Here is a 70,872-nt window from a genome sequence, read left to right as displayed (position 1 = left end):
AGGTGCTTCTCCAAGAGGGGTACTATTTCTTGTAGGAAAAAAAAAATATCAGGCCAGTAGTATTTGAAACTTAGTAATAATGACTTCCCGGACCCTCCTTCTCATTCTTACAAAAGACCAGTCAAGTCTGGCTGTGTTGGCCCCATTCATTCATTTCTTCATTCAGCAAAGGTTGATTGAGCAGCTCTGTGCTTTAAGACAGAGGGGGTACAGAAGAACCAGCTCTGATTGTAGACATACTCCAGCCTGGACGGGGAGTGGACAGACAACTCTCAAGGGAGTTAGGAATCCCCAAGAGTTTAAAACCTGTTAGAAACTGAAGCTGTTCTCATACTCATACATAATTTATAAGAGCTCCTGATTTTTTTAGTGCTTACTATGTCTTTAAGCAAAGCCACTTAATGTTTGTTATTTCCTGGAGTCTTCCCCAAAGCCCTAATGAGAGAGGGTCTAGAATTCCCCACCTCTATGGCTTATGCTGCTCAAAGAGAGGTCACATTACTTGCCCAAATTTTACAGCTGTAAAATAACAGAGACAGGATTTGCACCCAGGGCTTGTAGGAATCCAGAGCTCACGGGCTTTACCACTCACTGTGCCTCCCTGTGGGGGGCTCTCCCCTAGGACATGGTCATGGAAGTTTTCTATGTCCGCGCTGTCCACATGTAGCTGTTGAGCACTTGAAATGTGGGTAGTGAGATCAAGGAAATGAATGTTAAATTTTATTTAATTTTAATTAAAATTTAAATAGGTGTATGTTAGTGTCTAGGTTATTGGACAGTGGAACCTTACAGTGTTTTCCAGAATTTGTCTTAACTTACCTACCGGACTACATATATCTCAGAGTCTGATTTGGCACTGTGTCTCTATAATCAACCTTGTGGAAATATTTATGGAATGAGTGAAGAGACCCTGAGAAAATGAAGTATTGGAATGATGAGCGGGGGAAGGGGACAGGGATTGTCTGCAAAGGTTTCCTTGAAGGGCCATCTGGTAGTACAATGTGAATGTTTGGAGTGTTAGTCCTTAAACCACTTACTCTGAGTGCCTGCCAAGAGCATAGCACTGTAGGGACCTGGGGATACCAGTTAGATGTAAGACTGTCCCACCTGCCCAGATCTGACAAATACACTTCTCAAGGACAGATAATTGGTGATGGGGCAGGAAGCCTTAGAAATGGGTAACCACTTCCTGATATATATCCTGCTGATAGAAACAAAAACAGAGATGCAATCCATTGTAGCCCTGTTTGCAAGAGAAAAAGACTGAAAACGATCCAAAAGTTGGGGAACTGATTACATAATTCTTGGACCATTTGTCCATTGAAATGTTATCAAAGCATCAAGAAGAATAAGGTAGTTCTGTATATACTGATGCAGGATGATTTCATGATATCCTTAAGTTAACACAAAACAGAGGTACCTGGGTGGCTCAGTCAGTTAAGCGTCTGCCTTCAGTTCCGGTCATGGTCTCGGGGTCCTGGGACTGAGCCCCGCATCCAGCTCCCTGTTCAGCCGGGAGTCTGCTTCTCCCTCTGTGCGTCCCTCTGCTTATGCTCTCTCTCTCTCCCAAATAAATAAATAAAATCTAAAAAAACAAAACAAAACAAAACCACAACACAGAACAAGGTGTGGAATACTTATACTAAATTGTGCCGATCACTTACATCAACCAAAGGGGACAAATTTGTATCTTCATTTATTCCTCTGTACGTACAGGGTTTTCTTTGGAAAGAAATAGAATCAAAATATGGGGAAAAGAACCAGGAAAAGAAGCAAATGTATTCTTTGGTATGGTGTGACATTTTTTAACACAAGTATGCATTAGAGTTGCCTGACGTGGGACATTATAGACAATTTCATTTTCTAAGGTGTAGTACCTTTTGAATTTTGTACTGTGTACCTGTATCACCCTAGCCAAACAGGAATTTCATTTTATTCATCCTTTTTAAGGCTATAAAGTTCAAAATCAGTCAAATCTAAACCAAGGAAGTAGTGTTTTGGTATATATACATAAGAAGTAAGGCATAAATAAAAGCAAAAGAGTGATTAACACAACGGGTGCCGGTGCCAACAGAAGTGACTCCATGCTGAGTCAGAGAATGTGAACAGAGAAAGGTGCTGGTGATTTTTTGTCTCTTAATCTGGATGGTGGGCACCTGAATGTAATTCTTTAAAATGTACTTTAAAATTTTACAAATTCTATTGTACTTATGAAATATTCCACAACTTAAAAATTGTTTTAAAATTGCTTCAGGTCTCAGGACTCCGTCGGTAGAGCTCGCGACTCTTGATCTCCAGGTTATTAGTTCGAGCCTCACACTGGGTGTAGAGATGATTTAAAAATAAAATCTTAGGGGCGCCTGGGTGGCACAGCGGTTAAGCGTCTTCCTTCGGCTCAGGGCGTGATCCCGGCGTTATGGGATCGAGCCCCACATCAGGCTCCTCTGCTGTGAGCCTGCTTCTTCCTCTCCCACTCCCCTTGTATTCCCCCTCTCGCTGGCTGTCTCTATCTCTGTCAAATAAATAAATAAAATCTTTTAAAAAAATAAATAAAATAAAATCTTTAAAAAAAAATTGGTTTAAGTCTTTCTTCCCCATTCCTGTCCACCTGCCCAGTTTCTCTCCTTCACACTCCCATCCCCAGAAAACTTGTTAGCATGTCTCTTGGGTATCCTCTCAGACATAGTTTATGCATTTACACACGTCTATATATTTTCTGTTATGATTATGTCACACAAATATACTCACCGTCCTTTCCTTTCCTTTTTCACTTAATATGATCTTGGAGATTTTTCCATATACAATCTATAGAACTGCTTTATTCTAAAATATTAGGTAAGGATGAGATAAATCTGAAAGTCATGATTCAGAAAGAAGTTCGAGATTGGTTAAGAAACAAGTCAGAATAATGTATATGTTGTGATCCCATTTAAGTTAAGGAGGAGGAGGAGGAGGAGAAAGAAGAGCTTCAGTGGACCAGCAAACCATTACGTTTGATCACTTCTGAGGAGGGAGAAAATTTTGAGGAGGTTATATAGAGACCGTCTCAGGTATTATTTGCCCTTTTAAATTTATCAAATATTTCAAGCATAAAGAAAGGCATCGAAAGTAAATATACCAAATATACCAAGGACTTGTAAATTGACCTCCTAGCTTTGCCAAATCCTAGATTTTTTGTCATATTTTGTATTACGTTTGCAATTTAAAAAATACTTTGAGGAACAACAGACCATGCTTTTTTCTGTTAAAGTGACTGGAGTTCCCAAAGACCTTTCTTTTTTTCTTCTTTCTTTTTTTTTTTTAATTTTAATTTTTTACTGGTCCTGTGTAGATGGAAGTATCAGAATTTGAAAGTGCAGCTTACATACAGCCTGAGTGTCTGGCTTCAGGCACTTGGGGAAGACTTTGGGTCTAAAGTTCTGCATCTTCCCGGGGATCCGAAGGAAACTTGGAAATAACAGGTGAGTTAATTAAGGGGTTAACTCCAGGAGGAGAGTCATAAAAGTTCAAAGATACTTTCAAAACTTGCATCTTTCGATTGAGGGACAAGTGTGTGAGCCAATGGAAATCAAAACCCAGGCATTACTTCATCATGCTAAATTGTCATTGGCTGCCGGTCCTTGAGGGCCGGACAGCAGGGCTGGCAGTTAACCCTTTCAGGAACGATTTTGCCCTTAACAATTTTATTTTGAAAGATGAAGTAGGAACAGATGAAAAGCCTAAAAGGTCCTCAGACCTTCAAGCGTCACCTTTGGATCTCACCCCAGCAGGTAGAGTTTCGCCGCACAAAGGAACACCCCAGAGACAAATTTCCTGGAGAAAAAGTTTTGAACTTTTAAAATGGGGAATCAGCCGACGTTGCTTAGGGAGAGGGGAGAAGTTTGACTCACTTTTTGTGCTGTCAGAACAGAGACCAGTGTTGGAGACGATTCCATTAATCTTGCAAAGCAATCAGTCACTGAGAGGATTGAATTGCATTTCCTGCCCCAAAGATGTAGAGACCGATGACCTTTGCAGCAGCCCTCAGACCCCCAGTTCACAGCTGGAGAGAGGATGTGTCAGCATTTACTTTCGAGTCTCACCCTGCCCTTTGTTCAAAATTCAAACCTTTTGTGTTGAGGCTGCTGCGGGCCTTTTTGTCGTTGTTGATGCTGCCGATTTTTTTTTTTTAAACCTCCCACGTCTTGCAACTTCTGAGAATCAAACTCTCTATGTAGCAGAAGATAATATCTGGAAGTACCCCCCCCCCGAGGGAACCAGAATAGACACGAGGGAGTTTTAAGAGAGGCCACTGGGCCTTTTGGCTTTCATTACTGCCCCTGCCTGGGCTCCCTGCGTGCTACAGGCAGAACTGGACGGAGCCAGACGCTCTGCCAGAGGTAACAATGATGCCTCGTGTGGACATGGCTCTGTTACCAAAAAGCTTTCACACGCAGTACCACAGGTAAAAAGGAACTGCTAGAACACAGGCATCTACATAAAGGAACATTGTAAATTCCCAGATCTGGTGAGCTCTCCGACCTTGGACAAGGTGCCCACACTGAGCCTCAGTTAATCCCATCTGTAAAATGGGGGCCATCATGTCAAACATCTAAGAGATCTGTGAGGATGGAATGAACCAGTGTTCTATAACAGGGTGGCTGGTAAATGCTGTGTTTTCCATAAAATGAAGTCGACATCCTGGACTTCATAACCTTAACTAGTTCCGGATCTGGGAAATGTTTTCCTCCAAGGGGAAGGCTGCCTAACGTGGGTGGAATATCCCTGCTCTTCTCTCCAACATCAGTTCTCTCCCCAACAAGCCTTCAAAGTCTGACCGCGCTCAACTATTTTGAGTTCTTTGAATAAACCTGCTTTCTCTCCTCCAGACTTTTGCATATGCTGATCCTTCCACCCAGAGCAGTGTCTCCTCCCAGCCCTCCTTCTCCATAGCTCTCACCCTCTTGGAATCAGCTTTGATGTCTTCTTTTTCCTACCCCCCTCATAATGCCTATCATATTATCTTATTGCTGCCTGTGCTCTCAGCGCACCGGGAGCCCTGGGAGCGTAGGGACCCTGTGTGCCTCATGGATGTATTTCCTACCTAGCACAGTGCCAGCACCCAGTTTAAAAGTACATGTCTAATGGTACCTGGTGGGCTCAGTCAGCAGACCATGTGACTCTTGATCTCAGGGTGGTGAGTTCAAGACCTACATTGGGTATGGAGACCACTTAAAAAAAAAAAATTACCTGTCTAATGAAAGTCCCACATCCCTACTGTGCCTCCCTTGGTCCCCAAATTCCTCACCATTCCAGAGATCTAGGAGTAACAGTACTGAGATTTTCTCTTTTCCTAGCTAGCCATTATAACATCCTTTGCAGATGGAATCAGTGGCTTTTTAACCCTGGTTGAAATGACCTTCATTAATTCACCAGTTACGTATTGAGTGCCCCCTAGATTCATACACAGCACAGCCTTTGTAGGAAAGTCTTCTCTTCACCCCATAGCATCTATTCATGGCCATGACTAGACCTTTCTCCCTGGTGAGGCTAGGATATTCTGAAGCGGGATGGACGGTTGGCTTTTACCACCGCCCAAGGAGAGAAATCTGAGACCACCCCTTACAAATTGAGAGCAGGCGAGTTTGCCCAGTTTACCCTAGTGCAAAACTCTTTCTCATTCAGAATACTTCTCACAGCTATAATAAAATATTCAAATGTTAACAGTCTATTATCTGGCTCTCTCTTTAAAAGGAAAAGTCCCTGGGGCACCTGGCTAGCTCAGTCAGTAGAGCATGGGACTCTTGATCTCAGGATAAGGAGTTCGAGCCCCACTTTGGGCTTAGAGATTCCTTAAAAAAAAAAAAAAAATTAAAGAAATAAAAGGAAAAGTCCCTGAGAAAAATGACCTTGGGCTTGTTCACTGCTTATGCTCAGCCCCTGGGGCCTGGCTCATAAAATACACTCAACAAACATTTGTCAAATGAATGAATTCCTCAAACTCCAAAATATGTGTATTTCCAGTGTACCTCTCTGGAGAAGATGCAAAGATTCGAAGAGGCCTTCTTAAAGTGCAACAGACAATGTGATGTGCCTGGGGGAGGTGGTGCTCTACACCTTTCTAGCTCCAAAGCCCAGGCTCTTCCCTACTCTTTCCCAGACTGCATCGCCTCCACGAGATCTGCTGGGCCGAAACTGAGTCTCGGGGAGGCAGCCAGCTGTCATCGCCCGCAGCTGAGGCCTGTAACCGCGCACGGTGCGTCCTCGCCGCAGACCCCCTTGTCTGGGAGGCCGCTATTTGCATGTGAGCTTGGCTTCCCCGGAGCGAGGCAGGGGCTTATCACTGGCCACTTGGTCTCGCAGCTTAATGGCCAGGAGTCCCAAGACCCAGGGCGGAAGGGGGCGGGGCACAGAGCGGGCTGTGAGGGCAGGGCAGGGCCTGGTAGGCCTCTGAGTCAACAGCAGCCCCAGAATGACCTAGCCTGCCGTAGACTTCTGCTCCCGAACTCTGGAATCCATTCGTCAGCCTGAGCCTTGGCATCAGCCTCTGCATCCGCACCTCCCGCAGGGGATCATGCTTAATGTCTGTCCTGGGCAGGGCAAGGACAGGAAAGCATAATCTTGTGAGTCCTCCACTCACCTGGGTGAACTTACCCGCCTGCCCGATCCGAAACTCTTGGAAGCAAGTTGGATGCTCCTTTTGTTTACCACAATCCTAGGCACTCCGGAGGCACACGGCAAGAATAGGAGCCTCACCCCTTCCAGAGTCCTGACTTCTCAGCCTAGGAGCGGTGTGCCTGTGGGTAAGTGACTTCACCAAGTGAATCTCATTATCATTTCTATGATGGGAAAATAATAGATGTTTGGGAGAAGGAAATGAGACCACAGAAACCCCAGTCATTACGTGCCATAGTTCCCTTTTCTGCTTTCGTTTTCTCTGTAGCACTGGTAGCATCTATCATATATTTTATTTATTTATTGTTGTTGTTCTCCTCCCACTAGGATGACGTCCACAAAGCAGCAATTTTAATCTTTTTTGTCCACCTCTGTAACCCCACACATGTCAAATAGAGCTTGGCCCACGAGGCTCTCAATAAATATTTGTTGAATAAATGAATGGATGGATGTAAAGTGATTGGAGCTCAGTAAGTGTCCCATAATGGTAGATATTGCTAATTTATTACTATGATGAAGTACTCCGTCTCTGGAATCTAACTGAAAGCGGTATAATTGGGGCAGGAGAAATTTAGCATCATGGTAGGATGTTGGCAGTCTGGCTGAGAAATCCCCTCTGCACTGCTTACTAGCTGTGTGATCTGGAACCAGTGAGTTCACTTTTCTAAGGCTGTTTCCTCACCTGTAAAATGGAGGTAATAATAGTGCCTCCCTGGTAGGATGTGAGGCTAGGATAAGATAGTAACTCTAAAGCATTTAATAGAGTGTCTGGCACGTAATAAATGCTCAATAAACAATGATCATCATTACTCATTATAGTAGTACACTAGAGGTGACGTCTAAGTCAATGAAACCATCGCTAAGCACTCAGATATGTCTGGGACCAGCAGGATCAATAAATATTTATTGACCTTCATCTGTGAGCTCCTTAAGGAAAGAGATTGTGTTTTACATTGTCATGATTTTGGCCTGCAGTAGGTATACTGAGACATGATGGAAAATTCACATTCTGGACTCAGATGTAAGTGAGAGCATAGAAGAGCTACGAGAATATTAATGCCAATGGCCTACTATGTGCCAGGCACAGTTTTGGATGCTGGAGATGCGGCAATAAGCTTAAACAAGCATGGTGGCTACTCCTTTCAGGCTAGTGAAACTTAGCAGAGTTGACAGACTTTGTGCCAGTAGTTGCACAGATAGATGGAACATTGCAGCTAATAAGTGTAGCACAACAGAGACGTATATGAGACTCTGGGATGTATAATGTGGGCATGAAGAGGATGGGGTTGATCTGGTCTGGGCTTGAGGAGGAAGTCAGGGAGCGGCTCTCAGCATAGAGCTGAGCACTGCGGAAAGAACAGGTCTTAGCTAGGCTGAGGGTAGGGGAAGTGTTCTCAGCAGAAAAAATAGCAGATGCAAAGGTCTCGTGATGGGGGAGCATATGTGCTAAAGGAACTGAAAGAAGGCCTGGATGACCCCAGTACAGTGAGCTGAGGGCGGGGGCCAAGGGAGAAATAAACTGGAAAAGTAAGTCGGCACTTTGGAAATAAAGTGGGCAATATATGGTGAAGATGAAGGAGTGTGCAACCTATGATCCCGCAGTTCCAGTTCTAGGAACATTCTAGAGAAACAGCCATGAGTGCACTGGGAGGCACGAACGAGGATGTCAGCCCTTCCTGCGTTGTATGCAATCTCAAAAAAACGTGAAACAACCCAACTGTTCATCAACAGGAGAATGGAAAAATTGCAGAATATGTTTTCCTCAGAAAACAGTCTGAATCAAAAGTTAGCGTAGTACTGGGACCCCTGGTTAAGCGTTTGCCTTCAGCTGGGGCCGTGATCTCAGGGATGGAGCCCCACATTGGACTCCCTGCTCAGCAGGGAGCCTGCTTCTCCCTCTCCCTCTGCTCATGTGTGGGCTCTCTCTCTCTCAAATAAATAAAAGTAAAACTTAAAAAAAATAAATAAGACAACCTTGTCAGGACCCCTTTCACTCTTGAGAGCTTTTTCTGTATCTTCACTAAATAAACTTCTATCGTTTTGCTCACAAAATAAATTAATAAATAATAAATAAATAAATATAGAACTCTTCACAATTGCAGCAAATACATATAGCATGGATATATCATTTAAATTGTCTTTTTAAGATTTTTTAAAAAGATTTTATTTATTTACTTGACAGAAACACAGCGAGAGAAGGGAACACAAGCAGGGGCAGAAGGAGAGGGAGAAGCAGGCTTCCCACTGAGCAGGGAGCCCAATGCGGGGCTCCATCCCAGGCCCCTGGGATCATGACCTGAGCCGAAGGCAGATGCTTAACAACTGAGCCACCCAGGCGCCCCTAAGATTTTATTTATTTATTCATTTTAGAGAGGGAGAGAGAGAGAGCACATATACATGGGGGGGCAGCTGGAGAGGGAGAGAGAGAATCTTAAGCAGGCTCTATGCCCAGCACAGAGCCCAATGCAGGGCTCAATCTCACCACCCTGAGCCAAAATCAAGAGTGGGATGGATGCTTAACCAACTGAGCCACCCAGGTGCTGTAAAGATTTTATTTTTAAGTAATCTCTACACCCAGCATGGGGCTTGAACCCACAGCCCTGAGATCAAGAGTTGACCAAGCCAGCCAGGAGCCCCCATTTAAATCATTTTTAAGGGTACAGTTCAGTGGCGTTAGGTGCAATCACATTCACGTTGTTAGGCAACCATCACCACCATCCAACTCTAGAAACTTTCCCTCATCCCGGTCTTAATTAGCTTGGGCTTCGATAACAAAATACACGGATGGCTTAACCATCAGGCGTTTATTTATTACACTTCTGGAAGCTGGGAAGTTTAAGGTCAAGGTGCCGGCAGATTTGGTGTCCGGTGAGGGCCCTCTTCCTCATAGATGGTCATCTCCTCACTGTAACCTCACATGAGGGATGGGAGCTTTATAAGGGCACTAATCCCATCAAGAGGGTTCCACTCTCCTGACCTCTAATGGGTATTGTTTTTGTTTTTGTTTTTTTAATTTCAGAGAGAGAGAGAACGAGAAGGGGAGGGGCAGAAGGAGAAGCAGACTCCCCACTGAGCAGGGAGTCACAGGATAATGACCTGAGTGGAAGGCAGATGCTTAACTGAGCCTCCTAGGCTCGCTTCCTGACCTCTAATGTAAACCTAATCACCTCCCAAAGGTTCCGCCTCCAAACACCATTACTGGTGGCGGAGGGGTTAGGGCTTCACCATAAGAGTTGTTTTTGGGAAAACATATCCAGCCTCTACCAATCCCAGACAGAAACCCTGCACCTAATGAGTAAACAACTCCCCCAAATTCCCTCTCCAGCTGGCCCTTGGCATCCACTTTTCTATTTTCCATCTCCATGAATATGCTACTCCAGGGATTTCATATAAGTGGAATAATACCATACTTGTCCTTTTGTGTCTGGCCTCTCTCACTTTACATAATGTCTTCAGTGTCCTTTCATAGTATAGCGTGGGTCAGAATTTCCTTCTTTTTTAAGGCTAAATAATAATCCATAGTATGTATATAGCACGTTTTGTTTTTCCATTCATCTGCTGATTGATATTTGGGTTGTTTCTACCTTTTGGCTATTGTGAATAAAGCTGCTATAAAAGTGGTGAAGTTTTTTTTCTTAAGTCGAACATGATAATAATATATAATTATTTCTAAATTATATATATGTTTATTTCCTATTTTTAGAGCTTAGGACTGCATAATATTCTTTATTATTAAACTTGCTCACAGTGGCACTCTCTTTATTACTTTGCATGACAGTAACTCCAAAAAGTGATTTAAAGACTTGGTTTTACTATGACAAACACTGTATTTGCCATTTCTCACCAAAGTAATTAGTACATTATTAAAGTTATGTTTGTAAATGTTCTAAACAAACTGATTATTAAATATAAGACCCAAATAGGGGCGCCTGGATGGCTCAGTCAGTTGAGCATCCAACTCTCGGTTTCTGCTTGGGTCATGACCTTGGGTCATGAGATTGAGCCCCACGTTGGGGGTAAAGATTACTTAAAAAAAAAAAAAAAAAGGACGGGGCGCCTGGGTGGCTCAGTCAGTTAGGCATCTGCCTTTGGCTCAGGTCATGATCCCAGGGTCCTGGGTTCGAGTCCCGCATCGGGCTCCCTGCTCAGCAGGGAGTCTGCTTCTCCCTCTGCCTGCAGCTCCCTCTGCTTGACTCTCTCACGCTCTCTGTCAAATAAATAAATAAAATCTTAAAAAAATAATAAAAAAGGAAGGATGGTAGTGATGGCTGCATAACGGCGTGAATGTACTTAATGCCCTTGAACTATACACTTGAAAATAGTGAAGAAGGGTGGGGGGGCGCCTGACTGGCTCAGTCATTAGAGCATGCAACTCTTGATCTCAGAGTCAGTTCAATCCCCACGTTTGGCGTACAGTCTACTTAAAAATTAAAATAATAAAGGGGCACCTGGGTGGCTCAGTCAGTTAAGCATCTGACTCTTGATTTCAGCTCAGGTCATGATCTCAGGGTCATGGAATCAAGCCCTGTGTCAGGCTCACGCTGGGTGTGGAGCCTGCTTGAGATTCTCCCTCTCGGTCTCTGCCCTTCGCCCCCTTCCCTCTCTCCCTCTCTAAATAAATAAAATAATCAAAATTGTAATTTTATGCTGTATGTATCTAAAACCAAAAAGAAGTGTCGGATCAGGCAAAGCCTCCTGACTGTGGTGAACTGAGTCTTTAACAATTTCTATCCATTGCCTGAATTTTTATAAGAATAGATTCCATAGAAGTTCAGTTAAAGGGTTATCCCAAGGGAGGAGGACCAAATCCTTCATTTAAAGCTGGAATCATCAGGCCAGATGGAGGGTGGGCAGCCTGTCGGAGGCTCCCGGCTCCTGGCTCCCAGCCAGCAGCGCAAGGGCTGAGACACAGCTGTTGCCCTCTTGCCTGGCGCGTGAATGAAGGAACAACTGTCCGTAGGGGGAAGCGCAGGAACCAGATAACAGGCACTGACTGAGCGTGTGCTGCTGGCCAGGTCCTTCCCAGGTGCCCAGCGGATGGAGAGGCAGGTGAGTGACAGGCGAGTCTACCCCCGACCTTCAAAGAGCTGGTTCCCAGCTAAGGAGATAAGACTCTGAGAAAGGTACCTGCCAGTACAAGGTGATAAGGGGCGCGCTCTGCATTCTGAACACACCCACATTATTGCCTTATCTTTGTGTGTTAGAGTTATTTATTTACAGGCCTTTTTAGCAGGAAGACTAGGGGCTCCTTGAGGACATTCATTGATTTGAGTATTTATTGAACTACTGTGTACCCAAGCACTGATTTCAGACAGCTGGTATACAATAGGTGTTTGATAAATGTACATTGCCTAGCATTCAGTAGACACTCAGTAAATGCTCCTTGACTTGAATAAATAATGTGTGAATAAATAATTTGCACCAGGTCCGGCACACAGCAGGTGTTCAATAAATGTTGAATTGCATGAAGGAAGGACTAGCACAGGGCCTGGCACACAGGAAGTATTCATTAAACGTTGCACCTTCCCTGCCTGTCTGACCTACCTCCATCCTGAGCCTGAATCCTGGACACTGAAGCTCAGAGACCAAATTGGATGCCCAGACCATCATCCCTCCATTCATCCGTTCAACAAGCATTTATCAAGGATCTACTGAATACCAGTCACTGGGGATACAGCAGTGAACAAAGAAAGGAAGTGTTTTTCTCTCATTTGCTCATTTTCTGATGGGAGAGAAAGACAGTAAGTTGATAAATAAATTTAAAAATAAATAAATAATAAATTTCAAAAAAAAACAGGTAATAATAAGTAAATCCAGGTGACATTAAGTAAACCCAAGGGACCTGAGAGACTGCAGGGAGGAATGGGTGAGGCAGATTAATCAGGCAGAGAACTCTCTGAGAAGGTAACATTGGAGCTGACATCTGAAGGGACAAAGCAGCCAGCCCTGTGAAGATCTGGAGGAAAAGCATTTAGGCAGAGGGCACAGCATGTGCAGAGGCCTCGTGGCAAGAATGGACTTGGCCTGTGGAAAGAACATTAAGAAGCGAGTGAGCCCAGGGGAGGGTAGGGAGAACTAGGAAGGGGCTAGATCAGATAAGGAGTTCGCATGAAGGGTAAGGAGTTTGGGTTTTATTCTAACTCAGATGCAAAGCCATTGGAGGGCTTTAAGCATTGTGGTAGCCTGAATAATGAACCTCCAAAGATGTCCACATCCTAATCCCTGGAATTTATGACTATGATACTGCATATGGCAGAAGGGGCTTCGCAGATGTGATCAAGTCTGGAGTCTGGAAATGGGGACATTACCCTAGATGATCCAGATAGACCCAATGTAAACACAGGAGTCCTGATCAGAGGCAGACAGGAGGGTCAGAGACAAAAGAAGTGGTGGCAACAGAAGAGATTGGACAAATGGTACTTTGAAGAAGGAGGAAGGCACCACAAGCCAAGGAATCCAGGCAGCCACTAGATGCTGGAAAAGGCAGGGAAATGCACTTCCCCTCAGAGCTTCCAGAAGGAACCAGCACCCTGCCAGCACCTAATCTCAGCCCCTTCCGATTCAGTTTGGACTTCCGACCTCCAGAACTGGAAGAGAATAAATTTGTATGGTTTTAAGCCACGAGATTTGTGGTAACTTGCTGCAGTAGGAAACTAATCAACCAGACAAGGGACAGGATCAGATTTGTTTTAGATTTTTTCTGGTTGCTGTTACAGAATGGCTTTGGGAGGATCAAGAATAGAAACAGAGACACCAGGCAGCAGGTTCCCGCAGACTTTTAAGCCAGTGATGGTGGGGGCCTGGGAAAGATGAAAGGGATGCCCCTGCACAGGAGAGCTCAGGTTTTAAGATGAAGGACTATGGTCCACTGGGTTTTCTGATGGATTAGATGTGATGGGGGAAGGGCACAGTGAAGGAAAGCAAGGACTCATCACCCCCCAACTTCCCCACTCTCTCTGGGGCCTCACAGAACCACATTGCACTTGACAGGCTGTTCCTGGGATGCTGGGCATTTTTACATGATTAGGCTGGAACACTTCTCTGGGAAATAAATGCCTTCAGTCTAAAAGGCTTTTACAAGCCAGGGCAGGGGATTAAAGGCGGTCAGGCTGAGGAGAAATCCCAGGGTCAGGAGACAGCTGAGCATGGAGACTTTTAATCTAAACCTCAAACATTTTTATTTTTCACTCCCTGAACTCTGGGTGTCACTTTAAATACATGTTTGGCAACATCGGCTGTTCTATTTTTCTTTTTAATTATACAAAGAGAGATCCTGGAGATGGTTCGGCCCTGGACTGGGGGAGGCCAGGAAGGTTTGGCAGCAGTTGGAGGCAGAGACATCAGCTAGAAGTCAAGAGGATTTGAAATCCTTTTGAAGGAGCGTGGAGACCAAATTCCCAACTCCCCTGAACTCGGTGTGGTCAGCCCTGACTCAGGGTTTCTAAAAGAAGACTGACAGAGTCACCAGCTTAGAATGGAGAGGGGACAGATGGGCACGAGTCTGAGATAAAAATACCACCAGCACCAGGATTGCTCCTGTACCTTGAATTTATTCCCAGGCCTCTGCCCTCTTCCCTCCTGCCATTGTCTGCGCAGAAAACGGCTAGCTGGTCTGTTCTTCACATTTATATGGTATTCCCTACTATGTGCCAGGCACTGGGCTCAACTGTTAACTCGCGTGATCTTACTGTATGCACTCAACTAGTCTGTGCATAGATACTACCATTATCCCCACTTTCTAGAAGGGGAATCAGGCTCACCGAAATGAAATATAAGCCCCGCTGCCTGGTGCTGCGCCTGGGCCTGTCTGCCCTCAACTCCATTCCTTGCCCTTCTTCCGCTTTGCCAACACCAGCAAGCTGCCACATCAACTGAGTCCCAGATTGGCCAGCGGGAGGCAGCGAGACGAGCCATGTGGGTGGGAGGAAGGGAGCAGCCAGGGTATTTCTCCTTCTCTCTCTCTCGGCCTCAGGTAATATCTCCAACAGCAGCTGCATTTCACATGTCTCCTCTCCCACTGCCATAGATTCCCCACCTCTGGCGTCTGTTTTTCCCAGCTGGATTCTCACTGATATTCTGCCTTCCATCAATACTCACAGATTAGCCAATTCATTGGATTTGCAATGAGACGATCCCCTCCCATCGAGAACAGCACATCCCACAAGAGGAAAAATAGTAACCACAGTTTACTGAGCATCATGCTAACTGCCAGACAAAGGGTCTTTCGTGGAACAACGCTTTCTGCCAAGTCCCATTGCTATTCCCATTTGACAGACGGGACCCAGAGAGGTTGGGGTGCTTGCCCAAAGTGCATTGCACAGTCATAAACTGACGAAGCTGGGGTTCAGATCCAGGTGTCCTCTAGCTTTAACCTCTGTTGACATCTTGAACACACTTGCAGCCCCCTGACAAACCCATCGGAACTCAACGACCTTGGCTGACTAGAAACCCCACCTCCGTTCACTCCAGGGTACTTATGTTAGGTTCCTAGGGTGCTGTGACTAAGTACTGTGTCCTGGATGACTGAGAACAACAGAAATGTGTTGCGTCCCAGGTCTGAGGGCCAGAAATTAGACGTAGAGGGGCGCCTGGGTGGTGCAGTCGTTAAGCGTCTGCCTTCGGTTCAGGCCGTGATCCCAGCGTTATGGGATGGAGCCCCATATCAGGCTCCTCCGCTGTGAGCCTGCTTCTTCCTCTCCCACTCCCCCTGCTTGTGTTCCCTCTCTCTCTCTGGCTGTCTCTTTCTCTGTCAAATAAATAAATAAAATGTTAAAAAAAAAAAAAAAAGAAAGCAATTGGAAGCCTAGGTGTCAGAAGGGCATGTTCTCTCTGAAGACTCTACGGAAGGTTCTGTTCCAGGCCTCTCTCCTAGCTTCTGGTTACCTCAGGCATTCCTTGACTTACAGATGGCTGTCTTCTCCCTGCATCTCTCCACATCATCTTACCCCCTTCTGTGTGTGTCCTAATTTCCCCATTTTATAAGGATACCAGTCATATTGGATTAGGACCTCATTTTAACTTGATTACCTCTGTAAAGACCCTATCTCCAAATAAGATCACATTCTGTGGTACTGGGAGTTAGGACTGCAACATATCTTTTTTTCTTTCTTTCTTCTTTTTTTGGGGGGGCAACATATATTTCTGCAGGAACATAATTCACTCATAACAGTCCCCCCGATCTTCAGGTGCTCACTCAGTCTCTAGAGCGTGGCCTGGTTGGTCCTGTTTTCCTAACAGAGGATGTTAGGTCATACAAGAAGATGTTTAATCCTGCTGACACCCTGCCCATTTAAGAGATGCAGTGAGTCCCAAATCATGTATGCACTTACAAATTTATCCCATTTTACTCCAAAATATATTGAGATATAAAGCACCTCATGTCGCCACACCAGTTTTGAAAAAGGAGAACAAAGTTGAAAGACTTAATTTACTTGACTTCAAGACTTACTTTTTTTTTTTTTTTAAAGATTTTATTTCTTTATTTGACAGAGAGAGACAGCCAGCGAGAGAGGGAACACAAGTGGGGGGAGTGGGAAAGGAAGAAGCAGGCTCACAGCAAGGAGCCTGATGTGGGGCTCGAACCCATAACACCGGGATCACGCCCTGAGCTGAAGGCAGACGCTTAACCGCTGTGCCACCCAGGCGCCCCTCAAGACTTACTTTATTTGGACATCTGGGAGGCTCAGTCAGGTAAGCATCCCCCTCTTTTTTTTTTTTTTTGTAAGATTTATTTATTTGAGAGAGAGAGAGAGAGCACACACATGAGCAGGGAGAGAGGCAGAGAGAGGCAGACAAGCAAAACTCCCCGCTGAGCAGGGAGTCCAACTTGGAGCTGGATTCCAGGACCCTGAGATCATGACCTGAGCAGAAACCGAGTCAGAGGCTTAACCAACTCAGCCACCGATGTGCCCCAGCAACCCAGTCTTGATCTCAGCTCAGGTCTTGATCTCAGAGTCATTAAGTTCCAGCCCCGCATTGGGCTCCACACTCAGCATGGAGCCTAAAAGAAAGAAAGAAAGGAAGGAAGAAAAAGGAAGGAAGGAAGGAAGGGAGGGAGGGAGGGAGGGAGGAAGGGAAAAGAAAAGAAAGGAAAAGAAAAGAAAAAAGAAAAGAAAAAGAAAAAGTCTTTCTTTTTTGGACTCCCACTGTAGAGTCCAATGTGAGGCTGGAACTTAAAACCCTGAGATCAAGACCTGAGCTGAGATCAAGAGTGGGGTGCTTGTGGTGCCTGGGTGGCTCACCGGGTTAAGCAGCTGCCTTCGGCTCAGGTCATAATCTTGGGGTCCTGGGATCGAGCCCCGCATCCTGCTCTCTGCTCAGCAGCAAGTCTGCTTCTCCCTCTCCTTCTGTGATTTCTCTCACTCTCTCTCAAATAAATAAAATCTTAAAAAAAAAAAAAAGAGTGGGACACTTACCTGACTCAGCCACCCAGATGTCCCTCAAGACTTATTTTAAAGCTAGAATAATCAAGACAGGATATACTGGCATAAGAACAGACAAAGAGAGTGATGGGATAGAAGTGGAGGGCCAGAAACAGAACTTCACGCATAGTTACTTAGTTTTCAACAAATCTGTTCATGCGTTTTTTTTTAAGACTTTATTTATTTGAGAGACAGAGAGAGCATGTGCACACGCACGCATGCAAGATGGGGGAGGGAGAGGGACAAGCAAACTCCACTCCGAGTCCAGAGCCCGATGGAGGCTCTATCTCATGACCCAGAGATCATGACCTGAGCTGAAATCAAGAGTGGGCACTCAAACCACTGAGTCACCCAGGTGTCTGCATCCATGTATTTTAATAGGGAAACCTTATTTCCCTCAAAAATCAGCGTGAGATGGATCACGTGCCTAAACATACAACAAAACCTCTACATCTTGTTAAAAATCTGCGTCTTCTAATTTTTTATTTTTAAGATTTATTTACTTATGTTTTAAAGTTTTAAAACATAGGTAAATATCTTCATGACCTTGGGGTTGGAAATGATTTCTTAGCCCGGACATAAAAAGCACTACCCATAAAAGGCATAGGCACAAACACATGGACCCAGCAATGACTTCTGACCAGGGAGAAGAGTGAGCCCCACAAGCCCAGGAACTGGGGACCAGGAAGGCAGAGCAGGGACTCCCCAATACAGCCTCTGAGCTCCAGGCTCAGAGAATTATTTGGAGATCAACACCGGAGTCCACAAATCCTAATTCTGAGTTGTGCAACCTGTTTGCTGACAGTTACCTAACTTTGTTTTCAGCTTCCTTCACCCAGTTCTTTGATTCTGAAAGCCTTCGGGATCATTCACGGGAGCTGCCTTCCAGATGTCTTGCAGAGCCAGATCTGGGCTGGGTGGCAGAGGGATCTCACCCATTCTGTGGCACATAGTGGGAGCCACAGGGAGGACTATACTGGCTCCAGCTCCATACAAGGAAAACTTTTGAATTGTTAAAAATAACCAATACAGAAATGCATGGCTTCTCGAAGGAGTAAGCTTCCCATTATCAGAGGTATTCAAGCACTGCTCTGTAGAGGCATGAGCTCAAGAAATGGGGGCTGTTTTTATTTTTAATTTAGGGTGGGGTTTTTTTTAAGTTTATTTGTTTATTTTTAGTAATCTCTACAGCCAATGTGTGGCTCCAACTGAGGACCCCTGGATTAAGAGACACACCCTCTCCTGACTGAGCCTTCCAGGTGCCCCTAATTTAGGGGTTTTAAGTCTTAGATCAGTCAGAGGGGGAGGCATAGATGAGAGAAGGAAGTGAACAAAAGCAAGTGACCATGAGGGGCCCCAATATTCTCTTTTTAAAATGAAATAAGAAGTGCCTGGCTGGCTCAGTTGGTAGAGCATGTGACCCTCAATCTCAGGGTTGTGAGTTCTGGCCCCACATTGGACATGGAGCCTACGTAATAAATAAATAAATAAATAAACTGAAATGAAAGTGGACAATTCTTTGAGGGCTTATTAGACAAGAAGGGGCAGGAGGGTTCCTCTTCAGCTGGACATCTCATTTATCCCTCTTAAAAATCTGCCTGTGGAAAGTGACTAGGTGTCCAAATTCAGGGTCCATGAATAGGTATTTGTAATATCTCCATTTTTGCTAAGACGACTGGGGGCTCAGAGAGGTTAAGTAATTTGCCCGAGGTCACACTGCAACTGAGTGACCAAGGAACATCGGTAAAACCAATTGTAAAGACTGAAAGTACTTAAAAACTAAGGCCCATCTAGTTCAGTGGTTCTCAAACTTTGCCTGAAGAACTTGCTAAAACTAAACTGCTTGGGTGGGTTTTAGTAACTCGCATTTTAACAAAATACCTCCGGAGATGCAGGGGCAGGTGTGACTTTGGTGGTGGTTAAGCCCCAGATTCTGGAGACTCACCAACTGGGTTTAATGTCCTGTAGTACTACTTACTGGTTTTCTGCACGTTTCCATCTGTAAAAAGGTGGTATTAATACCATGGGTTGTTGTAAGAAATTCCAGAGTTGAATATAATATATTCAATATAATAAAATTTCCCCCTGCTTGTGCTTGTGTGCTCTCTCTCTAGATTAAAAAAAAAAAGTTTATTTATTTATTTATTTGACACAGAGAGAGAGAGAGAGAGAGCAGGAGCACAAGCAGGCAGGGTGGAAGGCAGAGGGAGAAGCAGACTCCCCACTGAGGAGGAAGCCCAATGTGGGGCTCTATCCCAGGACCCTGGGATCATGACCCTAGCCGAAGGCAGATGCTTCACCAACTGAGCCCCCCAGGGACCCCTGGTAAGTACTACTTAAGTGTCAACTTTTTTTCACCCTATGTTATGGAGAGCTTGCTACCAATCTCCAAAGGCAGCTCAGGCCATCTTTGGTCAGCCCTGGGCTGTGCCCATTAGCCACAGTGATGGGGCGGGTTGCAGCAACCAACCCTTTCAGTTGGATCTGTATACACTCATGCACAGAATTCACTGAAAAATTCTATTTGGCTTTTTTGGATATAACCCGCAAAGGCTGAGAGCACACCTCCCTGGCCACTAGAGGGAGCCATACATGGTGTTTGGAGCACTGCGGGGATGGGCAGCTGGGGTTCCAAAACAGACCCTCCACTAAGGTTAGTTTGGGATGGAGTTGGTGCATCTCAGGTCCCAGCTGGTTCTAACAAGGGTGGGAAAAGGTTACTAACCACAGGCCCTTTCTGGCTCTAGGACTTAGGGCCGGAAGCAGGAATTGTCCAGATGCCTCCCCTCCAAGTCTGGATAATATTTTGATTTTTTCTGCTCCGTGCACATGGTAGGACTCAAACCCCAGAGAATTAGAAGGGGGGGAGGGGCGTGATGGAGGAGTTGGAGAAAGGAAACTTGGCTGCTTCCCAGCCCCAAAGCCCCCTGCTGAGCTGCCACTCCTAGATCCCATTGTTCCTTCTAAATCAGCAAATCTCTCCTTCCAGCTTCCAAACTCTTCCCCTTTCAGACCTGGTCTCCCTCAGTCCCCATCAGCTTCCAAATGTTGTGTGCGCCCAATTTTTGGACCCAGACACATCTCATTATCTTATTCATTGAACATGCTTTTTTGGGGAGTGTCCGGTGTGCCCATGAGAGTCCATTGGTTGTTGAAGAAAGGATTTAAAAGGATACGGACTTGCTCTCATTGGCTGGGGTGGGGGGTCATGGACAAACAAGTCAATACATAAATAAATTAGGTGATTTCAGATATTGTAGTAAACAGAACTACAAAAGAACAAAATAGGGTGAGGTGATAGAACATGAAATGGGAAACACTTTAGACAGAAAGGGAAGGTCTTTGGAGGTGGTATTTGAACACAGTTGGTTAAGTAGAAGGAGTAACAAGTACAAAGGCCATCCAAGAAACAAGCTCAGTGAAGGGAGATTGGAAATTCCAACTTTTCCTAGACTTCATGAAAACTCCTGGAAAGACCTCTGAAGAATCCCAGGGACTTTGGGGAGGAAGGGGCCTTCAGGTTTATCCCATAATGTGGGGGAGTGAAGGGGCGCTCTCTAGTGGTAACAAGAGTTAATAAATTTCTCCGTGGCTGACTGGAATGCCTCATGCTTGTGATGTGACTGGGCTAATTATGAGCTTCACTCATTCCCGTCTCTCCCACACTTATTCATTCAACAGATGCTTACTGAACGCCGCCTATGTGCCAAGCGCTATTCTAGATACTGGTAGAGTTGTGAAACTGACGTAAATGTCCCTGACCCCCTAGAGCTCACATCCTAAGGGACAGTCCTAAGCCTAGTACTGTAACCCCACCTCACCTCTGCCCTCCACTGTTGCCCAGCTAAGTTGCCGTCCTAATGCTCCAGCAGCCAGATATTGCTACTTCAGGGTCTCTGCACTTACCGTTTCCTTCCCCTGGAAGGCAGGTTCCTGGCTCTTTGCATCGCTGGCTCAGGTCTCATCTCAGATGTGAGCAAGTCAGAAAAATGTAAACTTATTTATTTATTGCCTATTGTCCCCACTAAAATATAAGAGTCCATGAAGGTTACCATTTTCCCGGAATCCCTTAGCCTCGCACTTAATAGGTGCTCAGTAAACACTTGCTGAATGGGTTTGAGCATTCATTCATTCAAATATTGGGTGCCAACCGGGTTATTACACACCAGACGCTGGTGAACCATTAAGTGAACAATTTGAACAAAACAGATAAAAAAATTCCTGCCCAGAGCACTCTAAAATTAAAATTACAACCCCCACGGTGCCCCTGGGTGGCCCAGTCCCTTAGGCATCTGACTCTTCATTTCCATGGGGTGGTGAACTCAGGGTCTTGAGATCGAGGCCCCTGTCAGGCTCCACGCTCAGCTCAGAGTCCGCTTGGGACTCTCTCTCTCTCTCAAACAAATAAATCTTTACAAATTGCAACCCCTGCACTACTCACCCCCTCTACCCTGTTTTATTTTCTCCATACATTTATCACCTGAACCATTATAATTTACTCCTTGGTGTTTGTGTGTCTCCCCTCTCGAATGTAAGCTCCACGAAAGAGGGGATTTTGTCCTGGGGATCTTGATCACCACGCCCCCCTCAGCGATCAGAACAGTGTTGGCACCAGGTGGTTGCTCAGTAAGTACAGACTGAACGAAGTCTAGATCTCAGCCTCCTTTTTCCCCCCAGACCTTGCGCCACACAGTTCTAAGGGGGAATGGCCCTCAGAAGGCGCCAAGAGGTGACCTCAGGCGTCCCGACCCAGGAGCCCGAGCTCCGGGCTAAGGGCCATCAGAGCAGCTGAGGAGATGGAAGGCGCGGGCAGCAGGAGAGCAGCGAGGCCCTAGGGTCCTGGAGATCTTCCAGGAAGAGGCGCGAGCGTTCACAGAGCATCGCCAGAGACGGTGGGCGGTGCCGTCCGAGGATATGAGTCACATGACTCGCTCCTGCACCGCCCATCTCCTCGTGGGCGGGGTGTCAGGAATGGGCCGGGCCGCATGCTAATCGACCCGAGGCGGCGGCCAATCGTGGTCCGCGCGGAGAGTCCGGGCCACGGATCTTGGACGCTGGCTAGCGCGCAGGCTCGCGTCGGGGCGGCCCCGGGCTTTTGCAAGCGGCGCGGCGGGCCTGCGAGCTGGGGCTGCAGCCGCTTCCTCGACCTCCTTCTCGTCCTCGGCGGCCGGCCGAGTAAGGCCCGGCCCGCGCGGGGGGCAGGCGGCGGCTGCCTCAGGCGGAGGCGGAGGTGCGGCGGAGGGTGGGGGCCGCTGCCTTCGCAGGAGCCCGCGCCGGCCCGCGCCTTTGCACCGTGCTCCATGCATCCGGAGCCCGCCCCGCCCCCGAACAGCAACAGCCCGGAGCTTCCCCTCAGCGGCGGCAGCACCACCAGCGGCAGCCGCCGGAGCCGCCGCCGCAGCGGGGACGGGGAGCCCCCGGGGTCGCCGCCACCGCCAGCCGCCGTCACCTACCCGGACTGGATCGGGCAGAGTTACTCCGAGGTGATGAGCCTCAACGAGCACTCGATGCAGGCGCTGTCCTGGCGCAAGCTCTACTTGAGCCGCGCCAAGCTCAAAGCCTCCAGCCGGACCTCTGCTCTGCTCTCTGGCTTCGCAATGGTGAGCTCGGGCCTCCCTACCCTGCCCTCTCTCCTGTCCTCCTGACACTCCTGCCCACAGCCCCGACGGGGCCTACCGGGAGCAGGCTGGGCAGGCCGGGCGGGGAGGGGGTGCGGGGAAGATCTGGGAGAAAGGTGTCGTGGACGCTGGAGGGGGCCAGACGTACAGGCTCTGAGCAGAGGTGGGCGACAAGTGACATCTGGTGTGGGAGACTGGGTGTCAGACAAATGTCCAGGGGTGGGGGGCTCAGGTGCCTTCAGATGGGTAACTTTGATGCATGCAGCAAGTGGAGAGAAACAGGATCTTCGAAGTAAGTCTCTAAGAAGACAGTCCCACATATGTTCAGAGGCAAAGGAAGGACATAAAGGGTCTGATCTCCGTGGGAGCAGGTGTCAGGAGGTGGGGAGGAGGAGTAGGACCCCTGAGCTGTCTTTCTTGAGACCCCACACTTGAGGCCAAAAGGCATTGGCCATGTCCTTTTATCACTTAGTAGAGGGGATTTCCTGACACTCATTCTCCCACTGCATTTTCCGAGAGCCTCAGCCTAGGGTTTTGACAACTATTCTCCACCCTCAGTTTCTTCTCCAGAAACTTGCCACTGAGTCATTGGGTGTGGGGGAGGAGGGTGGGACATGTTCCTCTTGATTGGACTTTTAGTTGATTGGGGGCTCAGGCATCGTTTCGTCTTCCTATGCCAGGCTGGGCTGGAGTGAGAAGCCTTTGAGGGGTTGGGTGCGTGAGGCTGCAGGTTAGGCCAAGAAGTGGTCCTAAGGGTGCCTTCAGGCCTGGAGTCTTCCACAGCAGGGCCTGCAGAACAATTCGTGGTGATCACAGTGTGACATCAGCCTGTGTGAGTGGGGTCTGCCCTCCTCTTCCAACGTCTCTAGCCCAGGGCACTCCTGCCTCCCCAGTAAGTGAGCTAAGCCCTTGGCCTTGAGGGAGGGAGTGGCTGCACCCTCGTGTTTTCTTGGGAGTGTGTCTGGTACTCTCCCTGTGTTCTACAAACAAGTGGGCCGACGCAGTGGAGCCTGAACTTTTAGAAGCCCTGAGCGGGCCCAGAGCACAGTGGGCCTCAGTGAAAAAGCCAGATGATTGGGGGTGGGGAAGAGCCCTCCTGTGTGAGCTGCCTGTGTGACCTCAGATACATTTTTCTCTCTGGGTCTTAATTTCTGAATCAGTAAATGAAGGCTGCTACTTAGAAGTATCTCTGACTTTAAGAATTAAATTGAGGAAGCCCTTGAGAGGGGATGAGAGAATGTGTGTGTGTTTGTGTAAGGGAGTGGCACACTAGTTTTGGTTTAGGTCATATGATGGAATTCTGTTCTGTCAGTCCTAAATCCTTAGAGACCAGTCTGCCTTTGCCTGAAGAAGCTCTAAGACTAGCTGACTGTTTACCAATCACTCACCCTGTACTAGGCATTGTTTAGGTTCCCTAAACTTCCACACTAACTCCTCAACCACCTTCTGAGGTGGTTTTGCCACAGGACTTTCTGCTAGAGCAGGATTTGAACCTGAGTTTGCCGGCATCCAGAACTGTCTTGGGCACTTACGCCTTTTGTGGTGTGGAGTTCTGGTCAGTGTCCAGCCAGGGACATGTTGGGACCAGGTCTCCTAGGAAATGAGAGAGCAGGAAAGTTAAGCAGAATAAAATGTTGCAGTTTTGGGGGCAGGGACTGACACCATTAGCTTTTCACAGCTGTGCTCTGGGTTTAAGATGGTGGCACACCTGTTCCCCTTTTTCTTGGGGTCATAAATTCATAGCTGCCCAGGCCCCTTCCCACTCCCGGAGAAGTGAAGATCTGATGGGTTGCACTTTCCTGGCCTCTGGAGTCCTCTTTGTCCTCGAGAAGCCAGCCTCCTAATCAGATGGCACCTTCCTCTTCCTCCTGCTAGAAACTGCAGGAAGTCAGGAGGCAGGTGGCATTGGGTGGGCCTTGGCTCACCCAGAGTGTATCTTGGGGACCTTTATTTTCCCTGGTCAGGGTGGAGAAGGCTTCCTGGCTCCTCAGATGAACTCCCCAAAGTTCCTCTGGCAGGGAGGAGCTGAACCCCATCACAGCCTCCGTTCTGGGGAAGCCGTTACAAGACAGTAACTGTCTTTGCTGTGAGTCTATAAATCTGTGGGAGAACTGGAGTTAGGGTGAAGATAGATCCGAGAGGCAGGCAGCTCTACCTGTATCCCACCCCCCACTACATACACTCAGCTTTGTGAGTGAGCCTCTGAGAGAAAGGGGTGCCACAGGACTGAGCACCATGGAAACAGAGTGAGCGAGTTTCCTGGACTACTCTCCCTTGGCCCGTGAGTCAGCACAACCAACTTCCTGCCCCCAGAGGGCTTCCTTCCTAAAGACCTGGAAAACCAGAGAGGCACTGTGTGACCTCTGATCTCCAAGAGTAGGAGAGTTGGCAAGGCTGCCAGGCTCACCTGTTCAGCAGGTGAGATTGAGGGAGGGTCTCCTAAGAGCCTGGAGGGGATTGAGAGACTCCCGGGAAAGGCCTGGCGGGATGCGCTGATATGCTGGGGAGATAGGCTGTGGGCTCTCAGATAAGCGGCTCTATGCCCTGGAGCCAGTTTCGTCAATGTGGACAAAGGGGAGACATATCCTGCTGTGCCATGGACTTGGGTGAGGATTCATTATGAGTCCCGCCTGGGCACACAAGAGGTGGAGGAATTTTCAGGATCTGATCATATAAACATCTTAGCTGGACCCTGTCTAGTCGCAGACAAGAGTCCCACTCCTGACAGCATTTCTAGAAACAACAGGCCTTTGCTGCGCTTAGCATCCAGACTCCACAACCAGGGGCCTTGGATGTAGCACATGATTCGCATCCTGCAGGTGCTTCTTGCACCGAGGGTACCCTCGTGGGCTGTGACCGGGGTCATCTGTGCCTCAGTTTATCTCCGTGAGAGCCAGCCCCCTCGGCCCGACCCTGTGTCCTGCCGGACTATGGTGAGCCCACTGGCAGTCTTGGTTTGCTGGGGAGGGCAGGCTGTAACGTTAGCCTAAGCAGAAGATAATTGGGAAGGCCAGCCTGCTGCCGTAAACAAAATGCTTTCCACGACCTGGGATCAATTATTTTTGGATTATCTGCCTCCTCAAGTTCTCTGCCCGCCAGCACCCTTTTGTTCCCAGGTTCCAGAGCGGGTTCAGAAATTGGCTTGGAATTTCTGTGAAAATGACTTGGAGGGAAGAGCTGAAATCCTGAGACACTGAGCCTCTGGGGATATGTTCAGAGTTCAGGGGGCATGGAAATGAGTGAGAAATTGGTGTTGCTCCTCACAGTGCTAATTACGAATAGTGATCATTGTTTGTGTTGATCGGGCTCTTGCTATAGGCCAGACGTTGTGCTAAGTGTTTAACTTGACCATCTGTTGTATCTTCACACAACCTGGTGAGGGTAGGGGCTTGTCCCAAGTGAATAACTTGCCCAAGGTTACTTGGCTGGTTAGCTGCAGAGACTGTGACCCTGGGGTAGCCCCACTGCTGTGGAAGAGGACTTACGAGAGTGGTAGGGAGGACAGAGCTGGGAGGCTCCAGTATGACCGAGCAAATTAAGAACAAGGACTCGAGCCGGACAGCTTGGTTCAAATTCCAGCTCTACCACTTACAACCAACCGTGAGATCCTGGGAAAGTTATTTAAATGTCTCTGGGCCTTCCTTACCTGTAAAATGGGGATAATAGTAGTACCTACCTCATAAGGTTGGAGTGAAGATTCTTTGAGTTAGTATTTGCAAAGCACTTAGAATGCACCTGGCCCAGGTTTTCAGGAATCCCGCTCACCCTTGTTCTCATGGGACTGCTTTAAAAGGGTTAACTGATTTAGAAGGATATGATTCCAGCTAAACCTTGAGCTGGTAGAGTTATGGCTTGGGGAAGAGCCCTCTGATCAGAGGAAGTGTTGGGAATAAAGTTAGAAAGACGAGAAATTTAGGGTCTCAAGGAAAGGCAGCGGGGCTGGTGTAGCTGGAGTTAAAGGTGTGGAAGGAGCTGTTGAGAAAGGTGAATCTAGTCAGGGAAGATGTTACAGGGAGGGCCTTGACTGACTGTTTCAAAAGTCTGAACTCTTATGTAGGCAGTAGGGAGCAGTGCAAGTTATGTGATGAATTCTAGAATAATCTTGATGATGTTACTATTTACTAACTTCCAGGCATGAGCCTGGGCCCTTTTCTTCATTCTTATTTAATCCTCAGATCAACTCTTAAAGGTATGTACTATAGATAGAAAATCTAAGGTTGGGGGCACCTGGGTGGCTCAGTCGGTTAAGCGTCAACTTCAGCTCAGGTCATGATCTGGGGAGATGGGGGTGCTCTGCGCTCAGCGGGGAATCTGCTTCTCCCTCTCCCTCAGCCCCTCCCCCCACTCGTGCTCTCTCTGTCTCTCTTTCAAATAAATAAATAAAATCTTTAAAAACAAAACCAGGGGCGCCTGGGTGGCACAGCGGTTGAGCGTCTGCCTTCGGCTCAGGGCGTGATCCTGGCATTATGGGATCGAGCCCCCACATCAGGCTCCTCCACTGTGAGCCTGCTTCTTCCTCTCCCACTCCCTGCTTGTGTTCCCTCTCTCGCTGGCTGTCTCTATCTCTGTTGAATAAATAAATAAATAAAATCTTTAAAAAAAAAAAAATAATAAAAACAAAACCAAAAACTAAGGGGCTCCTGGGTGGTTCAGTCGGGTGAGCGTCTGCCTTCAGCTCAGGTCGTGATCCTGGGGTCCTGGGATTGAGCCCCAAATAGGGCTCCCTGCTGATTGGAGAGTCTGCTTATCCCTCTCCCTCTGCCTGCCACTCCCCCTGCTTGTGCTCTCTCTCTGGCAAATAAATAAGATCTTTAAAACAGAACAAAAAACAAAAGCTAAAAATACCTAAGTCTCATAGAAACATGGAGGTTAAGATACCCGGCTAGTAGACTTCAAGGACTGGTAGGTCTGACTTGGCGCCATTTCTACTTAACCACCCTCTGGCTGCTGTAGCTGGTTGATAGCTGGGCCTTTGAATCCTTCCAGATGTGGGGTTTTGCACTCCAGGCTGTTCATAGATGGAATTTGTCGAATGCCCCAAGGGGAGGGAGCTCCCTGCCAGCTGAGAAGCTTTTTGTAAAACTTCACAAGTGCCTTTCATGAATTTCTGAAATTTTCAGCTGGGAACCCTGTTGAGTTCTGCTGGTTGTTGGGTTCAGGGCTGGCAGAGGAGAACTCTAGGGTTTCCCAAGGTGGCATGATGGAAATCAGTGTTTGGAGTTGGGGTGGGGTCTCTTGGAGAAGTAGAACTGAGAAGGTTCTAAGCAGAAGCCAGCAGGTTTCTCTGTAATGGGTCTTCTGGGTAGGCTTTCATAAACTTTATTTAAAATTACTTAAAAGTAATTTCTATACCCAACTTGGGGCTCGAACCCACAACCCTGAGATCAAGAGTCATACGTTCTACTGACTGAGGCCGCCAGGCCCCTTAGGTAGCCTTTAATATACTCCCCAGAAGGAATGTCAGAGACTGGTAGGACCACAGACGCTTCTTCAGAGGAGAATCTTGTGAGACTGGGATTTGACAGCCAGCCCTCTTTGGTTTTTGAGCATTGGTCTAATCCAGAAATCAGACACCTTTTTCTATAAAGGGCCAGATAGTAAATATTGTCAGCTTTACAGGCCACACAGTCTTGGTGGTAAACTACTCAATTCTGCCATTTATTTTTTATTTTTTTTTAAAGATTTTATTTATTTGTCAGATAGGGAGAGAGCAAGAGAGCACAAGCAGGGGGAGTGGCAGGCAGAGGGAGAAGCAGGCTCCCCGCTAAGCAAGGAGCCCGATGCGGGACTCCATCCCAGGACCCTGGGATCACCACCTGAGCCAAAGGCAGATGCTTAACTGACTGAGCCACCCAGGTGCCCCTCAGTTCATCCATTTTAGCTCAAAAACAGCCACAGAGGATAGGGAAATGAATGGGTTTGGTTGTGTGCCAATAAAACTTTATTTACAAAAACTGCAGTCTAGAGGCCACAGTTTGCCAAACCCTGGTCTAAGCAGCATCCACATTTTTGAGTGCATACCCCTCGAAAAAAATGTTAGTGGTAGCTTCAGTATCGGTATCCTTATGAATGAGATATGCCTTAATATGTGTATTATGAACACATAAAAATACAAAAAAAGTTGAAAGGAGGAGCTAAATAATAAATGAATGTCATTGGAAGTTCTAGTATGGCCTCCGCAATGGATCGCCGAGGATGATCCCCCAGAGATGTCAGAGACAGGGTCTTACCTTCATTTATTTCTTCAACAGTGTTTTGACCCCTGGAGGGACAAGTACTAAATGCTGGGGAAACAGGGAAATCAGAGTAGAGGGAAGGGAACAAGTCTTCCGGTAATTCTGCCTTTAGGACATGTTTGGTAAGTGCGGTGGTGGGGGGAGCGTGGATGGAAGGACACTTGTCACAGTCTGAAAATACTTATTTGCCTAAATGTTCAGGGCCTGCCACCTCCTCCCTGGGCAGAGATTTTGCCCTCCTTCCTGCGCTCTCCAAGATGGTCCAGGCACATAGTAAGCTCTCAAGACCTATTTCCCACCAATGGGCGAGTGGCCCTGTCCTCACCCGGGAGGCCCCAGAGCGGGGCTGACTTGGAAGGTAAAGCCTGAGGAAGCTGGAATTAGCTAGACACCCAGAAAGCCTAGGCCTGTCCTCCCCAGAACCTACAGGGTCCAACTATTTGGCTTATGACATAAATTTAGTGAATTGCAACCAGCTTTTTTTTTTTTTTTTTAATGAAATTAGAACGGAACTAAAGAGCAGCGTGCATTGCTTGTTGTAAGGATAGGCTCTATCAGCGTCCTTTAAGAAGTATTGTTTGGGGAAACTTTTGTTTCTGTTATAAATGTGTATCTATTTATAGAAACATTTGGAGTACTGGACTGTAGTGGTCAGAAGAGTTTGTAAACCACTAGACTAGGCCTCGATCCTCTCTTAATAGATGGTTTGCATTTGAGGTAGGGCCGGCAGGCTCAGACAGCTCTGGGTGACCCTGGGTGACTGCTTGGCAGCCCTTGTGTTCCAGGCTGGGGCCACCCACCCTCCTGAAAGAGTGAACAATGAAGCCCAGGCTTGGAAAAAAGTTGGGTCTCCCAACTGTGGCCGTTGGGGGCTGGCCAGGCATGGGAGGGCTGCCTCGGAAGGGCCTGGACTTCCAGGTGGCAGGGGTCTCCATGGAGCCCAGCAGGAGTGAGGAGAGCTAGTTGGCATTCGGCGTAGCAGGCAGATGCCTGGCAAGGCCAGCCAGGCCCCACCCTTTGCAGAATCACGTGGTCCTCTTCTTGGCTCATGCTTAAAAATTGGTGTCCTAGTGGCCCCTGTGCGGGGTCCATGGACCAGTGTGCGGTGGGGCTGGCAATCTCTTGTCCTTCCTATCCCTTTAGGCCCCATGTGGCCAGGTTCAAGCAGGCCCTTGGCTGGCTGGGAGCTGTTTATTTTGGGTTAATGGGCCCAGCATTCTGGCTATATTTACCTTGCGAAGCTGCTTGCAATCTGATCTGATCTGATCTCTCTGGGACTCAGCTGGGGCCCTGGGAGTCGCCTGCCAGATTCCGCAAGGCCCCCTTGACTTTACTCTGTCTGTGGGGGGATTTCCCAAGAGGGAAGCATTCTGGAAAAACAGTGGCTCGTATTCCTGTGAATGGTTTTTTTATCCATTATCCAGGATCCAAGGTGCATGCCATCTGTTGCTTCTCCACATTATTCCTTTCCGCAGCCCCATGGCACTGAACTTGGTCCCCGGTGTACATACAGCCGGCCCGTATGGTCAAAGTCCCAGGAATTGTCGGGGCTGGTGAGGGTGATGGAGTTTCTTCCAGAGCTTGGCAGGAAGGCCTTTCCTCTTCCTTGGAGTGCCCGGCGTTTCAGGCTTTGCTGTGCCCAGCCTTTCCCCAGCTCAAGACCTCAGGGAGGGCTCGTGGGTTCTGGTGTCCCCAAGCCAGGTATGTCCCAGTAGCTGTGATTTCTGGTCCTGGATCCTGTGAGTGTGACAAATGGTATGAAAGGGTCTTCTCTGTCCTGCCGAGGTACCCATCGGGCCCTGTGTGGTTTGGGGCACACTTTCTCCTTATGCCCCAGGTTCGGAGCTGGGGCAGATGAGGCCCAGAGTGGGCATCCAACTTCCTTACCCACCCCAGAGGGCAGAACCTTGGCTCATGGGGTCAGTTCTCTCCAGCCTGAGCTGATGGTACCCAGGGGCTGTTCATCTTTTTCTTTTTTTAAATTTTATTTATTTAAGCAATTTCTACACACATCATGGGTCTCGAACTCACAACCCCAAGGTTCAGAGCCTCATTTTCTACCAACTGAGCCGGCCAGACACCCCTGGGCTATTGCTCTTCTGCCTCAAGCCCCCTGCTTTTCTTTTCAACTAAAATTGATTGAGCACCTCCTGTGGTCTGGCCCTGTGTTAAATGCTTACATGTCAAGACTTCATCCATTGGTCCCCTCAGCGACTGTCTTAGTCCATCTGGGCTGCTGCAACAGAATGACGGACGGGGTGGCTTATAAACAGCAGACATTTATTTACTCACACTTTTGGAGGCTGGAAGTCCAAGATCAAGGTGTCGGCAGATTCAGAATCTTTTGAGGGACTGGCTTCCTGACTCCCAGCTGCTGTCTACTCACCTGTGCCCTCCCATCCCAGGAGGGGCAGGGGGCTCTCCGGGCTCTTTTTTTAAGGGCACGAATCCTGCTCGGAGGGCTCCACCCTCGTGTTCTAATCACCTCCCAAGGCCCCACCTCCTAGTACCATCACATTGGGGGTTGGGATTCCAGGGTGTGAATTTAGAGAGAACTGTAGCAGCACCCACATGAGAAAAGTGCGTTTATGATCCCCTTTGCACATGGGCTTTAGAGCCAAGTAGACTGGAATTCAGAGCTCCCACTTAGTACCAGTTACAACCTCTGGGACAGCTGACCTCACCTCTCTGAGACTGTTTCCTCATTTGTAAAAGAATAATAATGATCTTGCTCATAATCATTGACACTTTATTAAGCTTACTATATGCCAGGTCCTGTTCTAAGAGCTTTATATTCTTCAGCTCATTGAATGCTTATAACGACCATAAATGGGCCCCTGTTTTATAGATGTGGCACAGAGAGGTTGATATACTTGTCCAGGGTCACTACCAGCTTTGTAAATGGAGGAACCAGTTCATTCTTCACGGCTATATAGATGGGGCGACACCATCTGCTCTGTAAGGGAACAGATTGGTTACCTGTGTACGTCCCCCGAGTGCTCAGCTCAGAGCCTGATGTACCTGATAAGCCTGGACATTTCCAGTGAGTGAGTAAATTTAGCCAGTGGACCTGGGGCAGCCAAGCAGCGGGCTCTCCTGCTTGTCCCCTCTCTGGTTTCAGGTTCCGGGGCAGCAGGCCAAAACAGGAAGAGGAAGTGCTGGGGGTGGGGAGGTGGTGGCAGGAGGCACGCATTGCTGGAGGGTGCCCCCCTTTTCCAGTGTGGGCAGCAGCCTGGTGACAGAGACCGGGGTGCCTTGGGATGTGTCCCTTAACTCGTGCCCTGGTGGCCTGCCCTCACCCATGTGTACTAAGAATTCTCAGGATTGGCATTAGGCCACCAGTGATCTTAAAAAACAGCCAAAATCCTGGTGGCAGTGCCCCAGATTTATAGGAGTTTGAAACATTCTGTAAACTCCTGGGCTGAACTGTTCATATGGTCATCCGTTGTGGCAAGTGAGGGTAAGAGTATGTGAATCTCATTGAAATTGTCTGAAAAGTCCTGTGAATACATCTACCTGGATGTTCTAAGGGGGGTGTAGCCATTATTTTCACCAGATTCTCAAAGGTGTCAGACCCCCATATCAGCTCTATCCTGTGACCTTCATCTCCCCATGTGCCCTCCTTTTACAAACAAGAGGGGAGGGTTTCGACCCAGGTCAAACAAGGAGGCAGGGCTGGTTCTGGAGCCAGGACTCAGGCCCCCCAGTTTGGCCTTGCTGTTCTGTCATCCAGAGTGTACCTCTCCAGCAGGAGGGTAGAAACCCCAGAGGATTCCACGTAGAGGTAGTGGGTTTGAGATGAAGTTTCTAAGCTGAAAAATAATAAAGCTCACTTTTATTGAGTGTTTACTCTGTGCCAGGCACTACGTATTTTACATGGACCTAAGTATCTTACAAACGACTTAGTCCTCACAACAGTCCTCTGACCATGTACCATTATTCCCATTTTACAGTTAAGGAAACTGAGTCCCAGAAAGTTGAAGGAGCTTGCCAGAGCCATATAGCCAAAGAGAGGGCAGAGGAGTCTAGGTTCAAAGCCAGGCAGCATGGCCCTAAAGCCCGCGCTCCCAACCACTGCCCCACGCTGTCTTTCTAGGGCAAAGGAAGGGTACAGAGGTACAAGAAATGAAAGCAAACAGGGCCAGGCATTTGGGCAGAAGGAGAGCTAGTGGGGTAAGAAAGAGCCCACCTCCTCCCCAGGAGTAAGGAGGGGTCAGGGTAGGTTGGTATAGGGCCAGTGGATACATCTCAGCCTTGGACCTCCCCCACCCAGAACCTGGTACACACATAGCAAACACTTTATGAAGGGTCACTGTGCATAATGGTACTGTCATTGGCGCTTGCTGCCTCAGTCCCTCCAGCCCGGGCAGGCAGACCCTGGCACGGTGCCCACTGCCCGCTGTTCCCAGCCCAGATCTGATGAGTTGGCCCCTTCAGATGGGGGTGATCCGCAAGGCCCAGGTGAAAAGCAGCAGGTGGCAGGCCCAGAAGGTGCCCCTGGTGACCCTGGATCCACAGGTCTCCAGGAACTGGGAAGCAGCTAGTGCGTCAGCTGTGGGGCCCGGAGCGGGGACTAGGGGGGCTAGGGGAGGAGATGGCCCCAGGGCTTGCCAACCACACGGCAGCAGCACTGGGCTCTGTCTTCTAGGAAGCTTCTGCGTTCCTTGTTGGTTGGTGCACTGTGTTCTCAGAAAGGGCCTGGGCCTGACCTAGGAGGGCCTTCATCTCTACCCCACCCCTCTCTTTGTCCCTGGAGCAGGGCATGAAGGGGAAGCCTGTGCTTGGGAACGGATGTGGGGCCAGCAGAGAGAGTGGTTAGTGGTTGCTGCTGCTTTTTTTTTTTTTTTTTCCCCAATGAAACTGTATTGTAGTAAAATATACAGCAAACTTGTTTGTGGTGGTTGGTTTTGAATACCTAGCTGGGTGTTAGGAGCAGTGGTGACTATTTGGGAGATGTTTACCATGTACCAGGGACTCTCACTTAATTGTTGAAATAATCCTATGAACTACTGTGATATCTTGGTTTTACAAATAAAGAAGTAAGGTTCAGTGACTTTCCCAAGGACATGTGGCTAGCAGGTAGCAGAACTGGGATTCAAATCCAGGCAGCCTGGGCTCTACACCTGCTATCTTCACTAGTACCTCTTCAACCCTAAGTGAGTGGGTCCTACTATCCCCACTATATAGATAAGGAGACTGGGGCTCAGAGAGGCCAGGTAACTTGCCCAGGGTCCAGGAGCTCGATGGGAGGGGAGCCAGGATTTGAGTGCGGCTCTGTGGGCCGGGGGGGTCCCAGCACTCAGCACGCCTCTCCCCTACCCCCAGGTGGCGATGGTGGAGGTGCAGCTGGACGCCGACCATGACTACCCGCCAGGGCTGCTCATCGCCTTCAGCGCCTGCACCACAGTCCTCGTGGCCGTGCACCTGTTTGCCCTCATGATCAGCACCTGCATCTTGCCCAACATCGAGGCCGTGAGCAACGTGCACAACCTCAACTCAGTCAAGGAGTCGCCCCACGAGCGCATGCACCGCCACATCGAGCTAGCCTGGGCCTTCTCCACCGTCATCGGCACGCTGCTTTTCCTGGCCGAGGTTGTGCTGCTTTGCTGGGTCAAGTTCTTGCCCCTCAAGAAGCAGCCGGGGCAGCCCCGGCCCACCAGCAAGCCCACGCCTGGTGGGGCAGTGGCCAGCGTCAACGGCAGCAGCGCGGGCGGCATCACCCCGGGCCAGGCCGCCGCCATCGCCTCCACCACCATCATGGTCCCCTTCGGCCTGGTCTTTATCGTCTTTGCCGTCCACTTCTACCGCTCACTGGTCAGCCATAAGACGGACCGACAGTTCCAGGAGCTCAACGAGCTGGCCGAGTTTGCCCGCCTGCAGGACCAGCTGGACCACAGAGGGGATCACCCCCTGACGCCCGCCGGTCACTATGCGTAAGCCCTTCTGGGCTCGGGCACTTCAGATCTCTGGCCTTAAGCCGCTCCCCACGACCTCGTCCTGCCCCAGCCTCAAGGACAGCCAGCTCAGGGGACTGGGATTTTGTCAGGGGGCAGAGAGTGGAGGGAAGAGGCTTTTTTTTTTTTTTAAGAGAAACGACTGCACTTTGAAACTTTCCTCTGAGAGAATAAGCACTTCCTGTTCTTCCAGCTTCAGGTTCACCTCCTGGTAGGAGGCCACCGGCGGGAGCCAGAGTGGGGACAAATGCTCCCTTTGTCCCTCCTCCTCCCGTGTGCCTGTGCCACTTGGATGCTTCTTGTCTTTTCTGTCTTGACCCCCCTTCCCGTTCAGTGTCGTGTGTGTGTGTGTGTGTGTGTGTGTGTGCGCACATGTACAAGCGTATGTGCACACACATAAATATACTCATAAGGGACACCTCTTGTGTGTGTATTTGTTGGGTCTGGACTGGTGCCCCAATCCAGTGAGGCTCTAAGCAAAAAAAAATTTTAATGTTTGATTTTGAAATTTTTCAAACCTATGAAAAATTTACATGAATAGTAACTGAAATATCCAGACAGTCAATTCTTGTTATTCACAGCAGTGGTGTTCTATGAATCAGTGGGTATCGAACCACTGCTCCTGTGGGGTTAGGTTCCTACGAGCGTTTGGTCAGGATATTCTGCCAGGCGTTCACTAGGTAACCTTGTTTTATGTGTTTCTGTTTTTGTTTTGTTTTAATTTTTAAGTAATCTCTGCACACAGCGTGGGGCTCAGACTCACACCCCTGAGATTGAGAGCTGCGTGCTCTACCGACTGAGCCAGCCAGGCACCCCATGTGCATTTCTGTTTAAAGACACCTTATTTAACACAGTTGTTGGTTCATGAGCGATGAACTCAACTCATGGCTGACAGCACAGTAACTTGTACCTAAATGAAGCTTTTCCAAAAGGCATTTTCTCTGTAAGGCACATCACTGCCTTCTTTTTAAATATTTTATTTTTTTAAAGTGATTTCTGCACCCAGTGTGGGGTCGAACTCACAACCCTGAGACCAAGAGTCGCATGCTCCACGGACTGAGCCAGCCTGGTGCCCCGCTGCCTTCTTTTATAGCAGAATCCCTGGGGTGCCTGGCTGGCTCAGTCCGTGGAGCGTACGACTCCTGGTCTCGGAGTCGTGAGTTCAAGCCCCATGTTGGGCATGGAGCCTCCTTAAAATAAAAATTAAAAATAAAAAAACAAAACAAAAGTAAAATCTCCAACAGAGAGCACGAAATGTGAAAAACATGGCCCTGAATAGAAGGTGAAAGGACACGTGCTTAGGAAGGCTGAGACAAGAGGGCAGAGTGGGGCCTGTTTGACCTCGGCGAGGAAGAGATTCGCAAATACTAAAGCTGTGAACGAGGAGGATGAGCTGTACCTTTCTCTTCTGAGGCACGTGCGTTAGTTGCAGATATCATCCTTCATGCCTAACTACTTCCTCCTAAAGCCAAGGACATTCTCCCTAGCCTCAATTCACTAATCAGATTCAGGGATTTGACATTGATGCAGTACTGTTTAATAGGGCGTTCATGTTCAGTTCTCCCCTTGTCCTGATCATGTCCTTTCTAGCCTTCAGGGTCATGTGTTGCATTCACTTGTCACATCTCTTTAGTTGCTTTAAATTTGGAGCCGTCTTTTCTTGCCTTTCTCACATTGACATTTTTGGAGTCCAGGCCTGTGGTTTTGTAGAATGCCACCTCGGTCCGGTTTCCCCAATACTTGCCCACTATTACAATCAGGATGTGTGTCTTGGCAGGAATATTTATCTCTGTTTTGCAGACGGCAAAAATTGATGCCCAAAGAGGTTAAGTAATTGGCCAGAATTCGAACCTGGAAAGTCTGGCTCAGAGCCCAGGCTCTCACAAAAATCTTATATGCTGATTCTGTTTTTGCTTAAGAAATTGGAAGATCCAGCAGCAGCAGCACGGGTCCCACCTTCTCACAGAGCAGCAGGGAGGAGGAGCAGAGTTGCAGCCACCCTCTTCCCCAGGAGATGTGTTTGCTACAGTCCCCACCATTCCCTCTTGTCTCACACCAGGCCAGCTTTGTTTATTACTTACCTGGCCCTCCACGGTCCCAGGAAGCCAGTACAGAATGTGGTTTTATAAAAAACAAAGTCCTTTGACTGAAGTGAAAGTTTCTTGGGGGAAAGTGTGGACTTAAGTTCTTGTCCTTCTATGCAAACTCAGACATGCTAATAGCAGCTTTGTGGGCTGAGTGGGGCAGAGGACCCTCCTTTTTCCTATTGTAGCTTTTTGCCTCTATCCTGCGTCACATGCACTAGGACCCACCCTCCCCAGTCCCTGGACAGCCCCAGACTGGGACTGAGTAATGCGGAGCAGGGGCCCCTGTGTGAAATCTCCATTGCTCCCCAGAGAAGACTTGGCCATCTTCCATCCATTCCCCTCCCCCGCCCCCCTCCCTGCTTCTGCAGAGACCTGGGGGCTGGCTGCAATAATATCTGGACTGCGACTCTAGTCAGGTGCTCCTTCCTAAACTTGCCCAAAGTCAAGAGTCAACAGATTGGCTTGTGAAATGGAGATTTCCAAGCCTTTCCCCTGGAAAGTTGGTCTGGGTAGATCCAGAATCTGTATTTTTTTTTTAAGGTGGGGAGGGGCAGAGGGAGAGGGAGAGAGAAAATCTTAAGCAGGCTCCACGTTCAGGGCGGAGCCCGATTCGGTGCTCAATCTCAGGACCCGGAGATCATGACCTGAGCCAAAATCAAGAATCAGATGCTCAACTGACTGAGCCACCCAGGTGCCCCTAGAATCTGTATTTTTAACATCCTGGGTGCTCAAACCCAGGCAGCTCAGGGAAACACAGTAGTTAAAGGACAGTCTCTCTTTAATTTCAGTTTTATTTGTATTTCAGACACAAATAGATTCACAGGTTCCAAATAAAACAGAGAAAAGTCGCCCGCCCTCCCCTGTTCCCAGTTTCCCAGTTCTCTCCAGCGGCATCCGTTGTTGCCTGTGTATTGTGTTCCATCTAGAGAGATTTCATACATAAACAAGAACACACCCTACTTTTTCTGGTGGGAAAAAGAAAAAAGGTAGCCTTCTCTACGCTCTGTCACTGTTCTGTAACCCGAGCAGATAGAGTAAGGTGAAGTACAGTTACTTTCTAGCTTTGTGACCCATGAGCCTCCCTGAACCTGCTTCCTCCTCTACAACGGCAGCAATAATAGGACACCCTCAGAATTGTGGGGTCATGGGGGGGAGAGGAGGAGACAGGTGGAACTGTCAGCTTAAAGCCTGGCACCAAGGGAATGCTCTTTGTCCCCCGAGTGGGCCAGGCTCAGCTTCCTGATGGGAGAGGTCTAGACAGAACCATACCTTGGGGTCGGGCCACCCCACTCATGATTTAGAAGGCAGAAAGGAAATTGTGTCAGTGTTTATGGAGTTTCTCCTGTGTGCCAGGCACTTGCTGAGGCCTTAGTGAACATCACGGAGTTACAGGGTTACACTTCGGACATGGGGCTGAAAAATTCTGTAGAATGTTTACATTATAGTGTGTTTAGCAGGGCCCTCCACCGCCAACCACTAGTTGCCAGTAATATCTTTCCCTGCCAGTTGTGACAACCAGAAATGTCTCCAGACACTGCCAAATGTCCCCGGGGAGGGAGAGGAGACAAAATCACTCTTGGATTAGAAGCACGCCTTATTTCATCCTCATGTTAACCACAGTAACCTGGTGGCAAGGACCATGATTGCCCTGTGTTTGAGGGGAGGAAACCTAGAGAACAGAGAGGTTGGGTGCCTTATCTGAGAACACACAGCTCCTAAATCACCTCTGAGATTCACACCCAGGCAGTCTGACTGCTGAGCTCGTGTTCCTACCCATTATGTAAGAGTCCCTTTTATCTTGAAGAATGCTGCCTAGAATTATGCAAAGTTCTTCCCAGGTCTCTGTTTCACAATTAACCTCAATACGTGTTATTTGTTAATGTCTATTAGCAAGCCCTCAAAAACATCCCTGTGAGATCTCCTAAGTGCCATTTTACAGATGGGGCAACTGAGGTCACTTGCTTAGGGTCACAAGGCCAGTACGTCAGGGGTTCTGGCCCCAGCTGCACATTAGAATCGTCTGGGGAACTTTCTGAAGGCCCAGGCCTCACCCCAGACAGATGAGAGTCTGGGCGTGAAGCCTGAGTGTCTGTAGCTTTTAAAGTTCCCACAGGATCCCAAGGTCGAGCACTCCTGTGTTAGGTTGAGAAGCCAGGTCAGGTCTCGACCCCAAATCTCAGTGGCCAATGTGACTAGACACAGGCTTTTCTCCCTAGAGCACCTCAGAGGTTAGAGACCTAGAGACGCCCTCTTCTTTCTCCCCCAGGGTAAAACCGTGCAGCCTATGGGAATGTCTTCCCTCCACCTGAAGTNGGCCCCCCCCCCCCCCCCCCGTCCCAGTCACACACCACAAGCCCTGGGCCGATGCCACCAGGTTCTCCTTTATACTCTTGCTTCAGGAATGGTGACGGACAATGAAGGCTGTAACAAGAGGGTCCCCAAAGCCAGCTGGGGAGAGGACAATCCAGTGCTGGGAGGAGTGAGGTGCCCTCTGAGGTGCCAAGGGTGTGCCCAGAGTCACCACTCACTCCTCGTGCAGAAGCCACACCGGTTTGAGCAGTTGGGTGACGGGCTTGAATTTCTCCAGAAGCTCTGGTGTGCTCTCTGGGGGCAAGGGGCTGGTGGGAGCTGGCGGCCCCAAGATGCCGTACCAATGCCCCCTCCTCAAACCCCACTTACACCCACACCTGGAGGGGCTAGGACAGATGTGCAGGTGTACGCCTGGGGCAAACCACCTTACGGGCGTTCAGGAGCGAAATGGTCTTCAAGGAAATGAGTTTTGAAGGGGAGGAACCAAAAAGAACCAACTGGATTCCAGGAGGCAAGAAACCTACCCTCTGGTCCTGCCCCTGAGTTCCTTGGCCAAACGAGACCCCAGGAGCTGCCTCAATCGCATCAGAGGCTGGAAAGCATGCCTGCCCTTCACCTGGCATCAATCTTCTTCTTCCTCTGTCTTCTTGAACATGGCCAAGGCTTCCTCCAGCACGCCATCAGGGTCTAGAATTTGGATCTGGAAGGAAGCAGTAAGGGGTTGAATTGGGAAGCGTGGAAGGCCCAGGCTGCCAGTCTTCGGGGTGCTGCCTACTTTGGAGGTGCTGTCTGCCTTGTGGGATGCTGCCAGTCTCTGCGGGGATGCCCTGACTGAAAACAAAACCCTGTCTGTTCCCTGGCGGGTCTGGGCTAGGCCTGTCCAGGCTGGATGTGGCTGCGGGGGTGCTGTTTTCTGTCTCTCTGGGTGTGGCCACAGGACCCTGGTGGGTGCTGCCCACCTTAGGAATGGGGAACTGGGTGGGCTTAGGGGCCTCATCGCGTCCAAAGTCAATCATTGTGCCACACTTGGCCACGTTGTCCACCCAGAAGCCTTCAAAGAGCTGACCGTGGTCCAGGTGGAAAAAACGACCTGACCCATTCTTCATACCTCTCTGCCAGTAGCCCTCGTAGCGGTTGCCGTTCTCTGGGGGAAAGGACAGGATCACGTGAGTGCTGGGCACGCCTAACAGACCAGACTGCCAGGCTGGCCCCTCCAGATGCCCAGGTCAACACTGCGCCCACGGGGAAGCCAGTTGACTAGAGTGCCTGGGCTGGGCTGGCTGGGGTCTGGGAGGACTGACCTATAGCCATCCAAGCCCCCCCCCGGGGGGGGTGTCAGTGACTTCCAGAATCAGACCCCGTCCACGTCTCGCCTCTACAACTTACCTGAACTTGGGTGAACAACGTCATTTCCTATTTGTAAAAAAAAAACATAGCTAATAATATGAATAGGCAATGTTTGTCCAGCACTCACTTTGTGCCTGGGTCTTTGCTATGTTTCTGACCTCCCTCACTCCTCCTAAAAACAGTTCTATGAAGGATAACCGACTCCATTTTTACGGATGGAATTTGAAAAGCTCAGGGAGTCTGATTGACTTGCTCAAGGTCACAGAGCTAGGACGTGGCAGAGACAAGATTTGAAGCCAAGGTCTGTTCATCCCAGGAGCCCATGCTCTTAATCATGAATTCACTCTCTTGCTTGGCTGACAGTGGTGGTGGCATAAAAGGAATACTAATAAAGCTAACGCTTCTCCGCTCAGACCCGTACAGCCATGTGATCTTGGGCAAGTCACTTAGCCATTTTGTCTCATTTCCTCATTTATAAAATAGGGATAACAGAGGCACCTACCTCATAGAATTGTTGTGGAGATTAATAAATCGATACATGGAAAGGACTTAGAAGAGTACTGGATAAACTCTAGATGAGAGGTCAGCAAATTTTTTCTGTAAAGGGTCAGACAGTATTTTCAGCTTTGTGGGGTACAGAGTCTCTGTCACAACTCTGCCATTGCAGCGTGAAAGCAGCCTGGACAATATGTAAATGGATGAGCAAGTCTGGTGTGCCAATAAAACTTTACTTACGATAACGTATGCTGAGCAGCATTTGGATTTGGTCCAAGGATTGCAGTTTGCGGACACCTGCTACATACAAGTATGAGCTAATAATATTGTTGAGCCTTACTATCACGTGTCAGGCACCATGATCAGCGCTTTCCACACTTCATTTAACCTTCTCAATAACCTCAGTTAAGTTGTATTTTTATCCTTACTTTACAGATGAGAAAACCAAAGCACAGAGAGTTTAAGCAAATTGCTTCAATTTCATGTAGCTAGTAAGAGCTTGATCCAGGATTCGAACCCAGGCAGTCTGGCTTCAGTGTCCAGACCACTAGAAATGATGCACTTAGAGCCCTTACACTATGTGTGGCCACAGCAGGTGCTCACTAAGGGCAGGCTGTTACTAGTAGATGCTCACTGAAAGCAGCCACAGAGTTGGGTGCATGGGGGATTGAGAATGACAGACAGGAGTGGCTGGCTTAAACCCTCCTCAGCTGATCTAATGCCTCAGTTTGGCCAAATCTCATTGGAAGTTGGAGTCTTGAGTTGTCAGGAAACTGGGCTCAGGTTTGTGATCTCACCAAGAGCACCTACTATGTGCCAGGCCCTGGGGAAACAATGGGGAACAAAATAGATATGCAGTCCAGGTCACAGTCTGGAGAGACAATGACACTATCTTTATAGATAGCCTACTATGTGCCAGACCCTGTTCATAGTACCTACAAAATGGGTACTACTATTATTCCCATTTTACAGGTGAGGTAACTGAGGCACGGAGAGGAGGAAGCTTGCCCAAGGTTACACACCTAGTGCTAAAAAGGAAAGGAAGCAGGTGCTGAGTCTAATGGGCAGAATGTGCATTAGTGGAATGAACAGGGAAGGCCTCTCTGAGGAGGAGACAGTGCAAAGGTCTGGAGGATCCTCTTTCTACTGCAGGAAGAGAGAACAGCAGTTCAAGGGCCCAGAGGCAAAAAGTGTGGGAGGAACTGAAAGAAAATGAGTAAGGCTGAAACTGAGGGATTCTCAGGGGAAGGGGGTGGGAGGCACTACTACGGGACTGCAGACCCTGCAGACCACCGTAAGGGTTCCGAACTCTGAGGGTAGGAGGGAGCTATGGAAAGGTTGCAAGCAGGTTAGCGATAGGGTCCAATCTGTAAAAAGTTCATGCTGGTTGCTATGCAGAGAATGGATTAAGTCCAGACGCTAAGACTGTTTACTCATGACTCTTTGCTCTGTCTAGGAATGTTCTTCCCTAGCTCAGCGCTTATCAGGCCCCTTCTCTTCCTTCAGGTCTTCTGTTCAAATGTCACTTCTTCAGGGAGACATTCTCTGACCCTAAGTCAGTCTAAATAGCCCCTGTCCCCAACTCCTCTGTCATTCTCCAACACAGCTTCCTATTTTAAAGGCATATTCCTTAGCACTTTTTTTTTTTTAAGATTTATTTATTTGACAGAGATAGAGACAGCCAGCGAGAGAGGGAACACAAGCAGAGGGAGTGGGAGAGGAAGAAGCAGGCTTCCAGCGGAGGAGCCTGATGTGGGGCTCGATTGCAGAACGCCGGGATCACGCCCTGAGCTGAAGGCAGACGCTTAACGATTGAGCCACCCAGGCGCCCCTCCTTAGCACTTCTGACGTCACAATGAGCAGGCTATGTTGACCTTGAGCGAGGGACTTAACCTCTCTGTGCCTCAGTTCATATGTGAAGTGGGGACGGTCAGAGTACCATTTAACAGAACTGTAGTGAGGATTAAATGAGCTCAGTGCTGTGTAAGTGTAGGCTGGGATTATTATGATTGTAAGAAAATGTCTTAATTGTTGATGTGTCTTGTTAGGCTCCCCCTTTAGATTAGAAACCCCCTGAGGGCAGGGATCTGGTCCTATCATTCCCCAAAACCAAAGCTCGTGGGAGGCTGGGCGGGGCCAGGAGGGGGCGTGGCCACACAGGACCAACCGGGGGTTGCCCTCAAGGCGTGGCCAGAAGGCCATTGGGGCGGGGCTGGCTGGGGGCGGGGCACTTACTTTGGCGCAACATGCCCTCCCCGTGCGGCTTGTCATTCAACCACTGGCCCTCGTAGGTGTCGCCGTCGCTGTAGTACATACGGCCCCATCCGCTGCGCTGGTTGCCACACCACTCACCCTCGTAATACTCCTTGGGTCCAAAAAACTGAATCCCATAGCCCTGAAAGCACGAAGATGTCCCGGTTCACGGTGCCCCCACCGCTAGGAAAGCCACCCCTCTCTCCCCTGGCACCCAAGCCACACACTTGGACTACTTCCCTGCTTTCTCCCTCGGCTCTACATCCCAAACTGATGGTCGTGCATTGAAAAAGCTCCCCAGGCTGTCCATTCCCCTCCACCCCTTTGCTACTACCTTCGTGCAGCCCGCCACCATTTCTCCCCTCCTCACTGGTCCCCCTCCTCCACGCTCCCATCCTCCCCTCCACACGCATCTTCAGGGAAGCAGCTAGAAGGATCTTTACATCGCTCATCTGATCACGTTTGCCCCTTCTCCTCAGTTCTGATTTGACCCTCTTAGAAGTCGCAGATGCCTCTGGGAATCAGATCAAAGTCATGAACTTTCTCCATAAAAATGAACACCACACTCAGTGTCCAACCACCGAGAATCATGGACTCCCTGTAGATCACACCTTAAGGAAGTTGGGTTAAGCAGCCCAAGTCTACCCCTCAAAATCCTGATTCCCCCAGGTAACTTTCAAGGCCCTCATCTACCCCTCCCCTCACTCCCTCTCCTGTGGGCACACACACCTTGCTGTTTGACATATTCTTTGCTTCTTCTGACTACTTTGCTATTTCCCCTTCTCCTTTTTTCCCTCCCAGGTCAACTCTTTGCACCTTTTGGTATTCCTACAGGAAGCTTGCCCTGAATTTTCAGTTGCTCTGGGCTCCCTGGGGAAAACTCTATCCTAACACATACAATAGTACGTGAATTGTTTATTTTGGGATCTCTCTCCCTACTGGCCAATAAACAATTTGAGTGAAGAGATCACGAAATCCTGAGCTCTACCACTTGCCAGCAGCGTGTGACCTCAAGCAAGGCACTTCACCCCTCGGGGATTCTTTCCTTATCAATAAAATGAGAATGATGATGGCGATGGCTTTGTGAGTTGGATGAAGCACCATATGCGACAATCTGGGATATGGGGAGGGTTCAGGCATTTCTGGGTTGAGGACAGCTGGCTTCTACCTCCCGGACCTTCCCCTCTTGTCCTGTGGCCAAGGGTGTGGCCTCTGCTATCTTGCTCCCACTTTTCCTACCTGCTTCGTGTGCTGGTCCAACAAAAGGGGGATTCTCAGAAAGGAATGCCCAGCGAAAAGAAAGCCAGGAAATGAGTGGGGCAGATGGGGGAGGAGACTTGGCCCCCACACAGCCTGGCTGGTTTCTTGTGCCACAGGGCTTCATGGGCTCCTCCCCAGGCCCTCTCCTCCTGCTTCCCGTTTCCTGGGTTTTGTTCTGAGAAGCCTGGACGATTTCCCACCCCTTCCTTCTCCCACGCACACAGTACTCTTGTCCTCCCTCCTCAACCCTCCTCCCTTTTCTCACAGGCCTCTCTGACTGCTCCCCCATACACACACATCCCCCCCACACACACACACAGAGCCTGCTTTCAGCCTGACCCACACCCCAGGACATGACTGGAACCACTAACCGATTTTTTATCGTCTTTCCACCAGCCAGAGTATACTTTCCTGTGCTTTCCCATCTCTTGGTCAGGAAAACTGAGGGTGCCATAGCCATCTCGCTTCCCAAACTTCCAGTCTCCCTCATAGATGGCTCCTTTCTTCTTCCAGATCTGTCTTCCTTTTCCTGATGACACACAGATGGGCCAACACTGCAGACAAGGCAGCCATGGGGCTGCAGGGGCATCTGCCTTGGCCTCAGGGGCCCCTAGAAGACTTGGTGAACTTCTCAAGGGCTGGGCCAGGGTCTGTGCCTCATCCCTAGACCCCCAGCACCAGTGAAAACCCCAAGAAAGTTCCATTTCTACAAAGAGCAGTTCTCCAGCCCTTTGCCCTGAAGCCATATTGACACAGCAACCCCCAAGCAGAAATCTGCCTCTTCTTCCTAATAATAATGAGCTTCATCTCTTAATAATACTGAAAGGTTACACCAGGTGGCCAGAATTTCTAGAAAATGTTCTGCATATTTCTTCAGTTCTCAGAAACACACATGGAGACCTATATCCTGCCACTCCAGCCTCACTGTGTCTTCCATTCCCAACTTCCAGACTGCCCTCCAACCAGTATGGCCTCCATGCTGTTCCTGGAACCCACCAGATATGCTTCTGCCTCAGGACCTTTGTACCTGCTTGTCCTTCAGCCTGGAATGCTCTTTTCCAAATATTCAGTCACTCCCTACCTCCTGCAAGTCTCTGTTCAAATCTATTTTCTCAATGAGGCCTGCCCTGACTATCCCATATAAAATCACAAGCCTAGCCTACCCCCTTACCCTGCTCTGTTTCTTTCCATATCACCTATCAACTCCTAACATATCAGACAATTCACTTATTTATCATTTATTGTCTATTGTCTAGCTCTCCATGAGAATGTTCACTCCATGAGGACACAAACTTGGTCTGTTTTGTTCACCGCTGTATTCCCAGCACCGAAGAACAGTGTCTGGCAAGCTGCAGGTAACCAATACATGCTGAACAAAGACGTTTGTTGAACAGAGGGATGAATAAAATATTTGTGGAGTACCTATATGGGCTAATTCATGTCTTGGTCCTTAGTAGCTCAGGAACAAATCCAGCATTGTCCCTGTGAGCTTTTTAAATCTTGGGCAAGTAATTTAACTCCCTGGGCCTCGGGCTCCACATCTGTAAAACGGGGATGAGACTATCTCACAGTGTTGTTCTGATCACTAAATTCATTAATATCAGGAAAACACTTAGAACAGTGCCTGCCAATGCGAAAGATGTTACCAACTATTTGTGCCCTTGAGGTAGAGCCCTCACCCAGTTTTTCTACCTGTTATTCTTTTAGTTTTATTTCTTTTGGGGAACCAGCCCCTCCTGAGCTCTCAATCCCTCAGGTTTGCATGGATCTGGCTCCTCCCTCTGGCAACTCTAGTCAACCAGCTCGGGCCACTGTGATTGGTTCAGTGAAGGGCACGTGACCCAAGTTGGTCCAATGAGACTGTTTGCCTCTGGGAAAAGGCAAATTTACCACCTCTTACAGAGCTCTGTGTGGTCCGACCCCCTGGTGTGCCCGCTCTCTCCTTTCACTCTTTCTGCTCTGGGCACACGGGCTTCTAGTCTGTTCCTTGAGCAAGACTTAATACCGCCTCCCCAATCTTTCCATTCTGATGCCCTTCTGCGGGGCTAATCCTTAACCTTGTGCGCTCAGCTCAAACATCGCCTCTCTCTGTTCTCATGGCCACTTTCATGTCTCCTCTCTGATCCCCTTCGTATCCTGATGCCACCACTTTTATTTTTATTTTTAGTTTTTTGAAGTAAAATAGCCTTGTTTTATTATGTGGAGACTATATATAAACAAACCACCCACTCTGAAAACAGCAGGTTATGGCTTTTCCCAGGGCCCTCAGAAACCTCTGGGAGACAGTTCCTTCCCCAGAGGGGTGTGTGTGTGTGTTGTGTGTGTGTGTGGTATGTGCGTGTGGTGTGTGTGTGTGTGTGTGTGTGTGTGTGTGTGTGTGTGTTTCATCTAGCCACATGCTCCTCCTTGCCTAAAACCTTAAACCCTGTCTCCAGCTTCTCTGGTCCAGGAGGAGGCATAAGCCAGTCACTCAATCTCCATCTTACTCCTCTGCAAGGAATCGAGGAAGGCTTGCCACTCTGCTGGGTAAAAACACTTATAGACGTTGGTCTTATTCTGAGTCTGTTTCAGGATATCTTGACAGTAATTCTCCTCATCCCGGGCCATAGTTTTATAGTCCTCCCCCTGGTTCTCCATCACGTAGTGTATATAGGCAGTGAGGTCTCGAGACAGCATGTTTGCTTTGTTTTCTGGGAGGCTGGCTTCTGCCTCTGGGTCGTTTAGAATGTATAGACTGATGCCATCACTTTTAGCCATGTGACACTCAGTAAGTCATTTCCTCTCTCTGAGCCCCAGTTTTCTCATCTGTAAAATGGGATATTACTTATTGTGCAGGTTCTCTGTGAGACTGGAGCTCCCTGAGGGTTGGCATCATGCCAGATGCCCAGTACAGGGCCTGGCATAGGCCAGGAGTGCCATAGGGGTTAGCAGAGTGAATGAACCAGCAGTGCAGGGAACCACTGACCACCCGAAGCTTGCCCTCTGTGATGATGACTCTTTTGAATGCTTCCAGTCCTCTTGTACCACAGCGACCCTCGTCAGCTTGTTCAAAGGCACGTCTTGAAGAGAGCGGAGTCTGGGACTGGATTCTCCCACAGCTCTATTTTCTATAACCTCACCCCCAATCAGCTCTGTGCCTCCAGGGTCCTAGGGGAGGCAGTACTCACACCGAAGGAGGGCTCAGAGGGCCATGTCAACCCACAAGTTCGTATCACAGGTGGGGCAGCTGAGATCCAGAGAACAGGAGATGGCTTACCCAAAGTCAAACACTGGGGGGGGCCAGCTTTGGAGTGCTTCGAGATGAGGATAGTTCTGAGTAGTGTGATCCCTGCAATGCCCAAGGCTCAAAGAACACTCACAGACCCTTCTGCACACACCCTGCAGTACACTCTTGTAGATGTCATCTCTTATCTTCACCAATAGGCATTTTCCCATTTTACAGAATGGGACACTGAGGCTCAGAGTGTGGTAATTAGTCATTCAAGGTCATAGTTGGTGAAGCTGAGATTCTGACCCAGGTTTCTGGACTCCAAAGTACTTAACTCAGGAAGGCAGGAAAGAAAAGTGGTTAATAGCATAGAGTCTGCATTGCAAGACAGGAATAAGAGGTCATGCCATCTTTTTTTAATAAAAACTTGTTTTTCTCAGGGCACTTGGCTGGCTCATTCAGAAGAGCACGTGACTCTTGATCCCAGGGTCATGAGTTCAAACTCCATGTTGGGTGTAGAAATTACTTAAATAAATAAAACTTTTTTTTAAAGATTTTATTTTTAAGGGGCGCCGGGATGGCAGAGTTGGTTAACCGTCCAACTCTTGATTTTGGCTCAGGTCATGATCTATCTCAGGGCCATGAGACCCAGCCCCACATCAGCCTCCATGCTCAGCACGGAGTCCACTTGAGATTCTCTTTCCCTCTCCTTCTGCCCCTCTCACTCATGCTCTCTCTCTCTCTGAAATAAATCTTTAAAAAAAAGATTTTATTTTTAAGTAATCTCTATACCCAACATGGGGCTCAAACTTACAACCCGGAGATCAAGAGTCATATGCTCTACTGACTGAGCCTGACAGGAGCCCCTAAATAAATAAAACTAAAAAAAAAAACCAACACCACTTGTTTTTCTTCAGCGTTTAGTTTGTGTCACAAGGAACCCTGTGCCACTTGCCGGTTAAAGTTGCAGTTAAAGTGGGGCGCCTGGGTGGCTCAGTCGGTTAAGCGTCTGCCTTTGGCTCAGGTCATGATCCTGGAGTCCCGGGATCAAGCCCCACTTCGGGCTTCCTGCTCAGTGGGGAGTCTGCTTCTCCCTCTCCCTCTGCCCCTCATCCTGCTTGTGTGCTCTTTCTCTCTCTTGCTCTCTCTCAGATAAATAAATAAAATCTTAAAAAAGAAGTTGCAGTTCAAGTTAAAGCCCCAGCTAGTCCTGTGTGTGTGTGTGTGTGTCTCCCTAACCCCCTGCTGGTCAGACCCCCACATCAGAGCTGTTTGAATCCCCACTGTGAGCTGGTTTGGGGAGGCACCTTTTCCTCCTGCTAGCCAGCCCCATGTTTAGCCCAGGTGTCAGAGGGTAGGGACTGGCCTGGAGTCCCTAGAACCCTGGCCGTGGTTACATTTGGTATTTCAAGACCACTTTGTCCCCTGCTGGTCCCTGAGGTCTTTGCTCATCCGAAGTCAGGGCTGAGTTTAGCTCCAGAGCCCCAGCATGTGGGGACCCCTGGCTGGCCCAGGTCAGTGGCATTCACCCTTTGAGGGAGCCTGGGGGACACATCTTACGTCCCCAGTGAACTCTGCCAGTGACTTCCTTGGCCCCAGTCAGGTTCTAGTCACCCACCATGGCCCAGACTCCACACTAGTCCCCCTGGGCCCCTGAAAGTCTCCCACTCACCGTGCCTCATGTTGTCCTTCCATTCGCCCACATAGCAATCACCATTGACAGCGTACACCTGGTGCCTCAGTCCGTTCTTTTGGGCCTTCCGGTCCCACCCCTTCCACAGGGGCTCCGACTTTTGCAAGCGCTTGGAGATAGGCATGTTGGCTGCTCCTGTAGGGCCAGGGGGTGCTGGCAAAGGGTTAGGGATATCAGGGGCTCGGTGTGCCCCTAGTAGTGCCAGGATCCTGGAGCTTCCTGGGGAGGTGCTTGTCTGAGCCCGAATGACATGAGTCATGTGTTTCTGAGTCCCCGGGGCAGATGAGCAAGCAGTCCTTTAGGGGTGACCCTTCCGTGCTGGACTGACCCTTGTCTGTCACCTCCTTTGCATCTCTAGGGCCCCGCTGAGTTGGGTCTGATGACATAATTGCTTGGGAACCCAGGGAAACCAGTAGGGGAGGGGGGTTTGTGATGGCATCAGGAAGAAGCCCCCCCCCCCAGTGGTTGACAGTCACATATTTAATAACCAGTATGACCAATCAGAGTGGGTGCTGGTCCTAAGGCTAGAGCTTGGTCTGGAGGCCCCAGTGGTGAGCACTGGGATCCACTGCAGGAGTGGTGCAGGCTGACCAACCACACTGGCTGCCACCTATTTTGACAATCATGCCCAGGAACAGGGTAAGGCACTCCTGGCAAAGAAAAGAGCAGAGGCAAAAGCTGGGAGGAAGGAAACAGTTTCAGGTCCTAAATTAACGTTTTTCTTTTTTCTCCCATTTCCTAGTACCACCTATACAATGATGACTCTTTATATATAAATTAATTCACTTTAAAAAATCAATATATTTATCCAAGAAAGAGACGACATATCATTACTATAAATGGAAAACCAGTATCAGATACCCTAAGGGGAAGGCACTGTAAAAATAAAAATACTATAAAGAAACCACCTTAAGTCTTAGCTAGATATCGTGGCTTACAGTTGAGATTGGCAAATGTTCAGAAGGGTGTTAATGCCCCAAACTGACACTTTCTCCTTGGTTTATTCAGAAGTGTAAGAGAACCTAGAACCTAAAAACTTTTTTATGATGTCACTGGGTGTTACTTAACGCCTCATCAGTGTAATTTAAAATCAACCTCTGTCCCACTCTTTCTTGGGAGCAAGGGTTCTGCTCAAGAGGAGGCTGCGGTCTTAACACGTGAGCTACCGACAGGAAGAGAAAGCCTTGCGAGGCGGGGAGGCCGGGGAGTGGGGGCGGACGCTGCCCGGTTGTTTTGATTCTAAATAACAATAAATTAACCACAATGGAAGGTGGAGAGGCGGAGCCCAGACGGCTGGGGGCCATCCCGAGCCCCCACCCCACCCGCCGGCGCCAGCTCACCTGCGCCGGCTCACCTGCGGGGCGGCACCTGGATCCGCAGCCCCCTGGACCCGAGCTATGGGGTCGCAACCTCCTGCCTGAATAACGGAGCGCAGCGCCGGCTCCCGCGTCCCTGGCCCGGCTGGGGTCGCTATGGCAACGCGGGGCCCCAGCAAAGCCCGCGGCAGAGCCCGCCCCTTCCTGCGGAGACCGTGTGTTTGCTGCGCCGCGGGAAGGGTGCAGCATCGCTGGCGTGGGGAAGGACGTCTTCGGGCCCGCGGAGGTCGAGTGCCGCCTGGTACATCGGCCTAGTGACCAAAAGGCTGGTTGGCGAGCCCGAAGAGCCGATATCCGNGGCCCGGGGGGGGGGGGGGGGGGGGGGGGGCTACTGCCCTCCCCATCTGTGGGTCCCCAGGGCAAATACAGCACCCCAAGCAGACAGGGAAGGGTTAAAGGCTTCTCTGCCGTGTTTCGAAGACAAAGCAAAATTTGAAGGGAAAACCAGCATCACTCTGGTTCTTAGTCTTGTGTGGGGTCTACTAGACAACTTTAAGAATCTGAGAGAAGCTGTACAAACCCTCCATCCCTTGAAGATGCTTGCATTTTACAGACGCACAAGTCAGCCCACGTCACGCCTCTCCTCGGTTCGCATCCTTACAGTGGCTCCCCTGTCACTCAGAGTAAAAGCTACAGTCTCCACAGTGGCCCTCAAAGTTACCGTCATCTGCCCCCTCCCTCTCCTTTCCTCTATGACCTTGTCGCCTACTTCTGGCACCCAGTCTCACTCTACTCCAACCACACACTCGCTTCCTTATTGTTCCTGGAAAATGCTGGGCACGTTCCTGCCTCAGGGCCTTTGTATCTTCTGTGCCTCCTGCCAGGATGTCTCTTCCTACAGATAGCAGTCTAGATCATTCCTTCCTCTTCTTCAAGGTTTTATTCAAACATCATCCTCTCAGTAAGGAGTTTCTGGACCACTTTTTTTTTTTTTTAAGTAATCTCTGCGCCCAATTTGGGGCCTGAACTTGACTGGGATATCAGGAGGCACATGCTCTACCAACTGAGCCAGTCAGGTGCCCCTGAACCACCCTATTTAAAACTGAAATCTCCATATATACTTCACAACCCATTTTCCTGTTTCCTGTTTTCTCAGCCTCATTCCTGTGTCATGGGGTGTAACACTGTCGTATATGTGTGTGTGTACATACACATTTATTGTCTGTCTTTTTGAAGGCAATGATTTTTTTTCTTCCAACTTTTAAATGAAAAATTTCAAACACCCGGAAAAGCATAATAATAGTACAATGAACACCTGTTACAACCGCTATAGTTGACAATTATTCGTATGTTGCCGTATTTGAAGTCAGACAAGTTTTTGTGTTTTTTCACTGCTGTCTCCCTAGGATGGAGGTGAAATGCCCAGCACCTAGTAGTTGCTCAACAAGTATTTGTCAAATGAATGAGTGGATGACGTGCTTTCAGAGACTCTTGCTTCAGGAGCCTTCAGGTTAAGGATTCCCACTAGAGACAAAGCAGAATCTCTAGGGCTGTTTGTGGAAATAGTATCCTGCCCAGGATTACGAAGCTTGCCCCGGCTGCTAGCCAGGCTGTGTGCCCAAGGGGCTGCGTATTACCCCCAATACCTAGTACAGTCCTGGCACATAGCATGCACTTAGGATGTATTTACTGAATAGAAGAATGGTACATGTGCTAGTCATTGGCTGCTTTGTCCTCAGCTCCATTCTTCCCTTCTCCCCTGCTCTGCTCTGTTTAGCAGAGGGCTGCATCCTGCCAGCTTCATGTTTCATAGGTCTCTGGTCAGTTCACTTCTGGCTGCCTTCAGCCAGCAGGAGACACGTGCAGGAGACTGAGAGGTGGACAGGAGGAAGGGAGAAGTTGGAGTATTACTTCCTATTTCTCTCTGCCTCAGATGGTGTCTCTGTGGCAGAGCGTGCATCTGGCTGTATCTCCTGCCACACAGGGCCGGCCCCTGGGCTCTGTCACCACCTCCTCCCTTTGTCCCTTCAGTCCTACGTACAGTAGTGGCTTTCCTCCACTGCTCATGTTGGGACTGTCTTCTTTTCCCCTAGTGCTCTTTCAGTGCGTTCCACAACTTTGTAACAACTTCCCTCCCATTAAATTCCCTTTGTCGAACTTCCTGGCATGGAGTTTGGTTTTCTACCTGGACTCTGACGGATTGATATAGTAGTGTGGTCAGGTGACCGATAATACTGAAAATATGTAACTTGCTCACCAGCAGGTGCAGGTGACCTGAGACTGGGTATAGCAGACCCTGTGGGGGCCACCCCGAGCCTTTCAGAGCTCTCTTACTGGTTGTGTGTGCGCATCCCCTAGGTTCTATGTGCTCGGCTTCCTCCAGCTCAGGCTCTTCTGAGGACTGTCCTTGAGCTACTGGAGCCACTTCACTGGGCAGAGAACTGGAAAAGCCTGGGTATTGACGCCCCCTCCAGGGTGGCCTGTAGATAATGATGGATACTGGAGCGTGAAGACCCCGGCCTTCAAGACTGAACAAAAGCAGGTGTAATTTTTTTCTTTTTTTGTGTGTGTATGATTTTTTGTTTATTGTGGTAACACAAATGTAACATAAAAGTTGCCATTGAATCATTTCTAAGTATACAGTTCAATGGCATTAGGACATTCACAGTATCGCCCAACCACCACCTATCCACCAACCATCTATCCATTTCTAGAACTTTTTCATCATCCCAAACTAAAATTCTATACCCATTACATAATAACTCCCCATTCCCTCTTCTCCAGCCCCTCGTAACCTCTATTCTACTCTCTCTCTCTATGAATTTGCCTATTCTGGGTACCCCATGCAATGGACTCATAAAATATTTGTTGAAGTGATTTCTGTGCTAAATGTCCCCGTGGGATCAGCCTGCACTCACTTGGCTTCTTTTTTACCCTCCTTCCCCCATCTATTAACCAGTTTCTCTGCAGAGCACTTCCTTAACAAATCATATAAATATTATATCTGTTTTTTTTTTCCTTTTTACAAAACGGGTCAACTTGTGACCATAGAAAAAACACCACTAACCCAAAGAATGGCAGAATTTTTTCTATGTTGAAACACATTTGAGAACACCATTTTAACATCTGAGTAGTATTTTGTTCACCAACCTCCTGTTGATGGGCATTAAATATATTGCCAATTTTCTCCATTATAAAAAATAATCTGATTAATGTTCTCCCACATAAATGTGAGTGCACATTGCTGCTTGTTTCCTTAGGACAGATTTCTAGAGGCAGAATTATGGGTCAAAATACATGAGCACTTTGAGTTTGTTTTTTTAAGATTTTATTTCTTTACTTGACAGAGAGAAAGAAATAGAGAGCACACAAGCAGGGGCAGAGGGAATGGGAGAGCAGGACCCCCACTGAGCAAGGAGCCCGATGTGGGACTCCATCCCAGGACCCCAGGATCATGACCTGAGCTGAAGGCAGACGGTTAACCAACTGAGACACCCAGGTGCCCAGCACTTTAAGTTCTTAATATATAACACCAAATTCCCCTCCAAAATGATTGTATTAATTCCATCCACAGAATAGAAGCATCTGTTTTTTCTCCCATTTCTGCTTTTGCTCACATTGAGTATTACTGGTGTTTTTTTTTTTTAATATTTATTTATTTAAGAGAGAGAGAGAGAGAGCGCGCATCAGCGGGAGGGGCAGAGGGAGAGGGATAGAGAATCCCAAGCAGACTTCAACTGAGTGCGGAGCCTGATGCGGGCCTCGATCTGGAGACTCTGAGATCACAACCTGAGCTAAAACCAAGAGTCAGATGCCTAATTGACTTTGCCACTCAGGTGCTCCAAGTATTGCTGTTTTTAAATCTCTTTAGCAATCTCAGAAGAAACTCTTGTTTTGATGGGCTTTTCTTTGATTACTAGTGGTCCCTTCTTCATTGCTTTGTTCTCCATTTCCATTGGAATGGGACTTTTTGTTTTTTGTTTTTTTGTTTTTGGAATGGGACTTTTGCTCTGATTTCCACATTCATTGCATCATTTATAGTTAATTTGTTGGGTGTATGTCTCTCCCTCAGCAGAGGGTAATGAATGGACACAGAACGTGACTTATGTAAATTCTTTCTCATCCAAATTTCTTTTGGTTGCAACTAGAGACACCATCTTGTACTACCTAATAAAGGAAATGTCTTAAGGATACAAAAGTGTTGGAAAGCTGCCAACAGCAAAGCCATTCTCTTTCTCTCTCGATCTCTCCATCTCTCAGTGTCTCTCCTTCATTCAGCTTTCTCCTGCTCGTGGTGGAAAATGGCTGCCCCTTATATCACCTCAGTTATATAACCACTCACAGAAATTAATTGGGTCTTTCTGAATTCCAATCCCAAATTCATGAGTGGCCCAGCTAGTGTCTGGAGTCCCTCTGTGGCCAGTCATGCTACTAATGGCTGTGGTTCTCCCACAATATTCTCCTCTCCTTCTCAGATGCCTGGCCAGCAGTCCCAGCAGGCTATATCCTAGGACATACTGTCCCTTGGCTTGTGGCTTTACCCAGAACCACCCTGCCACCCGCTGAGAGGTGCCTCATGGTCTAGAATTTCCTCTCTCCCTAGGTCAGGCTAAGACACAGCCTGAGCCCCAGTCCCACCAATTCAAGGAGCCCTTTCACAGTTCCTAATCAGATCCTGGCTCAGGGAAGCTAGAATTGTCCCCTGGAGAAGAATGTGGAGCGGGTTAAGGTTTACCTGCATCTGCAGGCCAACTGGATGGGCAGGTTACAAATCTATGAGATTATTCTCCTTATGGGGCCAGGATCTGGTAGCATTATTCTCAAACTTCTGAGTAGGAGCTATGGACTGGCCACTCCCCAACACTGAGGCACCAAGAGCATCAAGCTTGAGGGCTCCTGTTCCAAATACCCTTCTGATAATTGCCAGACTCGAATGGCTAGAATTTAGCTGGGCTCCTCTCAAGGATCTTTTGTAAAGCATGGGGTGAAGAGAGCTCTCCTGGTGGTCTGAGGTCTCCAGACCATGTATGTATGGTCTCCTCCATACACCCTCAGATAAACATCCCCTTGGGGAGGCGTGGTCTTATGTACACCTTCCTGGGCGCAAAGCTTTGGCTGAAAGCCTGGAGGCTCTGCCCTCTCAAGAAATCCTTGCAGATTTCATCCAACAGTTGCTGAGTTGTCAACCCTGGGGGGGGGGCCATTCACTCTGCAGTCCACTCCTGAGAGTACCATCTAAATAAAATGAGAGTGGGGTCTTCTGGAGTTGAGTAACCTGGGTCTCAATCTTCCCAGAACTGGCAGGAAGGACCCACCTGCCAGGACCGGCAAAATTCTCCAGAACACATAACAGACAAAAGTTTGAGACAACTCAAATGTCCATCAAAAGATGAATGGATAAGCAAAATGTCATCTATCCATATAATGGAGTATTATTCAGCCATAAAAAGGAAAGAAACACTGAGACACGCTGCAGCCTGGGTGAACCTTGAGAACATTGTGCTAAGTGGAAGAAGTCAGACACAAAAGGTCGTATGAACAGAAATATCCAGAATAAGCAAATCTACAGAGACAGAAAGTAGATTAGTGGTTACTTGGGAGGGAAGACGAGGAATTAGGAGGTGATAGTTAAGGGCAGGGGCTTTCTTTCAGGGGTGATGAAAATATTTTAAAACTGTGATGATGGCTGCACAACCCTGTGAACATATTAAAAACCACAGAATCCTAACGCTTTAAATGGGTGAATTGTATGATTCCTGAGCTCTCTCAATGAAGTGTTTTTAAAAAAGTCTCCGGTGCAGGATGAGCGCCCTCTAGGGGCTCTCACATGTCCACAGTGAGTCACAGGCCACCTTCCGATGCTTTTCATTTTTCATTTTGCCAAATTAAAAATCAGAGGGAGAAATGCCCAAAGAGGGCAGCACAAAGTGCAGCAAATGTTGTTTAACTTTTTATTGAAGTGTAAAATACATATAGAAAAGTGGAAATATCAGCAATGTATAGCTTGATAGATTTTTGCAAACCGAACGCACCCTTCTTTTCAAGACTGGTAGTCTCTGGGACTGTCTCTCTCAGGAACAATGCCAGAAGTCCAATTTGAGTCCCTTCATATTTTTTTTAAAAATTTTTAAATATTTTTATTTATTTATTTTGACAGAAAGAGAGAGAGCGAGCCCGCGCGCGCCCGCGCACAAACAGGGGGAGGGGCAAAGAGAGAGGGAGAAACAGGCTCCCTGCTGAGCAAGGAGCGGGATGCAGGACTTGGTCCCAGGACCCCAGGATCATGACCTGAGCTAAAGGGAGACGCTTAACCAACTGAGCCACCCAGGCGTCCCGCCTTCATATTTTTTAAGAAAGAGATTTATTTAGGGGCGCCCATATTGGGCTCCCTGCTCAGCGGGGAGCCTGCTTCTCCCTCTTCCTCTGATCCTCTTCCACGCTTGTGCTATCTCAAATAAATAAACACATAAATAAAATCTTTTAAAAAAAAGTTATTTATGTATGTATGTATGCATGTATTTATTTATTTTTATTTATTTATTTTTAAGTAATCTCTACACCCAACTTGGGGCTCCAACTTTACCAGCTGGGCCAGCCAGGCACCCTGAGTCCCTTCACGTAAATGAGACCACTTCTGAGAGACTCTGTAGGGCTCCCCTTTCCCCTTTCTTTCTCTCCTTCTTTCCTAGTCTCTAGGGTTACTCTATCAAGGAGGTGGCTATTTATATGGAAATTTAAGTTTAATAAAAATAAAAATTCCTCAGTCACACTAGTCGTATTCGAAGTATGTAGTAGGCACATGTGGCAACTGGCTACCACATGGGACGTTGCAGATACAGAACATTTCCTTTATCATAGAAAGTTCTGCAGGACAGCGCTGCCTTGGAAATGAGCTCTCGTCTCTTGTCACTGTCCCTTCCTTGGAAAGTTTTATTTCTCTCTGTCAAATCCTTTTTTTCGTCCTTTTTTTTTTTTTTTAAATTGATCAGCAAAATTCTCTGTCAGAACCTAACAAAATGTCTGCAGGGTTAAGCCGGTGGAAATTACAGGGTTTGAAAATACTTGCTTGGCAAACAAACTCAGCTAATAAATCATCCCAAAGAAAAATGCACCGCCTCACTAGCAATTAAAGAAATGAAAGTTAAAATAACCCTGCCATACCATTACATACTGTCTAGACTAGGAAAAATGTGTAAAAATGATGGTCTGTGATATTAGCAGCACTGTGGGGAAAGCCACACCATTACACACTGCTAGCCATCCAGGCAATTAGGTAAATCCTCTTGAAAAACCGTCTGGAACTATGTTATAGAAACTATAAAACTATTTTCTGACTGAATTAATTCCACTTAATGACTACTATTTATTTATTTAACATATAGCTGGTGTAAGGCATAGTACTTGGTACTTTACAGTCTTTATTTTATTTTTTATTATTTTTTTAAAGATTTTATTTATTTATGTGACAGCCAGCGAGAGAGGGAACACGAGCAGGGGAGTGGGAGAGGAAGAAGCAGGCTCCCAGCGGAGGAGCCCGACGTGGGACTCGGTTCCGAAACGCCAGGATCACGCCCTGGGCAGAAGGCAGACGCTTAACGACTGCGCTACCCAGGCGCCCCTACAGTCTTTATTTTAAAATTTTTATTATTTTTTTAAATTTTATATATTTGACAGAGAGAACAAGCGGGGGGGGGCAGCGGGAGAGGGAGAAGCAGGCTCCCCGCTGAACAAGGACCCTGAGATCATGACCTGAGGCATAGGCAGAGGCTTAACCCACTGAGCCACCCAGGCGCCCCCATTCTTTTTTTTTTTTTTAAAGTACTTTTCACAACAATCCTATGAGATAGGAATCCTTACCCTCATTTTAAAAAGTCAGCAACCTCAGGTTCACAGAAATTAGATAACCTATCCAGAGTAAAAGACCAAGGAAGTGGCCGAGCCAGGATTCAATCTCAGACCCCTTAACCTGCCCAGAACATCACATTGACTCTCATTTCAGAGAATTGCCTCCAAGGTAATTGTACACTTGGGGCAAGGAAAGAAATTTATGAAAATATAAATACTAACGTAACTTCTACAAAAGGAAAAACTGGAAGATGCACACAGGAAACAACATAAGTTGGACCCGGCACGTACTAAACTCTCCATAAGTGCTTAATTTTTAAAAAGCAATTGAGAGGAAAAAGGCTCTAGCCCTTTAAACATCGGAGGCGGGTTAAGACGGAAAGGAGGCGGCAGACGAAGCTGACGTGAAAAGCTCCAGGCCTCATTTAAATGAGCATGCGTAAAAGCTCGTTCTTGTTCCCTCGCCACGTTCCTGTACTCAAGTGCGCGTGCGCTGCCTGAACCTGGAGAGGGCAGTCGGCTCCGCCCACCTAAATAGGCGGGCGGAGACAGTCGCGTGAGTTCGGCGGGCCTACATTCTCCCGCGCTATTAACCAGCCCGCCCCTTTTTGCACATGCGCGTACATCAGCACAGAAAAGAGGGGTTGTTGAGTGGCTCCTGGAGTTGCGCCTGCGTTGTGGACTCTCCTGCCGGAAGTGGGCCGGTCGTATTACAAAGCCTGAAGGGCGGAGGGAGAAAACGCGGCAAATGCCACTGTTGCTGAATGGGAAGCAGAGTTGGGGCACTGTCCCAGATGCCCTGCTGCAGAACTAGTGAACCTAGAAATGTAAAGACCGGAGTGTGATCACAGAGAACTTGTCGATTTAAAAAAAGTTTTACAAGATTGTTCTGTTTACATGTGTGTTAAATGAAGGTTTTAGGGAAGGGGAGAATTTTTCCTAAGGTTCCTTTTCCCCCCCATGAATTCCTACATTTCTAGAAGGCTTCAGGACTCAGGGAGATTTGAATGCCTCCTATGTGCCCAGTTTGAAAACAAGTATTATGACAAAAAAATAAAGAGGACATGTTCTCGCCCACAGAAACGTTCGTCCTAGGAGTTAGGAAACCGTCTGCAAGACACGTTCAGTAAGAGTCGGAAAAGAAACAAGTCTGCATCGAGGTAAGTGATTTTGTGTCGTTAAAATTGTAAATGCTTTGGAAGTCCCTTGTGTCAGCTCATCAGCTTTATTCCATAAACATTTGTGGAAAGCATATTGTGTTTTATACGTGTGCGCCTTACTGGATATTGGAGATTCAAAGATGAATATAATTCAGCCCCTGGCCCTGAAAAGTTTACACCGTGGGGCTCAGGGGAACGACTAGCCTGGGCAAGGTCTTGGACTAGGGATGATAGTGTAAAGTGGCTCTGGAGACTGTCTTGACTGAAACGGGAGGGGTGACCTCAAAGAACATGGGAGATGGTGTCCTATGAACATAGTGAAAGGAAAGGAAAAGTGATTCTTGGGTATTCTGAAGAAGTTACTCAGGCATTATGTGGGGCTAGGGAGAAAAAATTTTCCCTTTTGTATTTGTTTGTTTTGAAGATTTTTTTATTTGAGAGAGAGTAGGGCGTGTGGCTCCTGCAGCCACGTGAGGGGCGCAGTGCAGCAGAGGGAGTAGAATCCGAAAGCAGACTCACCACTGAGTGAGGATCTGAGGTGGGCTTCCATCCCAGGACCCCGAGATCATGACCTGAGCTGAAATCAAGAGTCGGGTGCTCAACCAACTGAGCCCCCCAGGATTCTCAAGATTTTCCCTTTTGGATATCCACCATCTCCTTAAACTATTTTCTCCTTGAGAGATTGGATCTTAGAAGGGAACTGCTTCATAGGTGCCTTCCAAGGAACACAGGAAAGTAGTGAAAAACCAAGCAAGGACACTTTAAATGGACTTACAATACACCCATTAGTACCATTTTCCCCATAGAGAAGTCACACAGGCCTCATGCTAAAAAGGGCCTTGTGCTTGGCTTAATGCTCTGCTGTCATCATTTTGAAATTCTTAATTTTTTTAAAAGATTTTATTTATTTATTTGACAGAGGGAGACAGCGAGAGAGGGAACACAAGCAGGGGGAGTGTGAGAGGGAGAAGCAGGCTTCCTGCCAAGCAGGGAGCCCGGTGGGGCTCGATCCCAGGACCCTGGGATCATGACCTGAGCCGAAGGCAGACGCTTAACGGCTGAGTCACCCAGGCACCCCTGAAATTCTTAATTTTTTTTAAAAAGATTTTATTTATTTATTTGACAGAGAGAGGACAGCCAGCAAGAGAGGGAACACAAGCAGGGGGAGTGGGAGAAGAAGAAGCAGGCTCCCAGCAGAAGAGCCCGATGTGGGGCTCGATCCCAGAATTCCAGGATCATGCCCTGAGCCAAAGGCAGATGCTTAATGACTGAGCCACCCAGGCACCCCTGAAATTCTTAATTTTTTAACAAGGAATCCCACATTGTCATTTTGCACTGGGCCCCACAAATTATGTACTTGGTCCTGCCTCCCTCCTCCAGCGTTTCTCTTTTTCTCTCTTTTGTAGTCCGTTTTCTTCTCTTCCCCTCTCCTATTTTTCCCTCTTCGAATTTCCTTCCTTTGCTTCTTCCCACTCCTTTAAGGCTGAGGTTAAGGATGCTGTGGCCTTGGGGACGCCTGGGTGGCTCAGTCAGTTAAGCATCTGCCTTCAGCTCAGGTCGGGATCCCAGAGTCCTGGGATGGAGCCCTGCATTGGCTCCCTGCTCAGTGGGGAGTCTGCGTCTCCCTCTCCATCTGCCTCTCCTCCCAGCTCATGCTGTCTCTCACTCTCTCTTGCTTTCTCTCTCAAATAAATAAAATCTTAAAAAAAAAAAAAAAAAGGATGCTGTGGCCTTGTAAGCCTCGAAACATGTTCCTGTCATGGGTTGAATTGTGTTTCCCCCAAAGACATTGAAATCCTAATCCCCAGTTCCTGTGAATATGATTTTATTTGGAAAGAGGGTCTGTGCAGATGATCAAGTTAAGATGAGGTCATTAGGATAGGCCCTAATATGGTAGGACTGGTGTCCTTATGCAAAGAGAAAATATGGACAGAGACAGACACAAGCAGAATGCCAAGTGAGATTGGACAGATGCTGCCACAAGGCTAAGGAATACCAAAGATGGCAGGAACACCACCAGAAGCTAGAATAGGAACATGGAACAGATTCTCTCTCAGAGCTTCCAGAAGGAACCATCCCTGCGGACACCTTGATTTCAGGTTTCTGGCCTCTAGAGCTGTGAGACAATACATTTCTGTTGTTAAAGCCCCCCAGTTTGTGGTACTTTGTTATGGCAGCCCTAGGAAATGAATACAGTTCTCCATAGGTCCTTAATAAATACTTGAATAAACGGATGGATGTATGAAGTATAATTGTATTGTCTCTGGCTCTTTAAAAGATGACAAAAGACCTATTAAGATAATAATTATCGGTCCTTTCTTTTCTTTCTTTATTTTATTTTTTTTTTAAATAGTCTCCACACCCAATGTGGGGCTTGAACTCATAACCCTGAGATCAGGAGTCACATGTTCTGCTGACTGAACCAGCCAGGCGCCCCACCTGTCAGTCCTTTCAACCCTAGCGAATGGTTGAAAAACTGGCCCTTTCCCCAACCTACTTCTTTTTCTGCCATGTTATAATCACTGTATTTGATACAGACTTTGTCCTGTGTCTCGCACATGTCCTGGGCCGTGATAATATGGGCAGGTAGAGTGGGTGGGTGGCTGTGGTGGACACTCTTGGTTACTACTGAAATTCAATGCCCTTTCCTCCTTGATGGCAGATCTCCAAATGTATGAGCTTACCTTTTGTCCAGGGAAAGTGACCCCAACCTCCCAGAGCCAGAGGGCAAATTATCATTGGACAAGTCTTCTGTAAAGATAATAAATACTTTTTGACTTTGAAGGCCAAATATTTTCATGTGTATATATGGCAACAGTATATATAGCTACACTTTTAAATATTGATGAATGAAGTTGAAATTGTGTTGCAAATAATACGGACCTCATTCATTACTAAAAAACGTTAGGCTCTGCCTTAGTCCCTTCAGGCTCCTGTAACAAAATACCACAAGGCTGGGTGGCTTATAAACAACAGAATTTTGTTTCTCACAGTTTGGAGGCTGAAAGTCCAAAATAAGGATGTCAGCAAGGTCAGTGAAGTGTCCTCTTCTGGGTTGTAGACTTCTTGTATCCTCACATGGTGGAAGGGGCTAGGGAACTCTGTGGGCTCTTTTATAAAGACACTAAATCCAAGGGCACCTGGGTGGCTCAATCAGTTAAGCGTCTGCCTTAGGCTCAGTCATGATCTCAGGGTCCTGGGATCAAGCCCCACATCAGGCTTTCTGCTTGGGGGAAGTCTCCTTCTCCCTCTGTGCTCTCCCTCTCTCTCTCTCAAATGAATAAGTAAAATCTTAAAAAAATAAGGACACTAATCCCACTTACAAAGATTCCACTCTCATGGCCTAATCACTTCCCAAAGGCCCCACTTCCTAATACCATCACATTGGGTGTTGGGGTTCCAACACGTGAATTTGGGGGGATACAGCATTAAGCCATAGCACGCCCTAAGTGTAAATCATTAATAAAATCTCATGGGCGCCTGGGTGGCTCAGTTGTTAAGCATCTGCCTTTGGCTCAGGTCATGATCCCGGGGTCCTGGGATCGAGACCCACATTCGGCTCCCTGTTTAGCGGGAAGCCTGTTTCTCCCTTTACCACTCCCCCTGCTTGTGTTCCCTCTCTCGCTGGCTGTCTCTCTTTCTCTCTCTGTCAAATAAATAAAATCTTAAAAAAAAAGAAAAAAGAAAAGAAAAAATCTCATGATGTTAGGTACCATTCCAAAGAAGAGTTCTGTATCACAAATCCATTCCCATATCCCAGATTGTATCATTTAGCTTTTGTAATAAAACAAACAGCAACCCATTCTGAGTGGCATACACCAATAAACATTTCTGTAGCTCATTCATTATCAGGTGGCTGATCTAGGCTGGCCTTGGTTAAGGTGGCCAAGTGTTTCTCATCCTTCTCTGCAATCAATGGGTAAGTCAGCAATGGTCTAATTGCAATGGCAGGACTGTAAGAGAGCAGGTCTGTTCGTTTAAGTGCTTTTTAAGTCTTTGGTAATGTTGAACAAAACAAGCAACAGGACCAAATCCTAAATGAAGAAGCAGGAAGTACACTCTGCCTAGAGAGTATGCAGTGCCCTGTTAATCTGGTTACAGTGAGTCAGTCCTTTACAACAAAATTTTCTTTTCTTTTTTTTTTTTTTTTAAAGATTTTATTTATTTATGTGACAGAGAGACAGCCAGCGAGAGAGGGAACACAGCAGGGGAGTGGGAGAGGAAGAAGCAGGCTCCCAGCGGAGGAGCCCAATGTGGGACTTGATCCCGGAATGCCGGGATCATGCCCTGAGCCGAAGGCAGACGCTTAACGACTGCGCTACCCAGGTGCCCCTGCAACAAAATTTTCTATTCAACGAGATACTATCTCAGGTTCCTAGCTATGGTGTGATAAAAAAAAAAATCTGAGGCACAGCCCCCTCCACTGTAATTTACTGGATAATCTGGACAGCTATCACTCTGAATCTGTTTCCTCATCCCTAAAATACACAATAATAACTTTGACTTCTCAGGATTGTTATGAGGATTAAATAAAATAATGTTTGTGAAAGTACGCTGTAAACAGTTAACAGCTGTTCACATTGAAGGTGTGTGGAAAATAAAAATGGTGATGTTTGCCCTGTTGTCAACCAGAGTGGAAAGCCGGGAGGTGCTGAGCAGTTTGTAAATTCTTTGCTTTTTCTAGCAGGTGGCACTTATCTCCCCATTTCACATAGCTTTCGTGAAAATGCACTTAGATTTTTTGTAAACCATCAACCAAATGAAATACACTTTTCAAAGGTACTTCAAAAAGGCAGAAGGTTTGAACTCTCCTAGAGAGTGTGAACCACTTTGGAAGACACTTTGGTATGATCTGGTACAGTTAAAGATAAGAGTAATCTTGCCTCTGGTGATGAACTCCTAGCTGTGTGCCAGGATAAATAGACGGGAAGCCCACTGTAGCATTGCTCTGCAAATCCCAAACAGGAAGTGACCCGTTTATCAGTGATAGCAAGGTAAACCACTTGTGTACTATTCATACACTAGAATATCATAACAGTGAAAACAAACAAGTTACAGTCACATGCAACATAGATGAGTCTTATACTATTGCATGCAAGAAGACAGGCATAAAAATAAACAATATAAAGAAAATGAAGTATAATTTCATTTAGAAAACTTCGAAACTAGGAAAAACAAATCTGTGTTATCTAGGGATGCAAAGATAAGTAGTAAAACCTACAAGGAAAAGCAAAGGAATTAGGATTGTGGTCACCTCTGGGGAAAAAAAGGGGATTGTGAGTCAGCATGGGCAAGTTTTGGGGGTTGTCAATGTTCTATTTCTTTCTTTCTTTCTTTCTTTTTTTTTTTTTTTAAGATTTTATTTATTTGACAGAGAGAGCCAGATAGCGAGAGAGGGAACACAAGCAGGGGGAACAGGAGAGGAAGAAGCAGCCTCCAGCGGAGCAGGGAGCCCGATGCGGGGCTCGATCCCAGGACCCTTGGATCACGCCCTGAGCCAGAGGCAGACGCTTAACGACTGAGCCACCTGGGTGCCCCCTCTATTCCTTTTTTTTTTTTTTTAAAGATTTTATTTATTTATTCCACAGAGACAGAGACAGCCAGCGAGAGAGGGAACACAAGCAGGGGGAGTGGGAGAGGAAGAAGCAGGCTCATAGCAGAGGAGCCTGATGTGGGGCTTGATCCCACAACGCCAGGATCACGCCCTGAGCCCAAGGCAGACGCTTAACTGCTGTGCCACCCAGGCGCCCCCTCTATTTCTTTTTTTTTTAATTGAAATATAATTGACATACAAAATCCTAGGTGTACCTCATAGTGATTCAGTATTTTTATACAAAATGATCCCCATGATAAGTTTAGCTACCATTGGTTACTCTACAAAGTTATTACAATATTATTATTTTTTTAATGGTGGTTTTTAATTTTTTTAAAAAATTTAAATTTTTGTTTATTTATCTAAAATTTTAAAATTTTAAAAAAGATTTTATTTATTTATTTGATAGAGAACACAGGAGGGGGAGTGGTAGGCAGAGGGAGAGGGAGAAGCAGGCTCCCGGCCTCTCACTTAGCATAATGCTTTCAAGGTTCTTCCATGTGGTAGCATGTATTAGAGCTTCATTCTGTTTTGGTTTGTTTTTAATTTTTTGTATTAAGTGATCTCTGTGCTCAGCATGGGGCTTAAACTGTCAACTCTAAGATCAAGAGTTGCACACTTCAGGGACTGAGCCAGCCAGTCCCACACCATCATTTTATAGCAGAATAATGTTGCATCAAATGGTATATCACACTTTATTCATTCATCAGTTGACAGACATCTGGGCTGTTTGTGCTTTTTGGCTACTTTGACTAATGCCACCATGAACATCTGTGTACAAGTTTTTAAGTAGGCATATGTTTTCTCAGTAATACACTTAGGAATGGAATTACTGGGTCAGATGATAATCCATGTTGTAACTTTTTTTTTAAGTTTTTATTATTTTTTAAAAGTAATATTTACACCCACCATAGGGCTCAAACTCACAACCCCGAGATTAAGAGTTACACACTCTACCAGCTGAGCCAGCCAGGTGCCCCCTCCACATGTAACTTTTTGAGGAACTGCCAACTAACTGTTTTCCAAAATGGCTGCACCAGTTTACATTCCCACAAGTAACATGTGAGGGTTTTAATTTCTCTATACCTTTGCCAACATTTGGTATTGTCTTTTTTAGAATAATTTTTTTTTAAAGATTTTATTTATTTATTCGACAGAGATAGAGACAGCCAGCGAGAGAGAGAACATAAGCAGGGGAAGTGGGAGAGGAAGAAGCAGGCTCATAGCGGAGGAGCCTGATGTGGGGCTTGATCCCATAACACTGGGATCAACGCCCTGAGCCGAAGGCAGATGCTTAACCGCTATGCCACCCAGGCGCCCCTAGAATAATTTTTAAAATATTTTATTTTTATTTATTTGAGAGAAAGAGAGCACATGAGCAGGGGGAGGGATAGAGGGAGAAGCAGACTCCCTGCCGATCAGGGAGCCTGATGCAAGGCTTCATCCCAGGACCCTGAGATCATGACCTGAGCCATAGGCAGCCGCTTAACCAACTGAGCCACCTAGGCACTCCTAAAATTAATTTTTAAAAATTTAAAAAAAATTTAAGTAATCTTGGGGCACCTGGGTGGCACAGCGGTTAAGCATCTGCCTTCGGCTCAGGGCGTGATCCCGGCATTATGGGATCGAGCCCCACATCAGGCTCCTCCACTATGAGCCTGCTTCTTCCTCTCCCACTCCCCCTGCTTGTGTTCCCTCTCTCCCTGGCTGTCTCTATCTCTGTCGAATGAATAAATAAATAAATAAATAAATAAATAAATAAATAAATAAATAAAAATCTTTTAAAAAAAAAATTTTTAAGTAATCTTCACACCCAAAGTGGGTCTCAGACTCACAACCCTGAGAGTAAGAGTCACATGCTCTACTGACTGAGCCAGCCAGGTGACCCCAGTACTGTATCATCTGTCTGTCTTTTTTTTTTTTTAAGATTTATTTATTTTAGTGAGAGAGATTGAGAAACTCTCCAGCAGACTCCCCACTGAGCACAAAGCCCCACACGTGGCTCAATCTCACAACCCTGAGATCATGACGTGAGCTGAAACCAAGAGTCAGAGGCTTAGTCAACTGCACCACCCAGGCGCCCCAGTTGTCTCTTTTTAACTTTTGCCATTCTAGTGGGTGTGAAATGATACCTCATTATTTGATTTTTATTCCCTAATGACTATAATAATGTTGAACTCAATAGATATTTGTCAAATGCAGGCATAATCATGTAAGTTTCCAGATTAAATAGCTGCACCAAATTTTTACACCATTTTTAAAAAAGATTTTATTCATTTACTTGAGAGAGAGAGAGAGTGAGGGACAGGGGCAGAGGGAGAAGCAGAATTCCTGCTGAGCAGGGCGCCCAACTCAGTCAGGGCTGGATCCCAGGACCCCAAGATCATGACCTGAGCCAAAGACAGAAGCTCAACTGACTGAGCCACCCAGGTGCCCCAATTTTTACACTATTTTTAAAAATTAATACTTCAGTTTTCTGGTTTTACAAATAGTACATGCTGAAATGACTCTCACAAAATCAAGGTAATGGTTACCTCTGGGTGGAGGGAGGGAGAAAGTTATGATCAGGGAAGGGGGACGCAGGGTTATCTAGAGTGATGGCGATCTTATTCTTGATGTGGGTCCTAGTTATACAGATTTCTTTATAATTATTATTTAAACTATATATAAAAATCGTATGCACTTTTCTCTGTGTGTGTGTGTGTGTATATATATATATATGTCACAATAAAAAGTTTATCACTGTTGGACGTTTGGAAATCAAGTGTTTTGTTTTATTAAAGATGAAGAGCACTGAAACATTTCTACCACCCAAGCTCTGTGAATGGTAGTATTTTGGGTGGGAAAAAAAAGAATATTTGTTAATAAATCTTCGTTGAACAAGCCTTTTGCCTTTTGTTGGAAGAAACAAATTCTGAGAAGTGGCCAGCAGGTGGTGCAATGAGACAAGACTTAATCTTGGAGCCTAAAAAGCAAATCAAAACAAAAACATAAAAAGCAGCCAACACTCCCCCGAGTCATTGGAAAACATTTTTGTGAATTTCCTATGATCTACAGTCTTCCTCCAATATCTTCCATCACACAAAAGAATCTGGTACATACGGCTTCACTGGGGAACTGTCAGACTTCATTCTTCAAATGCATCGAACAAAGAGAAAAACACAAACACTCGATGTTTTCTCCCTTTTGTTTCACAGAAGGCCTTCAAAATAGCAGGAATGGCTGGGACTCATGATATAGGGCTTTTTGCGTCTGCAACAAAAGAGGACAATAGAGGCGTCTCATAATACATTCCTCGTGTATTCTGAGATGGCATTTGGCTTTTGAGGTGAATTAGGAAGTGTTCAGTTTTTAAACCTTTATCAAGCACTTCCTTCCACGCATCTCTGGCCACTGGAGGTTGGGGAAATTTTCACTAGAAAGTTAATAATAGAAAGGATAAAAAGGGGCGCCTGGGTGGCACAGCGGTTAAGCGTCTGCCTTCAGCTCAGGGCGTGATCCTGGCATTCCGGGATCGAGCCCCACATCAGGCTCTTCCACTATGAGCCTGCTTCTTCCTCTCCCACTCCCCCTGCTTGTGTTCCCTCTCTCGCTGGCTGTCTCTCTGTCTGTCGAATAAATAAAATCTAAAAAAAAAAAAAAAAAAAAAAAGAAAAAAAAAAAATTTTCCGTGAGAGTCCCTTTAGTTGCATCTGTTTTACATTCCTANCACCATGTTCATCATCCCTTTCATCCAAATACATCCCTTTGGGGCAAGGTGGGCATTAGAAGTGGGAGAGGATGATGGTGGTAATGGGAGATTGGTTACAGATGAGGAAAGATCGGATAAGTAACTATGCTAAGGACAATGGGAGCTAGGTTTCTCACTGTTGGAAAAGGGAGTTGGGAATATGGAAAAGGGAGAAAGCTAGAATGAATCCTATGGAGTGGAATTGGATGTTGGTGTGAAGTCGTGGTTTTCCATATTAAAGGTAGAGTTCTAGATAAAGGTGCAAATATGTACGAATATATATGTACACACATACATGTGATCCCTAAATCTGTCCTTGGAGAGCTGGCAGTAGCGACATCTCATAGTGATGAACGCCTAGTACCTGGAACTTGGTTTCTAGATCCCATTCTCCACTAAAAGGAAACTAGAATGGTTGGAGAAATGGCTGATTCCAGAGTTGGAACAAAGGAAGTGTAAGGTGTGCTTGGAACATTTTTTTTTTTTTAAGATTTTATTTTTAAGTAATCTCTACACCGTGGGGCTTGAACTCACAGCCCCTAGATCAACAGTCTTATGCTCTACCGACTGAGCCAGCCAGGCGCCCCTGGAACATCTTTTTGTGTCAAAATACTACGGAAGTACTCATTGTGGGGACCTATGGCAAGGACACAAAAGAAGCTAAGGAAGGAGAGTAACTTTTTTTTTTTTTAAAGATTTTATTTATTTATTCGACAGAGATAGAGACAGCCAGCGAGAGAGGGAACACAAGCAGGGGGTGTGGGAGAGGAAGAAGCAGGCTCATAGCCGAAGAGCCTGATGTGGGGCTCGATCCCATAACGCCGAGATCACGCCCTGAGCCGAAGGCAGACGCCTAACCGCTGTGCCACCCAGGCGCCCCGGGAAGGAGAGTAACTTTACAGTGGAGAAGCTGGGAAAACATTACCTTTATCATGTGAAGTGAACCTAATTTCTAGCGGAACACAGTGAGGTTCGAGACCACCTTATGAGCTGCAGTGAGAACACAGCACCCCTTCTGTGGTGGTCCTAAACAAAGATTCCTAACCTTAGTCTAATCATGAGGATGTATTAGACAGTCCTGAACTAAGGAAAATTCTGCAAAATAACCATCCTGTCTTCTTCAGAAATACCAAGATGAGGAAGACAAAGGAAGATTGAGGAAGTGGCAGCCAAACACAGCAGGTATTTGGGTCTTGCTCTAAAGGGCACTGTTGGCACATTGGAAAACTTGAATGGGGTCTGAGGATCAGAGGGCAGTGATATATCAGTCTTAATGTCTTGATTTTGATGATTGTGCTTTGGCTGATGAGAATGTTCTTGATTGTAAGAAATGCTCACTAAAGTATTCAGGAGTGATGGGGCAAAGTAGATCAGCAATCTACACCCAAATGGGTCTGAAAAATCAATTCTTCGTACTGTACTTGCAGATTTTCCTTAAGTTTGAGATTGTTAAATAAGTTAAAAATTTTTATATGTATGTATAATCAACTCACAGAAAGGGAGAAAATATTTGCAATGGTGTATATGATAAGGGATTTGTATCCAGAATTTATAAAGAACCCTTACAACTCAACAATAAAAAAGGGAAATAGTCCCATTTAAAAATGAACAAAAGATTAGAATAGACATTTCTCCAAAAGATCTACAAATGGTCAGTGAACACATGAAAAGACACTCAACAGTTTTAGTGAT

The 70,872-nt window shown here is 47.3% G+C and overlaps 2 protein-coding genes across 2 annotated transcripts; one reads left to right on the top strand and one right to left on the bottom strand.

Annotated features, from left to right (window-relative positions):
* The first annotated feature begins 22,101 nt into the window (after positions 1-22,101).
* Positions 22,102-37,313, top strand: ORAI1 (ORAI calcium release-activated calcium modulator 1). Its single transcript, XM_034637904.1, has 2 exons — positions 22,102-22,675; positions 34,255-37,313. The coding sequence occupies exons 1-2, from the start codon at positions 22,376-22,378 to the stop codon at positions 34,864-34,866; spliced, it is 912 nt and encodes a 303-aa protein (XP_034493795.1). The 5' UTR covers positions 22,102-22,375; the 3' UTR covers positions 34,867-37,313.
* A 2,011-nt stretch (positions 37,314-39,324) lies between these two features.
* Positions 39,325-50,181, bottom strand: MORN3 (MORN repeat containing 3). The gene is made up of 5 exons (XM_011226100.3): positions 49,516-50,181; positions 45,007-45,164; positions 43,358-43,517; positions 40,240-40,424; positions 39,325-39,980 (listed from the first exon to the last, which is right to left on the bottom strand). The coding sequence occupies exons 1-5, from the start codon at positions 49,793-49,795 to the stop codon at positions 39,903-39,905; spliced, it is 861 nt and encodes a 286-aa protein (XP_011224402.1). The 5' UTR covers positions 49,796-50,181; the 3' UTR covers positions 39,325-39,902.
* Between the last annotated feature and the right edge of the window lie 20,691 nt (positions 50,182-70,872).

Source organism: Ailuropoda melanoleuca, chromosome 12 (genome assembly GCF_002007445.2).
Source record: "Ailuropoda melanoleuca isolate Jingjing chromosome 12, ASM200744v2, whole genome shotgun sequence".
In the NCBI taxonomy this organism is placed as follows: domain Eukaryota; kingdom Metazoa; phylum Chordata; class Mammalia; order Carnivora; family Ursidae; genus Ailuropoda; species Ailuropoda melanoleuca.
Note: the sequence above shows the minus strand (reverse complement) of the source record. Positions and strands in the feature narration are given on the sequence as shown.

Coding starts and splice junctions, on each gene's coding strand:
- ORAI1 (XM_034637904.1), top strand. CDS start 22,376: ATGCATCCGGAGCCCGCCCCGCCCCCGAACAGCAACAGCCCGGAGCTT. Junction 22,676..34,254: donor TGCTCTCTGGCTTCGCAATG/GTGAGCTCGGGC, acceptor CCCTACCCCCAG/GTGGCGATGGTGGAGGTGCA.
- MORN3 (XM_011226100.3), bottom strand. CDS start 49,795: ATGACTCATGTCATTCGGGCTCAGACAAGCACCTCCCCAGGAAGCTCC. Junction 43,518..45,006: donor GGAAAGACGATAAAAAATCG/GTTAGTGGTTCC, acceptor TCGTGCTTTCAG/GGCTATGGGATTCAGTTTTT. Junction 40,425..43,357: donor GGAGGGCATGTTGCGCCAAA/GTAAGTGCCCCG, acceptor CCTTTCCCCCAG/AGAACGGCAACCGCTACGAG.